The following is a 72,089-nucleotide window of genomic DNA, read 5'->3' as shown; positions in this document are numbered from 1 at the left end:
CCACAACGATAACACGTCCGCGGCTGGCGGGCGTAAAACACCCGAACGTTGTACCCCATAAGGCGCACAGAGGACGGAATATCCGCCTGGAATTTCATGCCCAGGGTGCGAATGTTAGACCTCACACCCTTAAGAGGACTAGAAGACACCACGTTCACCCTCACACTAACAACTGCGCCAAACCGGCCGAAATACCGCCGTAGCAGAGCCTCTGGAAACTCCAAGGGAGCCCCATGCACACTGATGTAACTAAGTGCACCACTTCTATCCGAGAGGGTTACAGTGCCCGCACCATCCGGCAGGGGTAGTGTCCGCCCCTCGTATCGCCGGAGAAAATCGCGATATGCCACCTCCTCTGTGAACTTCACAATTGCCCTACGGGCTGTTACCAACTCGACCCCATAAATCGCAAGCACAGGGACAGAGAGCATTTCACAAGCCAGGGCAATCTCCGGGTAACCAGCCCGCACAGAGAACTCTAGTCCCACAGACTGAGCCCGGACGACAGGGGTTAGAGGGACCCCCATCGTAACGCCACATCAGCACAGGCGAGCAGAGACACACCCGCCCCCAACCGGCCGAAACTGGCAAACAATACCAACTGCTGGAGCGCCGATGCAACACGTCTGTCCCCTACCGAAGCTAGGGCCAGACTCTGAGTGTGGTGTGTAGTTTTCAAGGTGAGTTCTTGTCGACGATATTCTAAAACACTCTCAGCTTGCTGTTTATTGTGCTCACGTTGTATCTCCAAGTCACGTTTTCTTGTTTCAAGCTGTACCCTCACACGCTCACGTTGTATGGCAACATCTCGTTCCTGTTTTTCTTTCTTTAGGGCAGCCTCGCGTTCCTGTTCTTTTTTCAGGGCAGCCTCGCGTACCTGTTCTTCTTTCTTCAGGGCAGCCTCTTCTTTCCTTATCTGGAGAGCTTCTTTCTGTTGTTGTAGGGCTTCTTTTTGTTGTTCCCGCTCTATTTTCGTTAGTTCGAGCTTTAATATTAGATGGTAAATGATTAGTCAATCAAAATCGCAGGAAATCTTGTACCCGGTACTCAATATAAGAGAATAAGGGCAAGAAAATCCTACTAAATAAATGAAACCGATAGTTTCTAAAACAAATGAAAATTTTAATTGTTTCAAAAGTGAAAGGTTAGTCCAAGAACGTAGGGATACCTTGCCGGGTCTCTATAGGAGAAAAGCAAGGGGTTTCCTACTTAATTATATGATACTTACAGAATTAGCGTTCTTTGTGCTCTGAAAAAGAAGGCTAATTCCCTATCTGAGTAAATATCATCATCTCTGGCCGACGTATAGGGGTGCGAGTGTTAACTGGTGACGAGAACTGCTGTTGAGGTCCCAACTCAACAGCGTAGTCCGTGCTAGAGGAACTATGGCCCTCTGTTTCCTCCTTTGGTCGGATTGCAGAAGATAGGGTGCGTGGCCTGAAGACAAATCAAAGTACCAGGGTACCAAAATGATGATCTGCCGTAATTTGAAAAATATCCTAGGGACAAAAACAGGTGGAATACACGAGTAATAACACTGAGGGAGGGATGACCAATTGAGAGAATGACTGAGGCCTCCAGTCACCACGTAATCCAGTTATCCAACACTCACAATATGTTACCCTCGGAATGCACAAAGTACACAGCACCATATAAATATTAAAAGTAATGAAAATATTGAAAAGCAACTGTATCAAAGCCAAGTACACTTACCACAAATTGATGTTCTAGTACTAGTACCTGAGTGAGGTTCCCAGACAGGCTCCCATTAAAGGTGATGGAAAAAAAGAAGTGTAGGTGTTCGGCAGTCCTCCTAATGGCTGGTGTCAATGCCAATCACATTTACAAAAAAAAGTTGACTGCTTGGCTGTTGCCTTCTGTAGTAAAGTAAGGGAAAACACGCAAAACAAATAGTATGAACAATGAAACTTTAATTAACTTGAAAATAAATTATGAACAAAGACAAACCCTTGTCTATGTACAGTGCAAACAAACAAGATTATAAAGTAAAAAAATAACATAAAATAAAACAGTGGTGACGTTACTCTACAATGAATAAAGACAAAAAATGAATTAACCGGTGCTGAGAATAAAGCGCTGGCTGAGAACATCCACTAATAAATAGAGCGTATATCAGATGGTTGTATCAGCTTTGAGAGCACCGAATATTCTAAATCCAATGGCTTGTGCATGCTCAGTCATCGGGTATGTAGATGGCGCTGAAGTGCAGAGGTCGATTCACCAATCAGAAGCGTGCGGGCTGGAAGTGGTGGTTTGGTGATCGACGAAGATGGACGGGGAAGGTGGAGAGCGAGTGTCTGATACGTATGCGCTTGGAAGAAACATATTTTACTCAATACGTACTACAGTTGCTTGTAGTATCTAGATGTTGTAGATGTACTGAAGTAACATGATGATAGGAAAGAGCTGGCCAAATCTCTCTTGAAGGAGATTGTCGTATATATTATATATATATATATATATATATATATATATATATATATATATATATATATATATATATATATATATATATATATATATATATATAAATATATATATATATATATATATATATATATATATATATATATATATATATAACTGAAAACTCACACCCCAGAAGTGACTCGAACCCATACTCCCACAACTGGTAAGTACAGGGACGCCTTAATCCGCTTGACCATCACGACCGGACATAAGGAAGTGATAGCCGAGGCTATATGAACCACTTCCCCGCCGGCACTCGGATGGTAATCTTGGGCATAGCATTTTATCAAATCACCTCATTCTTTGGGGCACACGTGAGGAACACAAATGCAAACAAGCCTGAATGGTCCCCAGGACTATATACAACTGAAAACTCACACCCCAGAAGTGACTCGAACCCATACTCCCACAACTGGTAAGTACAGGGACGCCTTAATCCGCTTGACCATCACGACCGGACATAAGGAAGTGATAGCCGAGGCTATATGAACCACTTCCCCGCCGGCACTCGGATGGTAATCTTGGGCATAGCATTTTATCAAATCACCTCATTCTTTGGGGCACACGTGAGGAACACAAATGCAAACAAGCCTGAATGGTCCCCAGGACTATATACAACTGAAAACTCCAGATTGGGGAAGTGGTTCATATAGCCTCGGCTATCACTTCCTTATGTCCGGTCGTGATGGTCAAGCGGATTAAGGCGTCCCTGTACTTACCAGTTGTGGGAGTATGGGTTCGAGTCACTTCTGGGGTGTGAGTTTTCAGTTGTATATAGTCCTGGGGACCATTCAGGCTTGTTTGCATTTGTGTTCCTCACGTGTGCCCCAAAGAATGAGGTGATTTGATAAAATGCTATGCCCAAGATTACCATCCGAGTGCCGGCGGGGAAGTGGTTCATATAGCCTCGGCTATCACTTCCTTATGTCCGGTCGTGATGGTCAAGCGGATTAAGGCGTCCCTGTACTTACCAGTTGTGGGAGTATGGGTTCGAGTCACTTCTGGGGTGTGAGTTTTCAGTTGTATATAGTCCTGGGGACCATTCAGGCTTGTTTGCATTTGTGTTCCTCACGTGTGCCCCAAAGAATGAGGTGATTTGATAAAATGCTATGCCCAAGATTACCATCCGAGTGCCGGCGGGGAAGTGGTTCATATAGCCTCGGCTATCACTTCCTTATGTCCGGTCGTGATGGTCAAGCGGATTAAGGCGTCCCTGTACTTACCAGTTGTGGGAGTATGGGTTCGAGTCACTTCTGGGGTGTGAGTTTTCAGTTGTATATAGTCCTGGGGACCATTCAGGCTTGTTTGCATATATATATATATATATATATATATATATATATATATATATATATATATATATAATAAAGGTGAAATCATGGGGGGATACATAAGGGATAAATGTGAGGTGAAACATAGAGGTAACTGCAGAAGGCTTATTGGCCCATACGAGGCAGCTCCTATCTAAACACAAAAATTATGTCTTGTCCTTACTCTCATGGTGGGTAGAGTAAATAGTTCCGTGATTTGGGTGTTCATGGTAGGTCGCTCTATTCTTATGTGAATTGCCTCAAGAATTTGTAATCTTCTTGCATCTTGGGTTTTGTCTATTATGCAGGTATTCTTGTTCAACATTTCTCTTGTTAGAGTAATGTCATGGGCTTGTCTCATGTGATTCCTAGGGGCCCCAGATTGAAGATGCCATCTTCAATCTGGTGCCCCTAGGAATCACATGAGACAAGCCCATGACATTACTCTAACAGTAGAAATGTTGAACAAGAATATATATATATATATATATATATATATATATATATATATATATATATATATATATATATATATATATATATATATATATGTCGTACCTAGTAGCCAGAACTCACTTCTCAGCCTACTATTCAAGGCCCGATTTGCCTAATAATCCAAGTTTTCCTGAATTAATATATTTACTATAATTTTTTTCTTATGAAACGATAAAGCAACCCTTTTCACTATGTATGAGGTCAATTTTTTGTTATTGGAGTTAAAATTAACGTAGATATATGACCGAACCTAACCAACCCTACCTAACCTAACCTAACCTATATTTATAGGTAAGGTTAGGTTAGGTAGCCAAAAAAGCTAGGTTAGGTTAGGTTAGGTAGACGAAAAAACATTAATTCATGAAAACTTGGCTTATTAGGCAAATCGGGCCTTGAATAGTAGGCTGAGAAGTTCGTTCTGGCTATTAGGTACGACATATATAAATATATATATATATATAAATATATATATATATATATATATGTCGTACCTAATAGCCAGAACGCACTTCTCAGCCTACTATTCAAGGCCCGATTTGCCTAATAAGCCAAGTTTTCATGAATTAATGTTTTTTCGTCTACCTAACCTACCTAACCTAACCTAACCTAGCTTTTTTTGGCTACCTAACCTAACCTTACCTATAAATATAGGTTAGGTTAGGTTAGGTAGGGTTGGTTAGGTTCGGTCATATATCTACGTTAATTTTAGCTCCAATAAAAAAAAATTGACCTCATACATAGAGAAAAGGGTTGCTTTATCATTTCATAAGAAAAAAATTATAGTAAATATATTAATTCAGGAAAACTTGGCTTATTAGGCAAATCGGGCCTTGAATAGTAGGCTGAGAAGTGAGTTCTGGCTACTAGGTACGACATATATATATATATATATATATATATATATATATATATATATATATATATATGTCGTACCTAGTAGCCAGAACTCACTTTTTGGCCTACTATTCAGGGCCCGATTTGCCTAATAAGCCAAGTTTTCCTGAATTAATATATTTTTTCTAATTTTTTTCTTATGAAATGATAAAGCTACCCATTTCATTATGTATGAGGTCAATTTTTTTTATTGGAGTTAAAATTAACGTAGATATATGACCGAACCTAACCAACCCTACCTAACCTAACCTAACCTATCTTTATAGGTTAGGTTTGGTTAGGTAGCCGAAAAAGTTAGGTTAGGTTAGGTTAGGTAGGTTAGGTAGTCGAAAAACAATTAATTCATGAAAACTTGGCTTATTAGGCAAATCGGGCCTTGAATAGTAGGCCAAAAAGTGAGTTCTGGCTACTAGGTACGACATATATATATATATATATATATATATATATATATATATATATATATATATATATATATATATATATATATGTCGTACCTAATAGCCAGAACGTACTTGTCAGCCTACTATACAAGGCCCGATTCGCCTAATAAGCCAAGTTTTCATGAATTAATTGTTTTTCGACTACCTAACCTACCTAACCTAACCTAACCTAACTTTTTCGGCTACCTAACCAAACCTAACCTATGAAGATAGGTTAGGTTAGGTTAGGTAAGGTTGGTTAGGTTCGGTCATATATCTACGTTAATTTTAACTCCAATAAAAAAAATTGACCTCATACATAATGAAATGGGTAGCTTTATCATTTCATCAGAAAAAAAATTAGTAAAAATATATTAATTCAGGAAAACTTGGCTTATTAGGCAAATCGGGCCTTGAATAGTAGGCCAAAAAGTGAGTTCTGGCTACTAGGTACGACATATATATATATATATATATATATATATATATATATATATATATATGTCGTACCTAGTAGCCAGAACTCACTTTTTGGCCTACTATTCAAGGCCCGATTTGCCTAATAAGCCAAGTTTTCATGAATTAATTGCTTTTCGACTACCTAACCTACCTAACCTAACCTAACCTAACTTTTTCGGCTACCTAACCTAACCTAACCTATAAAGATAGGTTAGGTTAGGTTAGGTAGGGTTGGTTAGGTTCGGTCATATATCTACGTTAATTTTAACTCCAATAAAAAAAAATCACCTCTTACATAATGAAATGGGTTGCTTTATCATTTCATAAGAAAAAAATTAGAGAAAATATATTATTTCATGAAAACTTGACTTATTAGGCAAATCGGGCCTTGCATTGTAGGCTGAAAAGTGAGTTCTGGCTACTAGGTACGACATATATATATATATATATATATATATATATATATATATATATATATATATATATATATATATATATATGTCGTACCTAGTAGCCAGAACTCACTTCTCAGCCTACTATTCAAGGCCCGATTTGCCTAATAAGCCAAGTTTTCCTGAATTAATATATTTACTATAATTTTTTTCTTATGAAATGATAAAGCAACCCTTTTCTCTATGTATGAGGTCAATTTTTTTTTATTGGAGTTAAAATTAACGTAGATATATGACCGAACCTAACCAACCCTACCTAACCTAACCTAACCTATATTTATAGGCAAGGTTAGGTTAGGTAGCCAAAAAAAGCTAGGTTAGGTTAGGTTAGGTAGGTTAGGTAGACGAAAAAACATTAATTCATGAAAACTTGGCTTATTAGGCAAATCGGGCCTTGAATAGTAGGCTGAGAAGTGCGTTCTGGCTATTAGGTACGACATATATATATATATATATATATATATATATATATATATATATATATATATATATATATATATATATATATATATATATATATATATATATATATATATATATATATATATATATATATATATATATATATATATATATATGTCGTACCTAATAGCCAGAACGCACTTCTCAGCCTACTATTCAAGGCCCGATTTGCCTAATAAGCCAAGTTTTCATGAATTAATGTTTTTTCGTCTACCTAACCTACCTAACCTAACCTAACCTAGCTTTTTTTGGCTACCTAACCTAACCTTACCTATAAATATAGGTTAGGTTAGGTTAGGTAGGGTTGGTTAGGTTCGGTCATATATCTACGTTAATTTTAACTCCAATAAAAAAAAATTGACCTCATACATAGAGAAAAGGGTTGCTTTATCATTTCATAAGAAAAAAATTATAGTAAATATATTAATTCAGGAAAACTTGGCTTATTAGGCAAATCGGGCCTTGAATAGTAGGCTGAGAAGTGAGTTCTGGCTACTAGGTACGACATATATATATATATATATATATATATATATATATATATATATATATATATATATATATATGCGAACAAGCCTGAATGGTCCCCAGGACATATGCAACTGAAAACTCACACCCCAGAAGTGACTCGAACCCATACTCCCAGAAGCCACGCAACTGGTATGTACAAGACGCCTTAATCCACTTGACCATCACGACCGGACATAAGGTGATAGCCTCGGCTATCACCTCATTATGTCCGGTCGTGATGGTCAAGTGGATTAAGGCGTCTTGTACATACCAGTTGCATGGCTTCTGGGAGTATGGGTTCGAGTCACTTCTGGGGTGTGAGTTTTCAGTTATATATATATATATATATATGTCGTACCTAGTAGCCAGAACGCACTTCTCAGCCTACTATGCAAGGCCCGATTTGCCTAATAAGCCAGGTTTTCATGAATTAATGCTTTTTCGACTACCTAACCTACCTAACCTAACCTAACCTAACTTTTTCGGCTACCTAGCCGAACCTAACCTATAAAGATAGGTTAGGGTAGGTTAGGTAGGGTTGGTTAGGTTCGGTCATATATCTACTTCAATTTTTTTTTATTGGAGTTAAAATTAACCCCATACATAATGAAATGGGTAGCTGTATCATTTCATAAGAAAAAAAATAGAGAAAATATATTAATTCAGGAAAACTTGGCTTATTAGGCAAATCGGGCCTTGCATAGTAGGCTGAGAAGTGCGTTCTGGCTACTAGGTACGACATATATATATATATATATATATATATATATATATATATATATATATATATATATATATATATATATATATGTATGTATATGTCGTACCTAGTAGCCAGAACGCACTTCTCTGCCTACTATGCAAGGCCAGATTTGCCTAATAAGCCAAGTTTTAATGAATTAATTGTTTTTCGACTACCTAACCTACCTAACCTAACCTAACTTTTTCGGCTACCTAACCTAACCTAACCTATAAAGATAGGTTAGGTTAGGTTAGGTAGGGTTGGTTTAGGTTTGTATGAGGTCAAAAATTGACCTCATACATAATGAAATACATTATGTATGAGGCCAATTTTTTTTTATTGGAGTTAAAATTAACGTAGATATATGACAGAACCTAACCAACCCTACCTAACCTAACCTAACCTATCTTTATAGGTTAGGTTAGGTTAGGTAGGGGAAAAAGTTAGGTTAGGTTAGGTTAGGTAGACGAAAAACAATTAATTCATGAAAACTTGGCTTATTAGGCAAATTGGGCCTTGCATAGAAGTGAGTTCTGGCTACTAGGTACGACATATATATATATATATATATATATATATATATATATATATATATATATATATATATATATATATATATGTTGTACCTAGTAGCCAGAACGTCGTACTCGGCCTACTATGCAAGGCCCAATTTGTCTTACAAGCCAAGTTTTCTTGAATTTATATATTTTTCTCGTTTTTTTCTTATGAAATGGTAAATCTGTCCATTTCATTATTTATAAGTTAATTTGTTGAAATTTGAGTTAAAACTAACGTAGATATATGACCGAAACTAACCAACCCTACCTAACCTAACCTACCCTATCTTAACCTAACCTAAACTAACATAACTAAATCAATAATTTATGTTCCTAATATAATATAATATTAATATTTAAAATAAACCAATATGAAACAATTCATTGAAAATAAAGAAAACCACTTGGCCTATTAGGCAAATCGGGCCTTGCATTGTAGGCCGAGAAGTGCGTTCTGGCTATATAACGCCTTAGAAGGGATGTTTGGATCCCCTTCAATACAGTTTCTATGTTCTTCTCTGCTACCACCATCTTCCTTTGTGTTTTTGTTGTGATTTATTAAATATATAATGGTTGAAGATGTACATTAACGGGCACAACCTCAACACTGCAACAGGTACATTAACACCTACAACTGGCACCCCATCAACCACTGCATCGCGTACAACATCAACCACTGCAACTGGCACCACATCAACCACTGCAACTGGCACCCCATCAACCACTGCATCGCGTACAACATCAACCACTGCAACTGGCACCACATCAACCACTGCAACTGGCACCCCATCAACCACTGCATCGCGTACAACATCAACCACTGCAACTGGCACCACATCAACCACTGCAACTGGCACCCCATCAACCACTGCAACAGGTACAACATCGACCACTGCAATTGGTACAACATCAACTACTGCAACAGGTACAACATCAGCCACTGCAACAGGTACAACATCGGCCACTGCAACAGGTACAACATCGGCCACTGCAACAGGTACAACATCAGCCACTGCAACAGGTACAACATCGACCACTGCAACTGGTACAACATCAACCAATGCAACAGGTACAGGATCAACCACTGCAACAGGTACAATATCAACCACTGCAACGGGTACAGGATCAACCACTGCAACAGGTACAACATCTATCACTGCAACAGGTACAGGATCAACCACTGAAACAGGTGCAATATCAACCACTGCAACAGGTACAACATCAACCACTGCAACAGGTACAACATCAACCACTGCAACAGATACAACATCAACCACTGCAACAGGTACAGGATCAACCACTGCAACAGGTACAGGATCAACCACTGCAACAGGTACAGGATCAACCACTGCAACAGGTACAGGATCAACCACTGCAACAGGTACAATATCAACAACTGCAACGGGTACAACATCAACCACTGGCACACCATTAACCACCTCCACAACCACCACATCAACTACCACCTCCACAACCACAACATTAACTACCACCTCCACAACCAGCACATCAACTACCACCTCCACAACCAGCACATCAACTACCACCTCCACAACCACAACATCAACTACCACCTCCACAACCACCACATCAACTACCACCTCCACAACCACAACATCAACAACCACCTCCACAACCACATCAACTACCACCTCCACAACCACAACATCAACTACCACCTCCACAACCACCACATCAACTACCACCTCCACAACCACAACATCAACAACCACCTCCACAACCACAACATCAACTACCACCTTCACAACCACCACATCAACTACCACCTCCACAACCACCACATCAACTACCACCTCCACAACCACCACATCAACTACCACCTCCACAACCACAACATCAACTACCACCCCCACAACCACAACATCAACTACCACCTCCACAACCACAACATCAACTACCACCTCCACAACCACCACATCAACTACCACCTCCACAACCACCACATTAACTACCACCTCCACAACCACAACATCAACTACCACCTCCACAACCACCACATCAACTACCACCTCCACAACCACCACATCAACTACCACCTCCACAACCACCACATCAACAACCACCTCCACAACCACAACATCAACAACCACCTCCACAACCACAACATCAACTACCACCTCCACAACCACCACATCAACTACCACCTCCACAACCACCACATCAACTACCACCTCTACAACCACCACATCAACAACCACTTCCACAACCACAACATCAACAACCACTTCCACAACCACAACATCAACTACTACATCAACATCCACAACGTCAACTACTACGACAACAACAACTACTACTACTACTACTACTACTACTACTACTACTACGACTACTACGACTACTACTACTACTACTACTACTACTACTACTACTACTACTACTACCACCACCACGAGCACTTCTACAACTTCAACCACTACAGTTACATAAACTGCCACAGCAACAACCACTACAACAACTTAAACTTCCACAAAAACAACCACACTCAACTGCCACACAATAAAAGACCAGAAGATCTAAAGCTTAAATTATATATCCATATTGTGCAAAGAGAATGCCTTACACATATCTGTAGGGGTGCCGTTGTCAGCCTCGCGAGAGCCCGAGGCGCCAGACTTTCCAGACTTGTATATGGCTAAGCACAGCTAGAGGCCGGGGAGCCAGACTTTTTAGACTTGCAGTCACATATAAGGTTAGCCACAGCTCGAGGTCTATGATGTTACCCACAGCTCGAGGACTATGATGTTACCCACAGCTCGAGGACTATGATGTTAACCACAGCTCGAGGAATATGATATTAGCCACATTTCGAGGACTATGATGTTAGCCACAGCTCGAGGACTATGATGTTACCCACAGCTCGAGGACTATGATGTTACCCACAGCTCTAGGAATATGATATTAGCCACATTTCGAGGACTATGATGTTAGCCACAGCTCGAGGACTATGATGTTACCCACAGCTCGAGGACTATGATGTTACCCACAGCTCTAGGAATATGATATTAGCCACATTTCGAGGACTATGATGTTAGCCACAGCTCGAGGACTATGATGTTAGCCACAGCTCCAGGACTATGAGGTTAACCACAGCCCCAGGACTATGAGGTTAGCCCACATCTCGAGGACTATGAGGTTAGCCCACATCTCGAGGACTATGAGCCAGATAATCTTGTCCCTTATCGTTTCCTTGTGAAATCCTAAACGTATAAGATGAGGTGAGCCTCCGTGACTGTGTTATCCTCAGCAACCGTCTTCTTCAATCATATATTTTAAAATTGTTTCATTCAGTTTTTTGTTCTTTGATAAAATTATAGGTCTAGACATATTATCCTCTCTGTTTTCCTTAGGTTTACAAACTCACTAGAGTCTCCTCCATTAAATAATCATCCTACCTGTTTCTTCCTCAGTAAGTTGCCTCTTCACTACGTTTCCTTTCACTATCTTCCTGGGTACCAAGCGCTTGGCAAACCTTGCGTAAATTCAGAGATAAAACCTAACTTAGCACTTATTTAGATAATTGTTAATGCAAAGTGCCTTATCTAACTATATTGGTTTTAATGGATGAATGTCCTAGCGCCTCGGACTCCGGATAGGCCTTCTGGTTGGGGTCTGGTCAACCACGTAGCTGACTGGTATCTTGCAGTGCGATATATAAAACAACCGGGTTGATCAGGAATTCATTTGAGGGTTTAACAAGTTCCAGTTCGAACACCAAGAGGCTCGGCTAGTTATGCCCAACATGTACGGGAGGGTGATGAGAATTCTTGGGCTCTTAATATGATACAAAAAAATATTATTCCTAATGCTCGAATGCTTTTCAACGAAGCTTTTGCATATTTTGTTCTGCCTCCTAGTTTCGCAACGAGATATTTCTGTGACAGTCTCTAACATTTTGTTATATATGTAAACTATTATGCATCTCTCTCGAGTAACATCAAAAGAGTAGACATTTTATGCGGTCTGACTAATTTAGGTGTTTTATTGAGTGTATTTATGCGGTTTAGTATGAGCTTTACACGCTCTCTCGGTTAGCAATGGGTCTGTCATGACACCTGTCATAACCAAGTCTTATCTCCGTCGTTATCTTCGTTATTCTCTACAGTCTGGAACAGAATTATAGCTCAAAACGTCGCTGAACTAATTCCTTTCTAGACTCACTCTTGATCAATAGCCCCCACCTGACACCTGATCCCCAGTCCCAAGCTGGTCTCTGATCCCCAGCCCCCAGCTGGCACCTGATCCCCAGTCTCCAGCTGGCAGCTGATCCCCAGCCTCCAGCTGGCACCTGATCCCCAGCCCCCAGCTGGCACCTGATTCCCCAGCCTCCAGCTGGCACCTGATCCCCAGCCCCCAGCTGGCACCTGATCCCCCAGCCTCCAGCTGGCACCTGATCCCCAGCCCCCAGCTGGCACCTGATCCCCAGCCCTCAGCTGGCACCTGATCCCCAGCCCCCACCTGTCACCTGATCCCCAGTCCCAAGCTGGTCCCTGATCCCCAGCCCCCAGCTGGCACCTGATCCCCAGCCTCCAGCTGGCACCTGATCCCCAGCCCCCAGCTGGCACCTGATCCCCAGCCCTCAGCTGGCACCTGATCCCCAGCCTTCACCTGTCACCTGATCCCCAGTCCCAAGCTGGTCCCTGATCCCCGGCCTCCAGCTGGCACTTGATACCCAGCCTCCAGCAGGCACCTGATCCCCAGCCCCCAGCTGGCACCTGATCCCATGCCTTCAGCTGGCACCTGATCCCATGCCTTCAGCTAGCACCTGATCCTCAGCCCCTACCCTGATACCCAGCCCACAGGCTGGGACTGTGGGCTCCTGATCCCCAGCCCCCAGCTGGCACCTGATCCCCAGCCCCCAGCTGGAACCTGATCCCCAGCCCCCAGCTGGCACCTGATCCCCAGCCTCCAGCTGGCACCTGATCCTCAGCCCCTACCCTGATACCCAGCCCACATGCTGGGACTGTGGGCTCCTGATCCCCAGCCCACAGCTAGCACCTGTTCTCCAGCCCCTACCTGGCTCCTGATCACAAGCCCCAATCTGCCTCCTGATCCATAGCCATCAGCCAGCCTCTAGCTGACTCCTGATCTCTAAGCCTCACCTGACTTCTGAACACCAGCCCCCAGCTGCCACCTGATCCCCAACGCTCACCTGGCTCCTGATATCCAGCCCTCACCTGGCGCCTGATCCCCAGCCGTCACCTGGTTCCTGATCCCCAGCTGTCACCTGGTTCCTGATCCCTAACCTTTACCTGGTTTCTGACTTCTATCCAACCGCTGGTACAGGATTCGCAACCCCCCCCCCACCTAGCTGTCTTTCCTGATCCACAGCCTCCAGCTGGCACCTGATCCCTAGACCCCACCTGACTCCTGATCCCCAGCCTCCAGCTGGCACCTGATCCTCAGCTTCCAGTTGACACCTGATCCTCAAGCTGACACCTGATTTCTAGCCTCCAGCTGGCACCTGATCTCATGCCTCCAGCTGGCACCTGATCTCCAGCCTCCAGCTTGCACCTGATCCCCAGCCTCCAGCTGGCATCTGATCCCCAGCCTCCAGCTGGCATCTGATCCCCAGCCTCCAGCTGGCATCTGATCCCCAGCCCCCAGCTGGCACCTGATCCCCAGCCTCCAGCTGGCATCTGATCCCCAGCCCCCAGATGGCACCTGATCCCATGCCTTCAGCTGGCACCTGATCTCATGCCTCCAGCTGGCACCTGATCCCCAGCCTCCAGCTGGCATCTGATCCCCAGCCTTCAGCTGGCACCTGATTCCCAGCCTCCACCTGGCACCTGATCCCCTGCCTCCGGCTGGCACCTAATCCCCAGCCTCCAGCTCTCACCTGATCCTCAGCCTCCAGCTGGCACCTGATCCCATGCCTTCAGCTGGCACCTGATCTCATGCCTCCAGCTGGCACCTGATCCCCAGCCTCCAGCTGGCATCTGATCCCCAGCCTTCAGCTGGCACCTGATCCCCAGCCTCCAGCTGGCACCTGATCTCCTGCCTCCGGCTGGCACCTGATCCCCAGCCTCCAGCTCTCACCTGATCCTCAGCCTCCAGCTGGCACCTGATCCTCGGCCTCCAGCTGGCATCTGATCCCAAGCCTCCAGCTGGCACCTGATCCCCAGCCTCCAGCTGGCATCTGATCCCCAGCCTCCAGCTGGCACCTGATCCCCAGCCTCCAGCTGGCACCTGATCCCCAGCCCACAGCTGGCACCTGATCCCCAGCCTCCAGCTGGCACCTGATCCCCTGCCTCCGGCTGGCACCTGATCCCCAGCCTCCAGCTCTCACCTGATCCTCAGCCTCCAGCTGGCACCTGATCCTCAGCCTCCAGCTGACACCTGATCCTCAGCCTCCAGCTGACACCTGATCCTCAGCCTCCAGGTGGCACTTGATCCCCAGGCTCCAGCTAGAACCTGATCCCCAGCCTCCAGCTGACACCTGATCCTCAGCCTCCAGCTGGCACCTGATCCTCAGCCTCCAGCTGACACCTGATCCTCAGCCTCCAGGTGGCACTTGATCCCCAGGCTCCAGCTAGAACCTGATCCTCAGCCTCCAGCTGACACTTGATCCTCAGCCTCCAGCTGGCACCTGATCCTCAGCCTCCAGCTTGCACCCGATCCCCAGCCTCCAGATGGCACCTGATCCCCAGCCTCCAGCTGACACTTGATTATCAGCCTCCAGCTGACACCTGATCCTCAGCCTCCAGCTGGCACCTGATCCTCAGCCTCCAGCTGACACCTGATCCTCAGCCTACAGATGGCACCTGATGCCAAGTCTCCAGCTGGCACCTGATCCCCAGCCTCCAGCTGGCACCTGATCCCCAGCCTCCAGCTGGCACCTGATCCTCAGCCTCCAGCTGGCACCTGATCCTCAGCCTCCAGCTGACACCTGATCCTCAGCCTCCAGTTGACACCTGATCCTCAGCCTCCAGCTGGCACCTGATCCCCAGCCTACAGCTGGCACCTGATCCCCAGCCTCCAGCTGGCACCTGATCCTCAGCCTCCAGCTGACACCTGATCCTCAGCCTCCAGCTGGCACCTGATCCTCAGCTTCCAGCTGGTACCTGATCCCCAGCCTCCAGCTGGCACCTGAACCCATGCCTTCAGCTGGCACCTGAACCAATGCCTCCAGCTGGCACCTGAACCCATGCCTCCAGCTGGCACCTGAACCCATGCCTCCCGCTGGCACCTGAACCCATGCCTCCACTTTTTTACTTGCCAACATCTTGGTCCTGATTCCTGGAGCAGTAACGCAAGTGCTGAAGATAACTTTTCCTTCTCATATTGTTCTTGGCGGATACATACCGATTCAACAATCTGTTAACTAACGCCGAATTTTCTAACACGCCTTCACACCAACATATTTCCGGAGCACTCGTTCATGTCCAGATCAGAGACCGGGCCGCGGGGAGGTTGATCCCCGAAATCAACGCAAGGTATATCTTTGCGTATACCATACATAAGTTATGTTTTCCGACTACAAAATCAAGAACTGGAAATATGTCTGTCAGGAAGTTCATCATGTTAGCTATTAATTATCTTTGCATCTGTATCTTGTAATAAATATCTCTAATATGAACAAATAAATAAACTAATCTTAGCAAGATATTATGTCAGTTGTTATTAAGTAAATAAACAAAGCTGAACATTGCATATCAAAGAAGCTTATTATTTCTAACTCCGTCGTAACCAAGGCATAATTCTTCTGTCTAACCCTAATTACTAATCCTCGGTGTGTCTCACATTTTTTTGTTTCACATTTTTATTGTTTCACATTTTTATTAAATATATATTTAATAAAATATGCAAATAAATATTATCACAGCACCATATTACAATAAAAAGTATTAGGTAAATAGAATCTGCTAAACATATTAGTAGTGACCTTTGTCGAGACGGAAGTGAACTACAACCAGATCCCAAATAACTGGGCAAAAACACCTTGGTGATTCCTACCCGGGGGATTCTTACAGAGTTCCTAAGAACCTTCGTGAAACAGCACAATAAGAAGGTATACAAGATACTTAGTGACGCTTGTTCTCAACTGGCAAAACTTTCATGTTTTCTTTGTCAGTTTTTCTTGTGTTTATCACTTGGGTTTTCGTAAATTGCTTTATATAGTATTATTACTTTTAAATTTTATGTTTAATAAAGAGCATTCACGTCAATCGACTTTAATTCTATCCTATTCTTGTAAAGATTTGTGAAATGCATTTGTTGTTCTATAGATAAACATAATAATAGGGGGGTACCACCTCTGGTGCAATTATAGGGGCCCACAGCCTCAAAGAAGGGAACACAGAGCATTCAGAGAAAAACTTGCCATTTAACTCTGAATACGTATGAGTGTTCGCTTTTCCTACCACCCACCTTTTTTATTGTGTACACAATATTATGCAAGATTGTACAGTTACATATCTGATTTTATACAAAAAATAAACATTGACAGGACACAAGAAAAAGTTCGCTTCCTAGAGGCTGTAGATTTCCTCGAACTCCTCCGACGTCGGGCAGGAACCGAGGATGCAGCGGGCATTTCCCCTCTGGATTGCGACACTGAGGCGCTGAAAGAGTAAACTTGCCGCTCAAGGGTCTCTTGTAGTGTCAATGAGCTTGGAACCAAGGTCCTTAAGAATCCTTCTTGCACTCTCTCCTCATGGGCCTCGGGTCTCAGACCCTATTGGCACGAAGTTGTACCGACAATCAAATTCCCTGTACTTGGCTGACTTGTGTCCTTCTCTGTGTGTCGACGCGGCTCCTGCTTGGCCGGCAGAGAGGTTGAAGTATGTGGTTGCCAGGGTGGATACACAAGTATAGTCCCATGCCAACTGTCTGGCACCCTTCCATGGGCGCAGTGTGATTCCGTCTGGTCGGCCGGCAAAGTTAACAGTCACGGTTCAGCAGGTTGCGGGGGGCTCTCTCTCCGCTGGACACTGAGCAGAGGCAAGGCTTGTTTTAATGATTTATTTGACTTCGTCGTGTCTAGTGTGCCAACCCCCAGATTTTCCACAGTGCAGGCCATGCAATTCATATTCGTCAGCATCTGCCTCGCCACAAATGCACCTATGAACAGTGCGGATAGGGGCAGCAAGGCGGAGAGCGACTGCAATATGGAGCTCCTGCGGATCAAGACATATGTCTGTCGCAGACATAGGGACTGCCAAAAGGAAGTCCCCTGCATGGGGAGGTTGCACAGCTATGATGGGTGCAGGATCACTGGGCGTTGTTGTTGCCTCCAGCAAAGCTGTGGCTTCTATATATACAAAGGGGCTGTCCCAACTGGATTGTTTCTTGGCTTTCGGCATGGCTGGCCTGAGTGCTGGGTCTGCTATGGCACCCCATTTCGTGTCGCATTCCATGTAGCGGGGGTCCTGTATTCCCGCTACATCACTCAGGGTGTCAGATAGAATTTCCTTAACCAGGTCATCTGATGCTGAGGAGGAAGACAGGAAGGCTGGGACAGCAATTTGGGTGGCGGTGCGGACACCCAAGCCACCGAGCTTGACAGAAAGAGTGGCTTGTTTCCACTGGCATTCGTTGAAGGAGAGGTTAACAACTTTTTCTAGCATGGTCTTCAGTAAGAGGTCATACTCTTCAAGCTTTCGGTTGTCGTATGATGGGGCGCACCTCAGAAAGTAGGTTAGCCTGTGAAGGGATAGGCATTTGGTGAGGAGATATAAAGCATCGTGGGTATCGATGCCACCTATTCTGTCTTCCATCCTCCTAAAGTTTGTGATTTTCTTGTCAAGGATCTCCTCAATGGCGTTAGACCCGAGGGGGGCTCCAAGGAGGGTGCTGTTCTCAGCCCTAATGACATGGGCTCCAGGCAAAGCAGACCTTATTCTAATAATTATCTTAAAATTATTATTATTACTTATTATTAACATAATTATGTTAATTATAAATATGTTATGTTAACATAATAAACTTATTACTAACATAATAATTATCTTAAAAATTATATGTTATTTATAACCCCTGTTCTGCTGATGAGAGTGCTTTTGTTGCTCTTCACTTTTGTATTGCAGGCCAAAAAATTGTGATAATTTTTATTTTGAATTGTCTTTGTGCGATGTAAAAATTGCATATAAGTTTTATATGAAAAATAATTTGATCTTTTGATCTATTACTACTACCTTAAATTGTCTCTTATATGTATCATTGCATATGCTGTAATTTGGAGAATGTTATATTTTCGAATGCTTTAGCCAGATGATTTCTTTAGTAATGGGTTAATAATTGCTTTCTTAAACAATAACATATATATATATATATATATATATATATATATATATATATATATATATATATATATATATATATATATATATATATATATATATATAAATAAAGTTGCATATGTCCTGGGGACCATTCAGGCGTGTTCGCATAAATAAATATATATATATATATATATATATATATATATATATATATATATATATATATATATATATATATATACATATATATATATATATATATATATATATATATATATATATGTCGTACCTAGTAGCCAGAACGCACTTCTCAGCATACTATGCAAGGCCCAATTTGCTTAATAAGCCAAGTTTTCATGAATTAATTGTTTTTCGACTACCTAACCTACCTAACCTAACCTAACCTAACTTTTTCGGCTACTTAACCTAACCTAACCTATAAAGATAGGTTAGGTTAGGTTAGGTAGGGTTGGTTAGGTTCGGTCATATATCTAGGTCAATTTTAACTCCAATAAAAAAAAATTGACCTCATACATAATGAAATGGGAAGCTTTATCATTTCATAAGAAAAAATTAGAGAAAATATATTAATTCAGGAAAACTTGGCTTATTAGGCAAATCGGGCCTTGCATAGTAGGCTGAGAAGTGCGTTCTGGCTATTAGGTACGACATATATATATATATATATATATATATATATATATATATATATATATATATATATATATATATATATATATATATACATATATATATATATATATATATATATATATATATATATATATATATATATATATATATATATATATATATATATATATATATATGACTTTTTAGACACTCAACCCACCAGGGGACTCGAACACTGGCCAACAAGGTGGCAGTTGCATGCTGTATCCACTACACCATACTTCAAAGCCATGGCGATGAGATAGTGTGGGACCTCTGATGCTCTTTCATCGGTTCCTGTTATATGGGAAAACTCAGTGCCAAATGCTTAATGCACAGACTACCCTATTCCAGTAGCTGAAGTTTATAACTTTTTAGACACTCAACCCACCAGGGGACTCGAACACTGGCCATCAAGGTGGCAGTTGCATGCTGTATCCACTACACCATACTTCAAAGCCATGGCGATGAGATAGTGTGGGACCTCTGATGCTCTTTCATCGGTTCCTGTTATATGGGAAAACTCAGTGCCAAATGCTTAATGCACAGACTACCCTATTCCAGTAGCTGAAGTTTATAACTTATTAGACACTCAACCCACCAGGGGACTCGAACACTGGCCATCAAGGTGGCAGTTGCATGCTGTATCCACTACACCATACTTCAAAGCCATGGCGATGAGATAGTGTGGGACCTCTGATGCTCTTTCATCGGTTCCTGTTATATGGGAAAACTCAGTGCCAAATGCTTAATGCACAGACTACCCTATTCCAGTAGCTGAAGTTTATAACTTTTTAGACACCCAACCCACCAGGGGACTCGAACACTGGCCAACAAGGTGGCAGTTGCATGCTGTATCCACTACACCATACTTCAAAGCCATGGCGATGAGACAGTGTGGGACCTCTGATGCTCTTTCATCGGTTCCTGTTGTATGGGAAAACTCAGTGCCAAATGCTTAATGCACAGACTACCCTATTCCAGTAGCTGAAGTTTATAACTTTTTAGACACTCAACCCACCAGGGGACTCGAACACTGGCCAACAAGGTGGCAGTTGCATGCTGTATCCACTACACCATACTTCAAAGCCATGGCGATGAGATAGTGTGGGACCTCTGATGCTCTTTCATCGGTTCCTGTTATATGGGAAAACTCAGTGCCAAATGCTTAACCCTTAAACTGCGCATGGCGTATATATACGCCCTGAGTAACATGTCCCATGGTGCGCATGGCGTATATATACGCCATAGGGTGCCAGGCCTGATTCAAATGGCCCGCGGCTACACGGGGTTCACAGTAGCTTCCTCAGGGCTCTTGTAAACAGATGCCATTTTTAAAAAAAATCGTGGGCAATATTCTCAGGTGTGAGAGGCACAGTACTGTTGGAGCAACCAAGGCCGGCGCACGCAGCATGAGCGAACAGCATTGATGTTCAGCTTGTGCCCACAGCATCGCCGAAAAATGTCAAAATAAATATATAATTGTTATTATTTAGCGATGACAATATTACAGATGACCAATGACTGTGATATAAATAACCAGGGTTGTGATAATAGCAGGATTGTTGTAATAATTAGCGCTGTGTGAGGAGTGATGCTGAGAGACGGAGGGAGACAGCATCGTTTACTGACTGTGTGGCCACCTGTTATTGTTTGCGTTCACCATACCAGGTCAGTGGTTCTCTATGGTGAACACAAATGTAGATACTTATATATAATGTGTGTATTAGTGTAATAACAGCAAAAGGATTATGCTGGGAGGAGCCATATGGGTGACGGAGGTGACGTCGTCTGCACGATTTCTCTAGCTGTTTAGAGGGTGGCCACTATGCTCTTTGGGCGCTCTACAAGCTTAGGTGTACAGTTATGGTGCATAAAACATGTAGATATTTATATATAACGTCTGTATATAGTGTAATAACACCACAACTGGTATTGTTGGGGGAGAAAGTTTAGTGCGTGTGACCTTGAAAGAGTGAGGGAGCCGCCAGCCGCCATCTGTGTATAGCGACGACTCTTAGTGCCTGAACTAACTATATCAGCTTAGCTGTACAGTTGTGGTGAACAAAATATACTCATACTTATATATAACGTCTGTATATAGTGTAATAACACCACAACTGGTATTGTTGGGGGAGAAAGTTTAGTGCGTGTGTTGAGGGAGTGGCAGTGAGTGGCTGGCTGGTGTGTGGCGGTAACTCCTCGTTGCTTTTCGACTCTCAATACAAACTTAGTGGTTCGTTATGGTGACCAAAACATGCCAATACTTATATATAACCTGTGTATAGAGTGTAATAGCAGCAAAACTATTTGTTTATTGTTTTATAAACATAATAATTGAATCACTAATACGCACATCATACTTTTGAGTATAGCGATTATTAACCACTTTTATTATATAAATATATTACAATACACACTATTGAATAATATTACTGCAAAAAAACTAAGAAAAAATCAATCGGAGACATTGAAACAATTAGGTAATAATATCTTTGTGGCAACTCCCATCTGTCAACGCGGGTGACGCTGACCGGGTCTGACGACCGCTCTGTCAACGCCCACTTTTTGCCAGACTTCCTCGGTCAATTGCGCCCAAAATATGTCACCTACGATTTTTTTTTTATTTTTTCCGTGCTCAGGGGACACAAATTAACATGTTTAGAAGACGAAAAAATTTTTTTGAATTTTTTTTTTTCTTGCGCACAGGGGTGTAAATGTCCATATGACCCCTGAGCAGTGTAAGGGTTAATGCACAGACTACCCTATTCCAGTAGCTGAAGTTTATAACTTTTTAGACACTCAACCCACCAGGGGACTCGAACACTGGCCAACAAGGTGGCAGTTGCATGCTGTATCCACTACACCATACTTCAAAGCCATGGCGATGAGATAGTGTGGGACCTCTGATGCTCTTTCATCGGTTCCTGTTATATGGGAAAACTCAGTGTCAAATGCTTAATGCACAGACTACCCTATTCCATATATATATACATATATATATATGTCGTACGTAGTAGCCAGAACGCGCTTCTCAGCCTACTATGCAAGGCCCGATTTGCCTAATAAGCCAAGTTTTCCTGAATTAATATATTTTCTCTATTTTTTTTCTTATGAAATGATAAAGCTACCCATTTTATTATGTATGAGGTCTTTTTTTTTTTTTATTGGAGCTAAAATTAACGTAGATATATGACCGAACCTAACCAACCCTACCTAACCTAACCTATCTCTATAGGTTAGGTTAGGTTAGGTAGCCGAAAAAGTTAGGTTAGGTAGTCGAAAAATAATAAATTCATGAAAACTTGGCTTATTAGGCAAATCGGGCCTTGCATAGTAGGCCGAGAAGTGCATTCTGGCTACTAGGTACTATATATATATATATATATATATATATATATATATATATATATATATATATATATATATATATATATATATATATATATATATATATATATATTAGTATATTTTGGTAGCAGTCTTTCCTGTAGACATATATTATTAAATATGACCGAAAAAGTAAGATTAATAATTCTAACACGAATTTTCTCAATCTTTCGTACGTTTCTTTTCACTGTTGGAGGTAAATCAAAAATCAATTCTCCAAAATTCATTTTTATTTCTTGTCTGACGCGACACGAGCGCGTTTCGTAAAACTTATTACATTTTCAAAGACTTTAGTTCACAAATACACAACTGAATAGAACTTACGCATCTTCGATTTTATATCTACATTTGAGTGAGGTGGAAGGGGTGATGTGGCATTAACACAAGACAGAACAAGATGTGGCATTAATAGGGTATTAATTTCATCAACACAAGACAGAACAAGAGTATTAATAGGGTATTAATTTCATCAACACAAGACAGAACACGAAACAATGGATATTGAATAGAAGTGTTTGTAGAAAGCCTATTGGTCCATATTTCTTGATGCTTCTATATTGAAGCGGAGTCCCACCCCACCTCGGAGTTTTACCCACCTCAATACAATTAATGCCACATCTTGTTCTGTCTTGTGTTAATGCCACATCAACCCTTCCACCTCACTCAAATGTAGATATAAAATCGGAGATGCGTAAGTTCTATTCAGTTGTGTATTTGTGAACTAAAGTCTTTGAAAATGTAATAAGTTTTATGAAACGCGCTCGTGTCGCGTCAGACTAGAAATAAAAATGAATTTTGGAGAATTGATTTTTGATTTACCTCCAACAGTGAAAAGAAACGTACGAAAGATTGAGAAAATTCGTGTTAGAATTATTAATATATATATATATATATATATATATATATATATATATATATATATATATATATATATATATATATATATATATATATATATATATATATATATGTCGTACCTAGTAGCCAGAACGCACTTTTTGGCCTATTATTCAAGGCCCAATTTGCCTAATAAGCCAAGTTTTCCTGAAATAATATATTTTCTCTATTTTTTTTCTTATGAATTGATAAAGCTACCCATTTCAATATGTATGAGGTCAATTTTTTTTTATTGGAGTTAAAATTAACGTAGATATATGACCGAACCTAACCAACCCTACCTAACGTAACCTAACCTATCTCTATAGGTTAGGTTAGGTTAGGTAGCCGAAAAAGTTAGGTTAGGTTAGGTTAGGTAGGTTAGGTAGTCGAAAAACAATTAATTCATGAAAACTTGGCTTATTAGGCAAATCGGGCCTTGCATAGTAGGCTGAGAAGTGCGTTCTGGCTACTAGGTATGACATATATATATATATATATATATATATATATATATATATATATATATGTGTGTATATCACGAAAATAAACACGTGATTAAGAATGTGACAATGTCAGACCACGAAGGAAAAATGAAACAGGAAATTTCCTTAAGTACTTTCGTATATTAAATACATCTTCAGAAGGTCATTTTACAGATCGAGTGATGGGTATAAATAGGCAGGAGAGAGTGGTGAAGTAAGGTGAGGTACAATACTTGGACAACGCAGAAGGCCCATTGGCCCATCAGATGCACCCAATTGGCCCATCCGATGTAGCCCAATGGCCCATCTGATATAGCAGATGGGCCATTGTATTAATTAATACAATGGCCCATCTGGCCCAAATATTAATTCAGGAAAACTTGGCTTATTAGGCAAATCGGGCCTTGCATAGTAGGCTCAGAAGTGCGTTCTGGCTATTAGGTACGACATATATATATATACATATGTATATATATATATATATATGTCGTACCTAGTAGCCAGAACGCACTTCTATGCCTACTATGCAAGGCCCGATTTGCCTAATAAGCCAAGTTTTCATGAATTAATTGGTTTTCGACTACCTAACCTACCTAACCTAACCTAACCTAACTTTTTCGGCTACCTAACCGAACCTAACCTATAAAGATAGGTTAGGTTAGGTTAGGTAGGGTTGGTTAGGTTCGGTCATATATCTACGTTAATTTTAACTCCAATAAAAAAAAATTGTCCTCATACGTAATGAAATGGGTAGCTTTATCATTTCATAAGAAAAAAATTAGAGAAAATATATTAATTCAGGAAAACTTGGCTTATTAGGCAAATCGGGCCTTGCATAGTAGGCATAGAAGTGCGTTCTGGCTACTAGGTACGACATATATATATATATATATATATATATATATATATATATATATATATATATATATATATATATATATATATATATGTCGTACCTAGTAGCCAGAACGCACTTCTCAGCCTACTATGCAAGGCCCGATTTGCCTAATAAGCTAAGTTTTCATGAATTAATTGTTTTCCGACTACCTAACCTACCTAACCTAACCTAACCTAACTTTTTCGGCTACCTAGCCCAACCTAACCTATAAAGATAGGTTAGGTTAGGTTAGGTAGGCTTGGTTAGGTTCGGTCATATATCTACGTTAATTTTAACTCCAATAAAAAAAAATTGACCTCATACATAATGAAATGGGTAGCTTTATCATTTCATAAGAAAAAATATAGAGAAAATATATTAATTCAGGAAAACTTGGCTTATTAGGCAAATCGGGCCTTGAATAGTAGGCCGAGAAGTGCGTTCTGGCTACTAGGTACGACATATATATATATATGTCGTACCTAGTAGCCAGAACGCACTTCTCAGCCTACTATGCAAGGCCCGATTTGCCTAATAAGCCAACTTTTCATAAATTAATTGTTTTTCGACGACCTAACCTACCTAACCTAACCTAACCTAACTTTTTTGGCTACCTAACCTAACCTAACCTATAAAGATAGGTTAGGTTAGGTTAGGTAGGGTTGGTTAGGTTCGGTCATATATATACGTTAATTTTAACTCCAATAAAAAAAAATTGACCTCATACATAATGAAATGGGTAGCTTTATCATTTCATAAGAAAAAAATTAGAGAAAACATATTAATTCAGGAAAACTTGGCTTATTAGGCAAATCGGGCCTTGTATAGTAGTCCAAAAAGTGCGTTCTGGCTACTAGGTACGACATATATATATATATGTATATATATATATATATATATATATATATATATATATATATATATATATATATATATATATATATATATATATATATATATACATATGTATATATATATATGTCGTACCTAATAGCCAGAACGCACTTCTGAGCCTACTATGCAAGGCCCGATTTGCCTAATAAGCCAAGTTTTCCTGAATTAATATTTTTTCTCTAATTTTTTTCTTATGAAATGATAAAGCTACCCATTTCATTATGTATGAGGTCAATTTTTTTTTATTGGAGTTAAAATTATCAACCCTACCTAACCTAACCTAACCTATCTTTATAGGTTAGGTTAGGTTAGGTAGCTGAAAAAGATAGGTTAGGTTAGGTTAGGTAGGTTAGGTTGTCGAAAAACAATTAATTCATGAAAACTTGGCTTATTAGGCAAATCGGGCCTTGCATAGTAGGCTGAGAAGTGCGTTCTGGCTATTAGGTACGGCATATATATATATATATATATATATATATATATATATATATATATATATATATATATATATATATATATATATATATATATATGTCGTACCTAATAGCCAGAACGCACTTCTCAGCCTACTATTCAAGGCCCGATTTGCCTAATAAGCCAAGTTTTCATGAATTAATGTTTTTTCGTCTACCTAACCTACCTAACCTAACCTAACCTAGCTTTTTTTGGCTACCTAACTTAACCTTACCTATAAATATAGGTTAGGTTAGGTTAGGTAGGGTTGGTTAGGTTCGGTCATATATCTACGTTAATTTTAACTCCAATAAAAAAAAATTGACCTCATACATAGAGAAAAGGGTTGCTTTATCATTTCATAAGAAAAAAATTATAGTAAATATATTAATTCAGGAAAACTTGGCTTATTAGGCAAATCGGGCCTTGAATAGTAGGCTGAGAAGTGAGTTCTGGCTACTAGGTACGACATATATATATATATATATATATATATATATATATATATATATATATATATATATGTCGTACCTAATAGCCAGAACGCACTTCTCAGCCTACTATGCAAGGCCCGATTTGCCTAATAAGCCAAGTTTTCATGAATTAATGTTTTTTCGACTACCTAACCTACCTAACCTAACCTAACCTACCTTTTTCGGCAACCTAACCCAACCTAACCTATGAAGATAGGTTAGGTTAGGTTAGGTAGGGTTGGTTAGGTTCGGTCATATATCTACGTTAATTTTAACTACAATAAAAAAAATTGACCTCATACATAATGAAATGGGTAGCTTTATCATTTCATAAGAAAAAAATTAGAAAAAATATATTAATTCAGGAAAACTTGGCTTATTAGGCAAATCGGGCCTTGAATAGTAGGCCAAAAAGTGAGTTCTGGCTACTAGGTACGACATATATATATATATATATATATATATATATATATATATATATATATATATATATATATGTATATATATATGTATATATGTATATATATGTATGTCGTACCTATTAGCCAGAACGCACTTCTCAGCCTACTATGCAAGGCCCGATTTGCCTAATAAACCGAGTTTTCCTGAATTAATATATTTTCTCTAATTTTTTTCTTATGAAATGATAAAGCTACTCATTTCATTATGTGTGAGGTCAATGTTTTTTTATTGGAGTTCAAATTAATGTAGATATTTGACCGAACCTAACCAACCCTACCTAACCTAACCTAACCTATCTTTATAGGTTAGGTTAGGTACGACATTATATATATATACATATATATATATATATATATATATATATATATATATATATATATATATATATATATATATATATATATATATATATATATATATATATATATATATATATATATATGTCGTACCTAGTAGCCAGAATGCACTTCTCGGCCTACTATGCAAGGCCCGATTTGCCTAATAAGCCAAGTTTTCATGAATTAATTGTTTTTCGACTACCTAACCTACCTAACCTAATCTAACCTAACTTTTTCGGCTACCTATCCTAACCGAAACTATAAAGATAGGTTAGGTTAGGTTAGGTAGGGTTGGTTAGGTTTGGTCATATATCTACGTTATTTTTAACTCCAATAAAAAAAATTGACCTCATTCATAATGAAATGGGTAGCTTTATCATTTCATAAGGAAAAAATTAAAGAAAATATATTAATTCAGGAAAACTTGGCTTATTAGGCAAATCGGGCCTTGGATAGTAGGCCGAGAAGGGCGTTCTGGCTACTAGGTACGACATATATATATATATATATATATATATATATATATATATATATATATATATATATATATATATATATATATGTCGTACCTAGTAGCCAGAACGCACTTCTCTGCCTACTATGCAAGACCCAATTTGGCTAATAAGCCAAGTTTTCATGAATTAATTGTTTTTCGACTACCTAACCTAACCTAACCTAACTTTTTCGGCTACCTAACCTAACCTAACCTAACCTATAAAGATAGGTTAGGTTAGGTTAGGTTATTAACTGGGAATCTGAATTTAATAATTCACAGGATATAAACTCTTTAACTAACCTCTTTCTCTCCAAAATTCTAAACCTCTACAACACTCACTGTCCCCTCCTTACCAAACAAGTAACTGATAAAAGAAAAAATAACCCGTCCCGTGGCTCACAAGTGGCATAATTAAATCAATCAACAAAAAACATGAATACGAAAAGAAATTTAGGAGTGGCCTAGTTTCAATGGAAGTAGTTAAAAGGTACTCGTCAGTGCTTACCAGTATCATAAGAAAAGCAAAACTTTCATATTATGAGACTAGATTCAAAGAAGCAAAAGGACACATGAAAAGCACATGGAATACCATCTCTAACATCCTGGGAACTAAACAACACTCGCACAGCCAGATAACACTCTCTAAGGATGGCCTTACACTGTCATCTGACTTAGAAATGGCGAATGAATTTAATAGCTTCTTTTCATCGATTGGTGCTATCCTTGCAAGTAAAATCCCACAGACTCAGACACATATCAACACATATCTCTCAGGCAGCTATCCAAACTCTCTTCTCCTCTCACCAGTCAGCCCGTCAGATGTTGTGTCCATCATACACTCACTAAAAACCAAATCTGGGAACATCAGTGAAATCCCATCCATTGTATACAAGAGCGCCTTCCATGCCCTTGCGCCACCTATAGCTCTGCTGTTCGACAAATCCCTTGAGTGTCATACCTTCCCTGATATCCTTAAAAAAGAAATACATATATATATCCTTAAATATATATATGTATTAAAAATACAAATATATATCCTTATATATATATGTATATTTATATATATATATATATATATATATATATATATATATATATATATATATATATATATATATACACATATATATATATATATATGTATATATATATGTATATATATATATATATATATATATATATATATATATATATATATATATATATATATATATATATATATATATATATATATATATATATAAAATAGGGAAGGGAGTACCACCTCTGGCTGGAAGAAGGGGGACCCATAGCCTCGGAGGAAACCACACATAACGCATTGGAGGGAATGTGGGTCCCCTCCAATACAGTTTCTGTGTGCTTTTCTCCTACCACCCCCTTCCCTTTTTTTTCGTTTATTGTGTATTTAAAGGTTACAAAACATACAAGACAAATGCCTAAAGGTTATGGATCTCTTGAAGCTCCTCCGCTTCTGGACAGGAACCGAGGACGCAGCAAGCATTTCCCCTCTGGATCGCCACACTGAGACGCTGAAATAAAAAACTGGAAGCCCTTGGGTCTCTGGTGACGTCAATGAGCTTGGACCCCAATTCCTTGAGAAATCCCAAGGCACTCTTGCCCCAGGGGCCATGCGTCTCAGACGCTATGGGAACAAAGAGGTATTGACCTTCCAGTCGCCTGTACTTGAGTGATTTTGCTGTTTCCCTGTGGTTGGCCGCCCCACCTGCTTGATCAGCTCCGAAGTGTACATAGGTGTCAGCCAGGGTGGATACACATGTGTAGTCCCACACCAACTGTCTACCCTCCTTCCATGAGTATATGGTGATGCCATCAGGGCGAAGTGCTGGAAAATCCGGGTTTTGGACCCCTAGGATGCGAGGTTCTCTCTCCGCTGGGCACCCAGCTGAGACGAGGCTTCTCTTGATGATGTCATTGACCTCGTTGTGTCTTGCATGCCAGCCCTTTGTGCTTCCGCAATGCAACCCATGCAGTCCGTATTGGTCTGCTTTCACCCTGTTGCAAATACACTTGTATTCAGTGTGAATTGGGGCACCAAGGCGGAGGGCCACTGCTACACGAAGGGATTCTGGATCTAGGCGCGTGCCCATTGCAGACATGGGTACTGCCAGGAGGAAGTCTCCTGCATGGGGGGCACGCACTGCTCTGAGGCGGGCTTTCTCCTTTTCTGATATATATATATATATATATATATATATATATATATATATATATATATATATATATATATATATATATATATATATATATATATATATATATATATATATATATATGTCGTACCTAATAGCCAGAACGCACTTCTCAGCCTACTATTCAAGGCCCGATTTGCCTAATAAGCCAAGTTTTCATGAATTAATGTTTTTTCGTCTACCTAACCTACCTAACCTAACCTAACCTAGCTTTTTTTGGCTACCTAACCTAACCTTACCTATAAATATAGGTTAGGTTAGGTTAGGTAGGGTTGGTTAGGTTCGGTCATATATCTACGTTAATTTTAACTCCAATAAAAAAAAATTGACCTCATACATAGAGAAAAGGGTAGCTTTATCATTTCATAAGAAAAAAATTATAGTAAATATATTAATTCAGGAAAACTTGGCTTATTAGGCCAATCGGGACTTGAATAGTAGGCTGAAAAGTGAGTTCTGGCTACTAGGTACGACATATATATATATATATATATATATATATATATATATATATATATGTCGTACCTAGTAGCCAGAACGCACTTCTCAGCCTACTATGCAAGGCCCGATTTGCCTAATAAGCCAAGTTTTCATGAATTAATTGTTTTTCGACTACCTAACCAACCTAACCTAACCTAACCTAGCTTTTTTTGGCTACCTAACCTAACCTTACCTATAAATATAGGTTAGGTTAGGTTAGGTAGGGTTGCTTAGGTTTGGTCATATATCTACGTTAATTTTAACTCCAATAAAAAAAAATTGACCTCATACATAGAGAAAAGGGTTGCTTTATCATTTCATAAGAAAAAAATTATAGTAAATATATTAATTCAGGAAAACTTGGCTTATTAGGCAAATCGGGCCTTGAATAGTAGGCTGAAAAGTGAGTTCTGGCTACTAGGTACGACATATATATATATATATATATATATATATATATATATATATATGTCGTACCTAATAGCCAGAACGAACTTCTTAGCCTACTATGCAAGGCCCGATTTGCCTAATAAGCCAACTTTTCATGAATTATTTGTTTTTCGACTACCTAACCTACCTAACCTAAACTAACTTTTTCGGCTACCTAACCTAACCTAACCTAACCTAACCTATAAAGATAGGTTAGGTTAGGTTAGGTTAGGTAGGGTTAGTTTGGTTCGGTCATATATCAACGTTAATTTTAACTCCAATAAAAAAAAATTGACCTAAATACATAATGAAATGGGTAGCTTTATCATTTCATAAGAAAAAAATTAGAGAAAATGTATTAATTCAGGAAAACTTGGCTTATTAGGCAAATCGGGCCTTGCATAGTAGGCTGAGAAGTGCGTTCTGGCTACTAGGTACGACATATATATATATATATATATATATATATATATATGTTGTACCTAGTAGCCAGAACTCACTTCTCAGCCTACTATGCGAGGCCCGATTTGCCTAATAAGCCAAGTTTTACTGAATTAATATATTTTCTCTAATTTTTTTCTTATGAAATGATAAAGCTACCCATTTCATTATGTATGAGGTCAATTTTTTTTTATTGGAGTTAAAATTAACGTAGATATATGACCGAACCTAACCAACCCTACCTAACCTAACCTAACCTATCTTTATAGCTTAGGTTAGGTTAGGTAGCCGAAAACGTTAGGTTAGGTTAGGTTAGGTAGGTTAGGTAGTCGAAAAAACATTAATTCATGAAAACTTGGCTTATTAGGCAAATCGGGCCTCGCATAGTAGGCTGAGAAGTGAGTTCTGGCTACTAGGTACGACATATATATATATATATATATATATATATATATATATATATATGTCGTACCTAGTAGCCAGAACGCACTTCTCAGACTACTATGCAAGGCCCGATTTGCCTAATAAGCCAAGTTTTCATGAATTAATGTTTTTTCGACTACCTAACCTACCTAACCTAACCTAACCTAACTTTTTCTGCTACCTAACCAAACCTAACCTATAAAGATAGGTTAGGTTAGGTTAGGTAGGGTTGGTTAGGTTCGGTCATATATCTACGTTAATTTTAACTCCATTAAAAAAAATTGACCCCATACATAATTAAATGGGTAGCTTTATCATTTCATAAGAAAAAAATTAGAGAAAATATATTAATTCATGAAAACTTGGCTTATTAGGCAAATCGGGCCTTGCATAGTAGGCTGATAAGTGCGTTCTGGCTACTAGGTACGACATATATATATATATATATATGTCGTACCTAGTAGCCAGAACGCACTTTTTGTCCTACTATGCAAGGCCAGATTTACCTAATAAGCCAAGTTTTCCTGAATTAATATATTTTCTCTAATTTTTTTCTTATGAAATGATAAAGCTACCCATTTCATCATGTATGAGATCAATTTTTTTTATTGGAGTTAAAATTAACGTAGATATATGACCGAACCTAACCAACCCTACCTAACCTAACCTAACCTATCTTTATAGGTTAGGTTAGGTTAGGTAGCCGAAAAAGTTAGGTTAGGTTAGGTTAGGTAGGTTAGGTAGTCGAAAAACAATTAATTCATGAAAAATTGGCTTATTAGGCCAATCGGGCCTTGCATAGTAGGCTGAGAAGTGCGTTCTGGCTACTAGGTACGACATATATATATATATATATATATATATATATATATATATATATATATATATATATATATATATATATATATATATATATATATATATATATATATATATGTTGTACCTAGTAGCCAGAACGTCGTACTCGGCCTACTATGCAAGACCCGATTTGCCTAATAGGCCAAGTTATCCTGAATTTATATATTTTTCAAATTTTTTTTCTTATGAAATGATAAATCTGTCCATTTCATTATGTATGAGCTATTTCTTTTTAAATTTGAGTTAAAACTAACGTAGAAATATGACCGGACCTAACCAACCCTACCTAACCTAACCTAACCTATCTTAACCTAACCTAAACTAACATAAATAAATCGATAATTTATGTTCTTAATATAATATAATAATAATATTTAAAATAAACCAATAGGAAATGATTTATTGAAAATAAAGAAAATCACTCAGTCTATTAGGCAAATCGAGCCTTGCATAGTTGGCCGAGAAGTGCGTTCTGGCTACTAGGTACGACATATATATATATATGTCGTACCTAGTAGCCAGAACGCACTTCTATGCCTACTATGCAAGGCCCAATTTGCCTAATAAGCCAAGTTTTCATGAATTAGTTGTTTTTTGACTACCTAACCTACCTAACCTAACCTAACCTGACTTTTTCGGCTACCTAACCTAACCTAACCTATAAAGATAGGTTAGGTTAGGTTAGGTAGGGTTGGTTAGGTTCGGTCATATATCTACGTTAATTTTAACTCCAATAAAAAAAAATTGACCTCATACGTAATGAAATGGGTAGCTTTATCATTTGATAAGAAAAAAATTAGAGAAAATATATTAATTCAGGAAAACTTGGCTTATTAGGCAAATCGGGCCTTGAATAGTAGGCATAGAAGTGCGTTCTGGCTACTAGGTACGACATATATATATATATATATATATATATATATATATATATATATATATATATATATATATATATATGTCGTACCTAGTAGCCAGAACGCACTTATCAGCCTACAATGCAAGGCCCGATTTGCCTAATAAGCCAAGTTTTCATAAATTAATATGTTTTCTCTAGTTTTTTTCTTACGAAATGATAAAGCTACCCATTTCATTATGTATGAGGTCAATTTTTTTTAATGGAGTTAAAATTAACGTAGATATATGACCGAACCTAACAAACCCTACCTAACCTAACCTATCTTCATAGGTTAGGTTCGGTTAGGTAGCAGAAAAAGTTAGGTTAGGTTAGGTTAGGTAGGTTAGGTAGTCGAAATAACATTAATTCATGAAAACTTGGCTTATTAGGCAAATCGGGCCTTGAATAGTAGGCTGATAAGTACGTTCTGGCTATTAGGTACGACATATATATATATATATATATATATATATATATATATATATATATATATATATATATATATATATATATATATATATATATATATGTTTCATTGAATATGACCGCATATTCTGTATTTATTATTTTCTGGTTTAGGGCTTCTATCCCTCTAACTATTTTCTTAGCATCAGGGCTTAATTGAAATAGGAGTTCTCCAAAACTCATTTTCGTACTTTTAAGGTGAAGAAAAGAAGTGATTTACTATAGAGTGTATTACACTTATTTGTATAATTTGCACGACGTTTCGAACCTCCATAGTTCATTCTCAAGTGAACAGATCTTACAATACTAGTTGATTTTATACCCGCATTAGGTCAGGTGATAATACAATGAAGGTGAAAACATGGGGGGATACATAAGGGATAAACATAGGGGCTGCAGAAGGCTTATTGGCCCATACGAGGCATCTCCTATCTAAACACAAAGATTAATCCAGTGTAATTGGCCTGTTATGTTGGACATTGTCTTCTGTGTTGGCATCGATATGTTCTTGTCTTGTCCTTACTCTCATGGTGGGTAGAGTAAATAGTTCCGTGATTTGGGTGTTCATGGTAGGTCGCTCTATTCTTATGTGAATTGCCTCAAGAATTTGTAATCTTCTTGAATCTTGGGTTTTGTCTATTATGCAAGTATTCTTGTTCAACATTTCTCTTGTTAGAGTAATGTCATGGGCTTGTCTCATGTGATTCCTAGGGGCACCAGATTGAAGATGGCATGTCAAACACCTCGTCAGCTTGGTCGACGTCATACCTATGTACTTACATTGAAGGTTACATCCTTCGTGGGGGCAAGTGTACATGTATACAACGCTTGACTGCTGTAGAGGGTTCTCCGTCGGCTTCGGGCTGTTTTTGATAAGGAGTTCGGAAGTCTTCTTGGTTTTGTAGAATATTATCAGGTTTATGTTTTGGTTAGGAGTAGTGCTTTTTACTCCTTTACGGATTATTTCTTTCATTATTCTTTCCTCTTTTATATGTTCACTGTGCATGGTTGATTTGTAATATAATTTTATTGGGGGTGTTGTGGTTTCTGTTCTGGGTTCTGAATTATACCAACGGTCCAAGTGTCTTCTTATAGCAGCGTTTATTTCCGCGTTGCTATATCCGTTGTTCACCAATACCTGAGTTACTCTTTCAAACTCTCTACTCACGTTGCTCCATTCAGAGCAGTGGGTAAGCGCTCGACGAATATAAGCATTGAGAACACTAGCTTTGTATCTTTGGGGGCACTCACTTCTACCGTTCAGGCATAATCCTATGTTGGTGGGCTTGGTATATACGTTGGTGCTTAAAGAGGTTCCTGTTTTTGTTATTAGTACATCCAAGAATGGCAGACTGTTATTTTCACTATTTTCATGTGTAAATCGGAGTACTGACTCTCTCTCTAGGTGTCTTTTTAGGTCAATTAGTTCATCTGAGTCTTTTACTATTACGAATATGTCATCTACATAACGGCAGTATACAGTTGGTTTTTGTCTGCTACTGAAGACCCTATCTTCGATGGTTCCCATATAAAAATTAGCAAATAAAACTCCTAAGGGGGAGCCCATTGCTACTCCGTCTATTTGTAAATACATGTCTCCTTGTGGACTGATGAAAGGGGCTTCCTTTGTACATGCTTCGAGAAGACTTTTCAAGTGTGGCTCAGGTATGTCTAATTTGGGGGTGCTCTCGTCTCTGTATACTCTGTCCAGTATCATTCCTATGGTTGTGTTGACTGGGACGTTGGTAAAAAGGGATTCAACGTCCAGGGAAGCGATGATTCCATCGGGCTGGGTAGATTTGATCAATTCTAGGAAATCTGCTGATGATTGTAGACTAAACTTACTTGGAGTGTATGGAGTAAGAGCAGGCGGAGCATCTGTTAAACAAATGGACCCAGTACGACATCCCTATCCAACTCAAGCAAACCATCAACAGTGAACTATTTAACCTGAAACATCAACATAAAACTCTTGTAGAAACAAAGGCACTCCGTAAGTTAACATCCCTAAACGGTGGACAGCTAAAAATCCCTCGTCCTAAAGATGGCTACTTTAACCTGACTTCTTATGATCTTACCCAGGACCAACGAGACCTCTTAAATCTTGGCCTAAATTGTCAATTCTTATCTAAACCAAAGACGCATCAAAAACGCCTGGAAATCGAAATGCTTCTGGACGATATCCATAAGCTAGAAGACAACAAAAAAGTCATCACCACTGACACACTTCAAGCTGAACTACTTGCAGAAGCAGGGAAAAAACGAGGAACATATTCATCTACAATCTTAACCCCACGACTCAAAGAAGCAGCGAAACAACTAAAAAATCTGAAAGACGTAACAATAAGAAAAGCCGACAAAACAGCAGCATATGTATTGATTCCTACCCATGAATACATGAACAAAATTAGCGACATCCTAAGTGACGACTCCAAATTTCAACGAATCACGAGGAACCCCGTAGAAGACCTTAAGCGGAAAGTAAACAAAACAATTACAGCAATCAACGCAAAGAAAGGTAGTGTGCATTTCAATAAACTTCAAGGCGACTATGGCTTAGGATATGCCTACGGCAATGTTAAGACGCATAAACCAGGTAACCCACTACGCCCTATAATCAGCCAAATACCAACCCCAACTTATCACCTGGCAAAGAAACTCAATGAACTCCTAACTCCATACACTCCAAGTAAGTTTAGTCTACAATCATCAGCAGATTTCCTAGAATTGATCAAATCTACCCAGCCCGATGGAATCATCGCTTCCCTGGACGTTGAATCCCTTTTTACCAACGTCCCAGTCGACACAACCATAGGAATGATACTGGACAGAGTATACAGAGACGAGAGCACCCCCAAATTAGACATACCTGAGCCACACTTGAAAAGTCTTCTCGAAGCATGTACAAAGGAAGCCCCTTTCATCAGTCCACAAGGAGACATGTATTTACAAATAGACGGAGTAGCAATGGGCTCCCTCTTAGGAGTTTTATTTGCTAATTTTTATATGGGAACCATCGAAGATAGGGTCTTCAGTAGCAGACAAAAACCAACTGTATACTGCCGTTATGTAGATGACATATTCGTAATAGTAAAAGACTCAGATGAACTAATTGACCTAAAAAGACACCTAGAGAGAGAGTCAGTACTCCGATTTACACATGAAAATAGTGAAAATAACAGTCTGCCATTCTTGGATGTACTAATAACAAAAACAGGAACCTCTTTAAGCACCAACGTATATACCAAGCCCACCAACATAGGATTATGCCTGAACGGTAGAAGTGAGTGCCCCCAAAGATACAAAGCTAGTGTTCTCAATGCTTATATTCGTCGAGCGCTTACCCACTGCTCTGAATGGAGCAACGTGAGTAGAGAGTTTGAAAGAGTAACTCAGGTATTGGTGAACAACGGATATAGCAACGCGGAAATAAACGCTGCTATAAGAAGACACTTGGACCGTTGGTATAATTCAGAACCCAGAACAGAAACCACAACACCCCCAATAAAATTATATTACAAATCAACCATGCACAGTGAACATATAAAAGAGGAAAGAATAATGAAAGAAATAATCCGTAAAGGAGTAAAAAGCACTACTCCTAACCAAAACATAAACCTGATAATATTCTACAAAACCAAGAAGACTTCCGAACTCCTTATCAAAAACAGCCCGAAGCCGACGGAGAACCCTCTACAGCAGTCAAGCGTTGTATACATGTACACTTGCCCCCACGAAGGATGTAACCTTCAATGTAAGTACATAGGTATGACGTCGACCAAGCTGACGAGGCGTTTGACATGCCATCTTCAATCTGGTGCCCCTAGGAATCACATGAGACAAGCCCATGACATTACTCTAACAAGAGAAATGTTGAACAAGAATACTTGCATAATAGACAAAACCCAAGATTCAAGAAGATTACAAATTCTTGAGGCAATTCACATAAGAATAGAGCGACCTACCATGAACACCCAAATCACGGAACTATTTACTCTACCCACCATGAGAGTAAGGACAAGACAAGAACATATCGATGCCAACACAGAAGACAATGTCCAACATAACAGGCCAATTACACTGGATTAATCTTTGTGTTTAGATAGGAGATGCCTCGTATGGGCCAATAAGCCTTCTGCAGCCCCTATGTTTATCCCTTATGTATCCCCCCATGTTTTCACCTTCATTGTATTATCACCTGACCTAATGCGGGTATAAAATCAACTAGTATTGTAAGATCTGTTCACTTGAGAATGAACTATGGAGGTTCGAAACGTCGTGCAAATTATACAAATAAGTGTAATACACTCTGTAGTAAATCACTTCTTTTCTTCACCTTAAAAGTACGAAATGAGTTTTGGAGAACTCCTATTTCAATTAAGCCCTGATGCTAAGAAAATAGTTAGAGGGATAGAAGCCCTAAACCAGAAAATAATAAATACAGAATATATTACTATTATATATATATATATATATATATATATATATATATATATATATATATATATATATATATATATATATATATATATATGCGAACAAGCCAGAATGGTCCCCTGGACAATATGCAACTGAAAACTCACACCCTAGAAGTGACTCGAACCCATACTCCCAGAAGCAACACAACTGGTATGTACAAGACGCCTTAATCCACTTGACCATCACGACCGGACATAATGAGGTGATAGCCGAGGCTATTTGAACCACCCCACCGCCGGCACTCGGATAATAATCTTGGGCATAGCATTTTACCAAATCACCTCATTCTTAGGGGCACACGTGAGGAACACAAATGCGAACAAGCCAGAATGGTCCCCTGGACAATATGCAACTGAAAACTCACACCCCAGAAGTGACTCGAACCCATACTCCCAGAAGCAACGCAACTGGTATGTACAAGACGCCTTAATCCACTTGACCATCACGACCGGACATAATGAGGTGATAGCCGAGGCTATTTGAACCACCCCACCGCCGGCACTCGGATAGTAATCTTGGGCATAGCATTTTACCAAATCACCTCATTCTTCTCATGCTTCTGGGAGTATGGGTTCGAGTCACTTCTGGGGTGTGAGTTTTCAGTTGCATATTGTCCAGGGGACCATTCTGGCTTGTTCGCATTTGTGTTCCTCACGTGTGCCCCTAAGAATGAGGTGATTTGGTAAAATGCTATGCCCAAGATTACTATCCGAGTGCCGGCGGTGGGGTGGTTCAAATAGCCTCGGCTATCACCTCATTATGTCCGGTCGTGATGGTCAAGTGGATTAAGGCGTCTTGTACATACCAGTTGCGTTGCTTCTGGGAGTATGGGTTCGAGTCACTTCTGGGGTGTGAGTTTTCAGTTATATATATATATATAACTGAAAACATATATATATATACATATATATGTATATATATATATATATATATATATATGCAAACAAGCCTGAATGGTCCCCAGGACTATATACAACTGAAAACTCACACCCCAGAAGTGACTCGAACCCATACTCCCACAACTGGTATGTACAGGGACGCCTTAATCCGCTTGACCATCACGACCGGACATAAGGAAGTGATAGCCGAGGCTATATGAACCACTTCCCCGCCGGCACTCGGATGGTAATCTTGGGCATAGCATTTTATCAAATCACCTCATTCTTTGGGGCACACGTGAGGAACACAAATGCAAACAAGCCTGAATGGTCCCCAGGACTATATACAACTGAAAACTCACACCCCAGAAGTGACTCGAACCCATACTCCCACAACTGGTATGTACAGGGACGCCTTAATCCGCTTGACCATCACGACCGGACATAAGGAAGTGATAGCCGAGGCTATATGAACCACTTCCCCGCCGGCACTCGGATGGTAATCTTGGGCATAGCATTTTATCAAATCACCTCATTCTTTGGGGCACACGTGAGGAACACAAATGCAAACAAGCCTGAATGGTCCCCAGGACTATATACAACTGAAAACTCACACCCCAGAAGTGACTCGAACCCATACTCCCACAACTGGTATGTACAGGGACGCCTTAATCCGCTTGACCATCACGACCGGACATAAGGAAGTGATAGCCGAGGCTATATGAACCACTTCCCCGCCGGCACTCGGATGGTAATCTTGGGCATAGCATTTTATCAAATCACCTCATTCTTTGGGGCACACGTGAGGAACACAAATGCAAACAAGCCTGAATGGTCCCCAGGACTATATACAACTGAAAACTCACACCCCAGAAGTGACTCGAACCCATACTCCCACAACTGGTATGTACAGGGACGCCTTAATCCGCTTGACCATCACGACCGGACATAAGGAAGTGATAGCCGAGGCTATATGAACCACTTCCCCGCCGGCACTCGGATGGTAATCTTGGGCATAGCATTTTATCAAATCACCTCATTCTTTGGGGCACACGTGAGGAACACAAATGCAAACAAGCCTGAATGGTCCCCAGGACTATATACAACTGAAAACTCACTTTGCATTTGTGTTCCTCACGTGTGCCCCAAAGAATGAGGTGATTTGATAAAATGCTATGCCCAAGATTACCATCCGAGTGCCGGCGGGGAAGTGGTTCATATAGCCTCGGCTATCACTTCCTTATGTCCGGTCGTGATGGTCAAGCGGATTAAGGCGTCCCTGTACATACCAGTTGTGGGAGTATGGGTTCGAGTCACTTCTGGGGTGTGAGTTTTCAGTTGTATATAGTCCTGGGGACCATTCAGGCTTGTTTGCATTTGTGTTCCTCACGTGTGCCCCAAAGAATGAGGTGATTTGATAAAATGCTATGCCCAAGATTACCATCCGAGTGCCGGCGGGGAAGTGGTTCATATAGCCTCGGCTACCACTTCCTTATGTCCGGTCGTGATGGTCAAGCGGATTAAGGCGTCCCTGTACATACCAGTTGTGGGAGTATGGGTTCGAGTCACTTCTGGGGTGTGAGTTTTCAGTTGTATATAGTCCTGGGGACCATTCAGGCTTGTTTGCATTTGTGTTCCTCACGTGTGCCCCAAAGAATGAGGTGATTTGATAAAATGCTATGCCCAAGATTACCATCCGAGTGCCGGCGGGGAAGTGGTTCATATAGCCTCGGCTATCACTTCCTTATGTCCGGTCGTGATGGTCAAGCGGATTAAGGCGTCCCTGTACATACCAGTTGTGGGAGTATGGGTTCGAGTCACTTCTGGGGTGTGAGTTTTCAGTTGTATATAGTCCTGGGGACCATTCAGGCTTGTTTGCATTTGTGTTCCTCACGTGTGCCCCAAAGAATGAGGTGATTTGATAAAATGCTATGCCCAAGATTACCATCCGAGTGCCGGCGGGGAAGTGGTTCATATAGCCTCGGCTATCACTTCCTTATGTCCGGTCGTGATGGTCAAGCGGATTAAGGCGTCCCTGTACATACCAGTTGTGGGAGTATGGGTTCGAGTCACTTCTGGGGTGTGAGTTTTCAGTTGTATATAGTCCTGGGGACCATTCAGGCTTGTTTGCATTTGTGTTCCTCACGTGTGCCCCAAAGAATGAGGTGATTTGATAAAATGCTATGCCCAAGATTACCATCCGAGTGCCGGCGGGGAAGTGGTTCATATAGCCTCGGCTATCACTTCCTTATGTCCGGTCGTGATGGTCAAGCGGATTAAGGCGTCCCTGTACATACCAGTTGTGGGAGTATGGGTTCGAGTCACTTCTGGGGTGTGAGTTTTCAGTTATATATATATATATATATATATATATATATATATATATATATATATATATATATATATATATATAACTGAAAACTCACACCCCAGAAGTGACTCGAACCCATACTCCCAGAAGCAACGCAACTGGTATGTACAAGACGCCTTAATCCACTTGACCATCACGACCGGACATAATGAGGTGATAGCCGAGGCTATTTGAACCACCCCACCGCCGGCACTCGGATAGTTATCTTGGGCATAGCATTTTACCAAATCACCTCATTCTTTGGGGCACACGTGAGGAACACAAATGCGAACAAGCCTGAATGGTCCCCAGGACATATGCAACTGAAAACTCACACCCCAGAAGTGACTCGAACCCATACTCCCAGAAGCAACGCAACTGGTATGTACAAGACGCCTTAATCCACTTGACCATCACGACCGGACATAATGAGGTGATAGCCGAGGCTATTTGAACCACCCCACCGCCGGCACTCGGATAGTTATCTTGGGCATAGCATTTTTCCAAATCACCTCATTCTTTGGGGCACACGTGAGGAACACAAATGCGAACAAGCCTGAATGGTCCCCAGGACATATGCAACTGAAAACTCACACCCCAGAAGTGACTCGAACCCATACTCCCAGAAGCAACGCAACTGGTATGTACAAGACGCCTTAATCCACTTGACCATCACGACCGGACATAATGAGGTGATAGCCGAGGCTATTTGAACCACCCCACCGCCGGCACTCGGATAGTAATCTTGGGCATAGCATTTTACCAAATCACCTCATTCTTCTCATGCTTCTGGGAGTATGGGTTCGAGTCACTTCTGGGGTGTGAGTTTTCAGTTGCATATTGTCCAGGGGACCATTCTGGCTTGTTCGCATTTGTGTTCCTCACGTGTGCCCCTAAGAATGAGGTGATTTGGTAAAATGCTATGCCCAAGATTACTATCCGAGTGCCGGCGGTGGGGTGGTTCAAATAGCCTCGGCTATCACCTCATTATGTCCGGTCGTGATGGTCAAGTGGATTAAGGCGTCTTGTACATACCAGTTGCGTTGCTTCTGGGAGTATGGGTTCGAGTCACTTCTGGGGTGTGAGTTTTCAGTTATATATATATATATAACTGAAAACATATATATATATACATATATATGTATATATATATGTATATATATATATATATATATATATATATATATATATATATATATATATATATATATATATATATATATATATATATATATATAACTGAAAACTCACACCCCAGAAGTGACTCGAACCCATACTCCCAGAAGCAACGCAACTGGTATGTACAAGACGCCTTAATCCACTTGACCATCACGACCGGACATAATGAGGTGATAGCCGAGGCTATTTGAACCACCCCACCGCCGGCACTCGGATAGTTATCTTGGGCATAGCATTTTACCAAATCACCTCATTCTTTGGGGCACACGTGAGGAACACAAATGCGAACAAGCCTGAATGGTCCCCAGGACATATGCAACTGAAAACTCACACCCCAGAAGTGACTCGAACCCATACTCCCAGAAGCAACGCAACTGGTATGTACAAGACGCCTTAATCCACTTGACCATCACGACCGGACATAATGAGGTGATAGCCGAGGCTATTTGAACCACCCCACCGCCGGCACTCGGATAGTTATCTTGGGCATAGCATTTTACCAAATCACCTCATTCTTTGGGGCACACGTGAGGAACACAAATGCGAACAAGCCTGAATGGTCCCCAGGACATATGCAACTGAAAACTCACACCCCAGAAGTGACTCGAACCCATACTCCCAGAAGCAACGCAACTGGTATGTACAAGACGCCTTAATCCACTTGACCATCACGACCGGACATAATGAGGTGATAGCCGAGGCTATTTGAACCACCCCACCGCCGGCACTCGGATAGTTATCTTGGGCATAGCATTTTTCCAAATCACCTCATTCTTTGGGGCACACGTGAGGAACACAAATGCGAACAAGCCTGAATGGTCCCCAGGACATATGCAACTGAAAACTCACACCCCAGAAGTGACTCGAACCCATACTCCCAGAAGCAACGCAACTGGTATGTACAAGACGCCTTAATCCACTTGACCATCACGACCGGACATAATGAGGTGATAGCCGAGGCTATTTGAACCACCCCACCGCCGGCACTCGGATAGTAATCTTGGGCATAGCATTTTACCAAATCACCTCATTCTTCTCATGCTTCTGGGAGTATGGGTTCGAGTCACTTCTGGGGTGTGAGTTTTCAGTTGCATATTGTCCAGGGGACCATTCTGGCTTGTTCGCATTTGTGTTCCTCACGTGTGCCCCTAAGAATGAGGTGATTTGGTAAAATGCTATGCCCAAGATTACTATCCGAGTGCCGGCGGTGGGGTGGTTCAAATAGCCTCGGCTATCACCTCATTATGTCCGGTCGTGATGGTCAAGTGGATTAAGGCGTCTTGTACATACCAGTTGCGTTGCTTCTGGGAGTATGGGTTCGAGTCACTTCTGGGGTGTGAGTTTTCAGTTATATATATATATATAACTGAAAACATATATATATATACATATATATGTATATATATATGTATATATATATATATATATATATATATATATATATATATATATATATATATATATATATATATATATATATATATATAACTGAAAAGTCACTTCTGGGGTGTGAGTTTTCAGTTATATATATATATATATAACTGAAAACATATATATATATACATATATATGTATATATATATGTATATATATATATATATATATATATATATATATATATATATATATATATATATATATATATATATATATATATATATATATATATATATAACTGAAAACTCACACCCCAGAAGTGACTCGAACCCATACTCCCAGAAGCAACGCAACTGGTATGTACAAGACGCCTTAATCCACTTGACCATCACGACCGGACATAATGAGGTGATAGCCGAGGCTATTTGAACCACCCCACCGCCGGCACTCGGATAGTTATCTTGGGCATAGCATTTTACCAAATCACCTCATTCTTTGGGGCACACGTGAGGAACACAAATGCGAACAAGCCTGAATGGTCCCCAGGACATATGCAACTGAAAACTCACACCCCAGAAGTGACTCGAACCCATACTCCCAGAAGCAAGGCAACTGGTATGTACAAGACGCCTTAATCCACTTGACCATCACGACCGGACATAATGAGGTGATAGCCGAGGCTATTTGAACCACCCCACCGCCGGCACTCGGATAGTTATCTTGGGCATAGCATTTTTCCAAATCACCTCATTCTTTGGGGCACACGTGAGGAACACAAATGCGAACAAGCCTGAATGGTCCCCAGGACATATGCAACTGAAAACTCACACCCCAGAAGTGACTCGAACCCATACTCCCAGAAGCAACGCAACTGGTATGTACAAGACGCCTTAATCCACTTGACCATCACGACCGGACATAATGAGGTGATAGCCGAGGCTATTTGAACCACCCCACCGCCGGCACTCGGATAGTTATCTTGGGCATAGCATTTTACCAAATCACCTCATTCTTTGGGGCACACGTGAGGAACACAAATGCGAACAAGCCTGAATGGTCCCCAGGACATATGCAACTGAAAACTCACACCCCAGAAGTGACTCGAACCCATACTCCCAGAAGCAACGCAACTGGTATGTACAAGACGCCTTAATCCACTTGACCATCACGACCGGACATAATGAGGTGATAGCCGAGGCTATTTGAACCACCCCACCGCCGGCACTCGGATAGTTATCTTGGGCATAGCATTTTACCAAATCACCTCATTCTTTGGGGCACACGTGAGGAACACAAATGCGAACAAGCCTGAATGGTCCCCAGGACATATGCAACTGAAAACTCACACCCCAGAAGTGACTCGAACCCATACTCCCAGAAGCAACGCAACTGGTATGTACAAGACGCCTTAATCCACTTGACCATCACGACCGGACATAATGAGGTGATAGCCGAGGCTATTTGAACCACCCCACCGCCGGCACTCGGATAGTTATCTTGGGCATAGCATTTTACCAAATCACCTCATTCTTTGGGGCACACGTGAGGAACACAAATGCGAACAAGCCTGAATGGTCCCCAGGACATATGCAACTGAAAACTCACACCCCAGAAGTGACTCGAACCCATACTCCCAGAAGCAACGCAACTGGTATGTACAAGACGCCTTAATCCACTTGACCATCACGACCGGACATAATGAGGTGATAGCCGAGGCTATTTGAACCACCCCACCGCCGGCACTCGGATAGTTATCTTGGGCATAGCATTTTACCAAATCACCTCATTCTTTGGGGCACACGTGAGGAACACAAATGCGAACAAGCCTGAATGGTCCCCAGGACATATGCAACTGAAAACTCACACCCCAGAAGTGACTCGAACCCATACTCCCAGAAGCAACGCAACTGGTATGTACAAGACGCCTTAATCCACTTGACCATCACGACCGGACATAATGAGGTGATAGCCGAGGCTATTTGAACCACCCCACCGCTGGCACTCGGAGTGCCCATAACTATCCGAGTGCCGGCGGTGGGGTGGTTCAAATAGCCTCGGCTATCACCTCATTATGTCCGGTCGTGATGGTCAAGTGGATTAAGGCGTCTTGTACATACCAGTTGCGTTGCTTCTGGGAGTATGGGTTCGAGTCACTTCTGGGGTGTGAGTTTTCAGTTGCATATGTCCTGGGGACCATTCAGGCTTGTTCGCATTTGTGTTCCTCACGTGTGCCCCAAAGAATGAGGTGATTTGGTAAAATGCTATGCCCAAGATAACTATCCGAGTGCCGGCGGTGGGGTGGTTCAAATAGCCTCGGCTATCACCTCATTATGTCCGGTCGTGATGGTCAAGTGGATTAAGGCGTCTTGTACATACCAGTTGCGTTGCTTCTGGGAGTATGGGTTCGAGTCACTTCTGGGGTGTGAGTTTTCAGTTGCATATGTCCTGGGGACCATTCAGGCTTGTTCGCATTTGTGTTCCTCACGTGTGCCCCAAAGAATGAGGTGATTTGGTAAAATGCTATGCCCAAGATAACTATCCGAGTGCCGGCGGTGGGGTGGTTCAAATAGCCTCGGCTATCACCTCATTATGTCCGGTCGTGATGGTCAAGTGGATTAAGGCGTCTTGTACATACCAGTTGCGTTGCTTCTGGGAGTATGGGTTCGAGTCACTTCTGGGGTGTGAGTTTTCAGTTGCATATGTCCTGGGGACCATTCAGGCTTGTTCGCATTTGTGTTCCTCACGTGTGCCCCAAAGAATGAGGTGATTTGGTAAAATGCTATGCCCAAGATAACTATCCGAGTGCCGGCGGTGGGGTGGTTCAAATAGCCTCGGCTATCACCTCATTATGTCCGGTCGTGATGGTCAAGTGGATTAAGGCGTCTTGTACATACCAGTTGCGTTGCTTCTGGGAGTATGGGTTCGAGTCACTTCTGGGGTGTGAGTTTTCAGTTGCATATGTCCTGGGGACCATTCAGGCTTGTTTGCATTTGTGTTCCTCACGTGTGCCCCAAAGAATGAGGTGATTTGGTAAAATGCTATGCCCAAGATAACTATCCGAGTGCCGGCGGTGGGGTGGTTCAAATAGCCTCGGCTATCACCTCATTATGTCCGGTCGTGATGGTCAAGTGGATTAAGGCGTCTTGTACATACCAGTTGCGTTGCTTCTGGGAGTATGGGTTCGAGTCACTTCTGGGGTGTGAGTTTTCAGTTGCATATGTCCTGGGGACCATTCAGGCTTGTTCGCATTTGTGTTCCTCACGTGTGCCCCAAAGAATGAGGTGATTTGGTAAAATGCTATGCCCAAGATAACTATCCGAGTGCCGGCGGTGGGGTGGTTCAAATAGCCTCGGCTATCACCTCATTATGTCCGGTCGTGATGGTCAAGTGGATTAAGGCGTCTTGTACATACCAGTTGCGTTGCTTCTGGGAGTATGGGTTCGAGTCACTTCTGGGGTGTGAGTTTTCAGTTGCATATGTCCTGGGGACCATTCAGGCTTGTTCGCATTTGTGTTCCTCACGTGTGCCCCAAAGAATGAGGTGATTTGGTAAAATGCTATGCCCAAGATAACTATCCGAGTGCCGGCGGTGGGGTGGTTCAAATAGCCTCGACTATCACCTCATTATGTCCGGTCGTGATGGTCAAGTGGATTAAGGCGTCTTGTACATACCAGTTGTGTTGCTTCTGGGAGTATGGGTTCGAGTCACTTCTGGGGTGTGAGTTTTCAGTTGCATATGTCCTGGGGACCATTCAGGCTTGTTCGCATTTGTGTTCCTCACGTGTGCCCCAAAGAATGAGGTGATTTGGTAAAATGCTATGCCCAAGATAACTATCCGAGTGCCGGCGGTGGGGTGGTTCAAATAGCCTCGGCTATCACCTCATTATGTCCGGTCGTGATGGTCAAGTGGATTAAGGCGTCTTGTACATACAGTTGCGTTGCTTCTGGGAGTATGGGTTCGAGTCACTTCTGGGGTGTGAGTTTTCAGTTGCATATGTCCTGGGGACCATTCAGGCTTGTTCGCATTTGTGTTCCTCACGTGTGCCCCAAAGAATGAGGTGATTTGGTAAAATGCTATGCCCAAGATAACTATCCGAGTGCCGGCGGTGGGGTGGTTCAAATAGCCTCGGCTATCACCTCATTATGTCCGGTCGTGATGGTCAAGTGGATTAAGGCGTCTTGTACATACCAGTTGCGTTGCTTCTGGGAGTATGGGTTCGAGTCACTTCTGGGGTGTGAGTTTTCAGTTGCATATGTCCTGGGGACCATTCAGGCTTGTTCGCATTTGTGTTCCTCACGTGTGCCCCAAAGAATGAGGTGATTTGGTAAAATGCTATGCCCAAGATAACTATCCGAGTGCCGGCGGTGGGGTGGTTCAAATAGCCTCGGCTATCACCTCATTATGTCCGGTCGTGATGGTCAAGTGGATTAAGGCGTCTTGTACATACCAGTTGCGTTGCTTCTGGGAGTATGGGTTCGAGTCACTTCTGGGGTGTGAGTTTTCAGTTGCATATGTCCTGGGGACCATTCAGGCTTGTTCGCATTTGTGTTCCTCACGTGTGCCCCAAAGAATGAGGTGATTTGGTAAAATGCTATGCCCAAGATAACTATCCGAGTGCCGGCGGTGGGGTGGTTCAAATAGCCTCGGCTATCACCTCATTATGTCCGGTCGTGATGGTCAAGTGGATTAAGGCGTCTTGTACATACCAGTTGCGTTGCTTCTGGGAGTATGGGTTCGAGTCACTTCTGGGGTGTGAGTTTTCAGTTGCATATGTCCTGGGGACCATTCAGGCTTGTTCGCATTTGTGTTCCTCACGTGTGCCCCAAAGAATGAGGTGATTTGGTAAAATGCTATGCCCAAGATAACTATCCGAGTGCCGGCGGTGGGGTGGTTCAAATAGCCTCGGCTATCACCTCATTATGTCCGGTCGTGATGGTCAAGTGGATTAAGGCGTCTTATACATACCAGTTGCGTTGCTTCTGGGAGTATGGGTTCGAGTCACTTCTGGGGTGTGAGTTTTCAGTTGCATATGTCCTAGGGACCATTCAGGCTTGTTCGCATTTGTGTTCCTCACGTGTGCCCCAAAGAATGAGGTGATTTGGTAAAATGCTATGCCCAAGATAACTATCCGAGTGCCGGCGGTGGGGTGGTTCAAATAGCCTCGGCTATCACCTCATTATGTCCGGTCGTGATGGTCAAGTGGATTAAGGCGTCTTGTACATACCAGTTGCGTTGCTTCTGGGAGTATGGGTTCGAGTCACTTCTGGGGTGTGAGTTTTCAGTTGCATATGTCCTGGGGACCATTCAGGCTTGTTCGCATTTGTGTTCCTCACGTGTGCCCCAAAGAATGAGGTGATTTGGTAAAATGCTATGCCCAAGATAACTATCCGAGTGCCGGCGGTGGGGTGGTTCAAATAGCCTCGGCTATCACCTCATTATGTCCGGTCGTGATGGTCAAGTGGATTAAGGCGTCTTGTACATACCAGTTGCGTTGCTTCTGGGAGTATGGGTTCGAGTCACTTCTGGGGTGTGAGTTTTCAGTTGCATATGTCCTGGGGACCATTCAGGCTTGTTCGCATATATATATATATATATATATGTATACCCTTTACCCATTCATCCGATCGTGCTACAGTGGGGACTCTAAGCTTCTTTTTGGGGAGCATGAAATAAACTCCTGTGAAGGTGTCCAACAAGGTGACCCCTTAGCCCCCCTCCTTTTCTGCCTAGCTATCAAAGAGGTCACTGATAGTCTGACAAGCGAGCTAAACATCTGGTACCTGGATGATGGCACTCTAGCTGGAACTCCGGAAACCATTTTGGAGGATATAAGGAAAATCCAGGAGCAGGGAGCAGCCTTAGGCCTCATTTTCAATGCATCCAAATGTGAAATAATATCCCGCAACCCAGACATCACTGGGCAAATACAAAATGTTCTTCCAGACATTCTCGTTGTCGAGCCACCGGACTGCACTCTCCTGGGTGCCCCCATTGGCCCACGAGCAATCGAGGAGGTCCTGGCTGCAAAAATCACTGACCTAAAGAGAATGCTGGACAGGATTGACAAGATTGATGCCCATGATGCTCTCTTTCTCCTTACAAGATGCCTGTCTCTCCCTAAGCTGACCTACTTTCTGAGATGTTCTCCATCCTACAGCAGCCCTAAGTTAAATGTGTATGACACCCTTCTGAGGTCCATGCTGGTGAAAGTCCTGAACCTGCCATTGGACGACTCTCAGTGGGAGCAAGCAACCCTTCCTGTAAGACTCGGCGGCCTTGGTGTCCGCACAGCCTCCCAAATTGCTCTACCAGCCTTCCTTTACTCCTCTCATGCATCGCACGACCTCGTCAGAGATATTTTACCTGCAACCCTGAGAGATTCAGCAGGAATACACGATCCTGCTTTCACTGAATGTTCAAATCAGTGGGATGTTCTTGCAGCCCCAGCAACCATTATAGAGCCAACAAAACAACACAAACAGTCCGGCTGGGACCACCCTCTAGTGGAAAAAGTAGTTGATGCCATGCTCAGCGTCGCAACATCAGACAAGGAGAAAGCCCGCCTCAGAGCAGTGCGTGCCCCCCATGCAGGAGACTTCCTCCTGGCAGTACCCATGTCAGCAATGGGCACGCGCCTAGATCCAGAATCCCTTCGTGTAGCAGTGGCCCTCCGCCTTGGTGCCCCAATTCACACTGAATACAAGTGTATTTGCAACAGGGTGGAAGCAGACCAATACGGACTGCATGGGTTGCATTGCGGAAGCACAAAGGGTTGGCATGCAAGACACAGCGAGGTCAATGACATCATCAAGAGAAGCCTCGTCTCAGCTGGGTGCCCAGCGGAGAGAGAACCTCGCATCCTAGGGGTCCAAAACCCGGATTTCCCCGCACTTCGCCCTGATGGCATAACCATATACTCATGGAAGGAGGGTAGACAGTTGGTGTGGGACTACACATGTGTATCCACCCTGGCTGACACCTATGTACACTTCGGAGCTGATCAAGCAGGTGGGGCGGCCAACCACAGGGAAACAGCAAAATCACTCAAGTACAGGCGACTGGAAGGTCAATACCTCTTTGTTCCCATAGCGTCTGAGACGCATGGCCCATGTGGCAAGAGTGCCTTGGGATTTCTCAAGGAATTGGGTTCCAAGCTCATTGACGTCACCAGAGACCCAAGGGCTTCCAGTTTTTTGTTTCAGCGTCTCAGTGTGGCGATCCAGAGGGGAAATGCTTGCTGCGTCCTCGGTTCCTGTCCAGAAGCGGAGGAGCTTCAAGAGATCCATAACCTTTAGGCATTTGTCTTGTATGTTTTGTAACCTTTAAATACACAATAAAGAAAAAAAAAATGGAAGGGGGTGGTAGGAGAAAAGCACACAGAAACTGTATTGGAGGGGACCTACATTCCCTCCAATGCGTTATGTGTGGTTTCCTCCGAGGCTATGGGTCCCCCTTCTTCCAGCCAGAGGTGGTACTCCCTTCCCTATATTATTGGAAAAAAAAAAAAAATATATATATATATATATATATATATATATATATATATATATATATATATATATATATATATATATATATTGTGACAATAATCTCCTTCAAGAGATTGAGCCTGCTCTTCCCTCCACAATTACATCGTTACAACTATATAAAACTACTATGGAAGAAATGTCCAACAACGACAACAACACCAGCAAGGTTTGCCAGAGAGCAAAACGTATGCAGCCAGGGACACCTGCTCAGACTCAAACCGCCAAACTACCTGTCTTACTGCCGGCTCCCCGCTGATTGGTCGCCGGTCTGGCTGCAACTGCACTCGCCCCCCCCCATACTACTTGATGTCTGGGGCCGCCACGACCTCAGTCCTCAGAATATTCCGTGCTTTCACAGTTAACACTTCTCCCTGCTAGACGTAAGCTTTAGCGTACGTATACTGAGAGAGGTGATAGCTTAAAGCCAATATTCCAGCACCTTTCATTTACTTTTATATTGCACTTCTTGTTATTTTGTCTTAACGTAACTTTTCATTGTGTCATTTAATTATTCTTATTATTTTGATTGATTGATTTTATTATACGAAATTGTTTGTCCATTTTATTCATGTTTTGTTTATTTAACGTAATTAAAATTCCATTGTTAAAATTTACTTGTGTTTTGTGTGTCTTCTCCTTACCTTACCACAGACGAAGTTCCAGATTTTCTATTTTTTTTTATACTATGTGACGAGGCCATACCCCTAGCTTTGACCAGCCGAACACCAACGCGTTACCGTCACATATTATATGGGGGCCTGTCCTAGGAGCTTCACTCAGGTACTGGTGCCAAGTGGTAATTAATGGTAAGCGTATTTAACTTTGTTAACGTAGTTTTTACTATTTTTCATATTCAATTTCATTTTTATAAGGTGCGGTGTATTGTGCATTACGAGAGTAACATATAGTGAAGGTGAGACAACTTTGGATTACGTGGTGACTGTAGGCCGCAGTCATACTCTTAATTGGTCATCTCTCCCTCCGTGTTATTACTCGTGTTTACCATCTTTGTCCCTTGGATATTTCTCATTTTTGACAGATCATCATATTGGTACCCTGGTACTGTGGTCTGCCCCGGGTCAAGAGTACCCAATCTTCTGCAATCTGACTGTAGGAGGACAAAGAGGGCCATAGTTCCTCTAGCTCGAACTTTAGTTGCTGAATTGGGACCTCAGCAGCAGTTCTCGTCACCAGTTGACACCTCGCACCCCTACACGTCAGTCAGAGATGATGATACATACAACGGTAGGGAATTAGCTTACTTTTTCAGAGCACAAAAGTTCGCTAATTCTGTAAGTATCATATTAAATTCAGTAGGAAAAACTTGCTTTATGTCCTATAGAGACTTGGCAAGGTATGCCTACATCCTTGGACTACCAATTTTACTTTTGAGACAATTAACTGTTTCATTTGTTTTCGAAACTCTGTTTCATTTGTTACTAGGATTTTCTTGCCCTTATCCTCTTACATGAGTACCGGGTACAAGATTTCCTGCGCCCTTGATTTAATTTAATCATTTAACATCTTTTACTTAACTTTAATTGTTAAAGATCCCACAGGATAGGTACCAGTTGCCACGTTGTCCTGTTTCTGACATTCACTATTGAATATTCGTTGTACCTTTATTTGCTAATTTCACCATGTTTCGTCTCCAAGCTTTCCGTGCATATCCAGCAGGTGAAATAGGGACTTTAAGTCGTGCCAAGAAGACTGAATTACAAACTCTTGCACATGAGTATCAACTAGAAGTTCCCTACCAAGCCAACAAAAATGACCTACACAACCTGTTGCTGGATTACTATTTAGAGCAAGGTAAGATAGACTCTGAAACTCATGAAACTTACTATATTGCAGAAAAAACTGATTTGGCAACGATGAAACTCAAATTGGAACTGGCCAAGATTGAACGTGAACAACAAGAACGAACAGCTGCCATACGGAGGGAAGAACAAGAACGAGAAATCACCCTCAGAGAACGCGAAGCTGCTTTGAGGAGAGACGAACAAGAACGCGAAGCTGCTTTGAGGAGAGACGAACAAGAACGCGAAGCTGCCTTGAGGAGAGAAGAACACGAACGTGGACTCGCCCTCCACGAACGTGAGGTCGCATTACTCCGTGAACGTGAACGAGTACAGCTTGAAACACTCCAGGAGCGGGAACGCGTACAGCTTGAAACCAAACAACGCGAGTTGGAGATGCAACGCGAACATGACAAGCAACAAGCGACTCTGGCTCTAGAGTGTCGTCAACGAGAAATCGCCTTGGAAACTTCACACTTCACTCAACGCCAACAAGCTACTGCCAATCTTCCCGTCAGTTTTAATATATCACATGCAAGTAAGTTAATGCCATCCTTTGTAGAAGCAGAAGTTGATGTGTTCTTTACCACCTTTGAAACCCTTGCTAATCAACTCAGTTGGCCTGTCGACCAATGGGCCACACTTCTCAGAGTCCATCTTACAGGTAGAGCGGCAGTCACACTCAGTACTCTGGCGTCTGAGAATGACTACCACACTCTGAAACAAGCAGTGTTGGACGCCTACCTACTTTCCACAGAAAGTTATAGAAGGAAATTCCGTGACCACCTGAAGGCAAGTACCACTACCTTCCTCGAGTTTGCTAACACGAAACGGAGGTATTTCATGAAATGGCTGGAAGCAGCACATGTCTCTACTTTTGCAGAACTCGTCAACCTGATGCTTGTTGAAGAATTCTTGAGACGTGTGCCGCCTCCTGTCCGCCTCTACTTAGCAGATAAAGAAGAAACCGACTACCTGAAGTGTGCTAAGTCGGCTGACACTTACAGCCTCATCCACCGGCTGACACCCGAACCATCCTCCTGTAAGAAGTCGTGGTACAGTTACGAGAAAGTGAGCCCCGATCAAGCTGGCTCACAACTGTACTGCAAGTATTGTAGACTCTATGGACATACCATAGACAAGTGTGGTAAGTCTCAATACAAGGGAACCACTGACCAACAAAAACCCAAACCAACTCCTCCTAAGTCCGGTAAGCCTGTGATGAATGTTGGTGTTAATGTTAATGATCTTTCTCTTTTCAGTAACCACCTGTATACTGGAACTTTCTCTGCCAACGGTTCAAATCCGGAGGGACATTTCAAATTGAAGATCTTGAGGGACACAGCGGCTCTTCAATCGATCATCTTGAAGTCGGCTGTGCCCAACATCGTCTACACCGGAGAAACTGTCTTCATCACTGACCTCACTGCTACCACTCCATACCCTCTCGCCAGAGTCCACCTGGATTGTCCCTACGTGAACGGAGAAGTCCAAGTCGCCGTCAGGGAAAAGCCTTTTCCCATGCCTGGAGTGCAACTTCTCCTAGGCAACGACTTGGCAGAAGACCTGCAACCGACCAACCTGATCGTCATGGACAAACCCCAGGTGTGTAACTCTGTGCCAAGTAACCCTATTCTAGAGTATGTTCCAGCAGAGGTTCAAGAGAGTGATGAAGTTTCTCCTCCGGTTCTCGTGACCACCCGTGCACAAGCCGCACGTCCACAGCCAGCTGACTCTACTGCTACCGCTGTCCCTCAAGACCCTCAGAAACTCCCCCCGCATCTGACCAAGTTGGAGTTCCGTAAGTTGCAGAGGGAAGATCTTACTTTAACACCATTGTTTTTCCAGGCTGAGACTCAACCCGACAGTATTCCTGGGTTCTTCCTAGAGAACGACTTGCTCTACCGCAGATATAGACCCAGTAAACTGAAGGAGGAGGACGATTGGGCCAACATCGAACAACTTGTGATTCCTACCAGCCTGCGGCCCACTATTCTACACCTGGCCCACGGAGCACTCTCCCACTACGGCTTCAACAAGACTTACCATGGAATTCGTCAAGACTACTACTGGCCAGGTATGGTAAATAACGTCAAACAGTACGTAAAACAGTGTCATACATGTCAGATGGCAGGCAAACCGAACATCTCCATTCCCAGAGCGCCACTGATTCCCATACAGGTGCCTGCGGAACCTTTCCACAGACTCATAATAGACTGTGTCGGTCCTTTACCTCGGACCAGTTCAGGTAACGCCTACATCCTAACCATCCTGTGTCCTACCACCAGATTTCCCATAGCAGTTCCAGTGAAAAACATCACGGCTGCTACGGTTATAAAACATCTATTGAAGATCTTCACTCAATACGGATTTCCCAGGGAGATTCAGAGCGACTGTGGCACCAACTTCACCAGTGATCTCTTCAAAAGGACACTGGAGGAGTTCAACATCAAACAGGTATTGTCCAGCCCCTATCATCCTGCTTCACAGGGTTCTCTTGAACGTAGTCATCAGACAATCAAAGCACTCTTGAAAAAGTTTTGTAGTGAAACCTCTAAGGATTGGGATAAGCAGATTGACCTTATAATGTGTATTTTCAGAAGTCTCCCCAATGAGTCCCTAGGAGTATCTCCTTATGAGATGCTCTACGGCCATAAGTGCCGTACTCCCCTTAAGGCTTTCAAAGACTCTCTCCGAGATGCCACCTTCAGTGAGCATCAGAATGTGCCCCAGTTTCTTCAAAACCTTCAACACATTCTAGAGAGAGTCCACCGTTTTGCCCATGATAATCTATTGAAAGCCCAGGAGAGAATGAAGACTCATTACGACCAGACCAGCAAAGTACGAAAATTCAAGCCGGGAGACTTCGTCCTTGCATATTTCCCTATCCCAGGTTCACCTTTACAAAACAGGTTTTCAGGACCCTACTGCGTCAAAGAGTGCAGGAATAATAACAACTACGTAATAGAGACTCCAGATAGGCGGCGGAAGACCCAGCTGTGCCACGTCAACCTCCTGAAGCAATATAATGGTACTCCTCCCACTGTCCTAATTAACTATTCCACCTTCACAGAACCCTACATCCACAGTGAGACCTTCCCAGCTTCTCCTCCCGAAAGCACTGACAAGGAGTCAGCGCTTTCTAATTCCGAAATCCTTAATGATCTTCCCAAATACTTTCAGGATAATCATAGTGCACCTCTCGTCAAGATCTTCAGAGAACATCAAGAGTTGTTCCGAGATGACCCCCAAGAGTGTAATGTTACCCAGCACGACATCCAACTGCTCCCCGACACCCGACCGATTCGTCAACCCTTCTACCGAATCAGCCCGAGCAAGAAGGAAGTCATGCGTGCTGAGGTGCAGTACCTCTTGGATCATGGACTGGCTACACCTTGTGAGTCCCCCTGGGCCTCACCTTGTATCTTGGTGCCCAAACCCCAAGGTAAGGTAAGGTTATGTACCGACTATCGTAAACTGAACAATGTAACTGTCAAGGATGCTTACCCCTTGCCAAGGATAGATGACATCCTTGATGCCATTGGTAGTGCCCAGTACTTGTCCCAAGTGGACTTGCTTAAGGGGTACTATCAAGTGTGTCTAACGGAGCGCGCTAAAGAGATATCTGCCTTCATCACTCCTTTTGGACTTTTCAGATATGAACGCCTTCCTTTCGGACTATGTAATGCCCCGGCCACCTTTCAGAGAGCTGTCAACCGTGTCATCCAGGGCTTGGATAACACATACGCCTACCTGGACGATATCGTCGTAGCCTCCAACACCTGGAGTGAACATCTGCTCCAGCTGCGACGTCTGTTCTCCAAGCTCCTGACAGCCGGCCTCACCATCAACCTGGGCAAGTCCACTTTCGCGAAAGGTAAAGTGCGTTATCTGGGTCATGTTATTGGGAGTGGCAGCATAGCTCCGTTAGTCTCACACACTCAAGCCATCCAACAGTATCCACAGCCTACCACCAGGAAGCAGCTCCTGCGCTTCCTTGGTCTTGCCTCCTACTACCGTAGGTTTGTGAGGAATTTCAGTACAGTCGCCACACCTCTAATTCTATTAACCAGTCCCAAGCAACGGTATAATTGGACCCTGCAGCAAACCGTTGCTTTCGAACAACTCAAATTCCTCCTCTGTTCTAACCCCATTCTCGCCTCTCCAGATATCACCAAGCCTTTCGTCCTTCATGTCGACGCCAGTGGTACCGGCGTTGGTGGTGTCCTGATGCAACAACGAGGCGAGGAGGTTCTACCTGTCAGCTACTACAGCTACAAACTGAAACCACACCAGAGGAACTACAGCACTATTGAAAAGGAGCTACTATCCATCGTCCTGAACCTCCAACACTTCGCTCCGTACCTACAAGGCGCCAGGTCTACCACCATCTTCTCAGACCACAACCCTCTCCGCTTCCTACATCAAGCCCAATTCACCAACCAGCGTCTTCTACGATGGGCTCTGTATTTACAAGATTTCAACCTGGAGATCCGCTATATCAAGGGTTCTGACAACACCATAGCCGATGCCCTCTCCAGAGTTTATGAAGTAGAAGCGACTCCATCCATTACTCCACCACATAACGACGTACTTCTTCCAGAACCGCAGGCTTCGGGGGAGAGTTGTGACAATAATCTCCTTCAAGAGATTGAGCCTGCTCTTCCCTCCACAATTACGTCGTTACAACTATATAAAACTACTATGGAAGAAATGTCCAACAACGACAACAACACCAGCAAGGTTTGCCAGAGAGCAAAACGTATGCAGCCAGGGACACCTGCTCAGACTCAAACCGCCAAACTACCTGTCTTACTGCCGGCTCCCCGCTGATTGGTCGCCGGTCTGGCTGCAACTGCACTCGCCCCCCCCCATACTACTTGATGTCTGGGGCCGCCACGACCTCAGTCCTCAGAATATTCCGTGCTTTCACAGTTAACACTTCTCCCTGCTAGACGTAAGCTTTAGCGTACGTATACTGAGAGAGGTGATAGCTTAAAGCCAATATTCCAGCACCTTTCATTTACTTTTATATTGCACTTCTTGTTATTTTGTCTTACCGTAACTTTTCATTGTGTCATTTAATTATTCTTATTATTTTGATTGATTGATTTTATTATACGAAATTGTTTGTCCATTTTATTCATGTTTTGTTTATTTAACGTAATTAAAATTCCATTGTTAAAATTTACTTGTGTTTTGTGTGTCTTCTCCTTACCTTACCACAGACGAAGTTCCAGATTTTCTATTTTTTTTATACTATGTGACGAGGCCATACCCCTAGCTTTGAACAGCCGAACACCAACGCGTTACCGTCACAATATATATATATATATATATATATATATATATATATATATATATATATATATATATAATATATATATATATATATATATATATATATATATATATATATATATATTGTGACGATAATCTCCTTCAAGAGATTGAGCCTGCTCTTCCCTCCACCATTACGTCGTTGAAATTATATAAAACTACTATGGAAGAAATGTCCAACAACGACAACAACACCAGCAAGGTTTGCCAGAGCGCAAAACGTTGCAGCCAGACACCTGTTCGGACTCAAACCGCCAAACTACCTGTTGATCGCTACCGGCTCCGCTGATTGGTCGCCGGTCTGGCTGCACCTGCACTCGCCCCCCCATACTACTTGATGTCTGGGGTCGCCACGACCTCAGACCTCAGAATGTTCAGTGCTTTCGTGGTTACCACTCCTCCCGGCTAGACGTTAGCGTGTACTGAGAGAGGTGGTAGCTTAAAGCCAATATTCCAGCACCTCCCATTTAATTTTGTATTGCACTTCCTGTTATTTTGCCTTAACGTAACTTTTCATTGTGTCATTTAATTATTCTTACTATTTTGATTGATTGATTTTATTATAAGAATTTGTTTGTCCATTTTTTCATGTTTTGATTTATTTAACGTAATTAAAATTTCATTGTTAAAATTTACTTGTGTTTTGTGTGTCTTCTCCTTACCTTACCACAGACGAAGTTCCAGTTTTTTCTATTTTTTTTTTTATAACTATGTGACGAGGCCATACCCCTAGCCTTAAACAGCCGAACACCAACGCGTTACCGTCACAATATATATATATGCAGAATAACCACATGTGAAAAATAGAAAATGCTTAACGCGTTTTCGGCTAATTCGCCTTCATCAGAGCAAAGTAGAATGAAGATAAGATTGCTGATCAGACCTTTATATCCGCCTGGGCAGATCACCTGACCACCAAAAATAAGTGGAGGGAAGGAATTATAAGAAAGAAGGTAACTGCAGAAGGCCTATTGGCCCATAAGAGGCAGCTCCTATTAATATCTCCAAGTGCCATACGTGTTAAATTATTGCTATATTGTTTTGACGTGCTATATTGAGGCTTAAATAGGGATCCAACTTTTACATACCGGGGCTCACATTAAGGCTGTTGTTACAATGTTTGATCAGAGCAGACTCGATCACGTTTTGTTCAACAAAATCCTTATTTTTAACAATACATTTTGCCCCTATGAAGTCGATAGAATGATTACATAAACTGGAATGTAAATACAATGCACTGGATTGCTGGGCTGTACGAATAGCATATGAATGCTGTTTTAAATGCGAGGAAAGAGATTTACCTGTCTGGCCGATGTAAACACATGCACACTCATTACAAGGGATGGAATACACACAACCTGCTACTGACGAGGGCGAGTTCTTAATTAACATGGACTTAACTGTATTATCATTTTTGAACACTAGATTAATATTAAGGTTCTTTTGGGCTGGGGCAAGATTTACTAGACCCTCAGAATATGGTAATACCAACGAATTTTTCAGTTCTGGTTTAGACTTAGTAGTCTGTTTGTAGAAAGTCCTTTTTGCTTGACCAAACGCAAGATCCAAGATCGATTTTGGGTATTTTAACTTCTTCCCAATTTCAAATATATTTGCTATTTCTTCATCGAAAAATTCCGGACTGCAAACTCTCAGGGCTCTGAGAAACATACCAGAAAAAACTGCCAGCTTGACCTGAACATGATGATTTGAATAAAAATGTACATACGAGCACACATTGGTAGATTTCCTATACACATTGAATTTGAAACTCCTACCAATTCTATGAATCATGATGTCTAAAAAAGGCAGAACACCATTCACTTCGTTCTCAATTGTGAATTTAATTGACGGAACCAGCGAATTAATTTGATTGAGAAAATCAGTTTCGTCATGATTAACCGGCCACAGGCATAATATATCGTCAACGTACCTGTACCAAAGCAAATTTGAGGGTAAAATCCTGGGAAGGATATTTGTTTCAAAACATTCCATGTACAGATTGCTCAAAACAGGGGAGAGGGGATTACCCATCGCCATGCCAAATGTTTATTTATAAAATGAATCATTAAAGCTGAAATAATTATCTTTAATGCACAATTTTATAAGTTCAGTAATGGTGTTAGTAGGCAAAGTTAAATTATACCTTGGGAGTAGATCCCGTAAGAATGACAACAGATCATCAACAGGAACCCTAGTGAACAGAGCCGTCACATCAAAACTCACAAGTTTAAAATCATAATTTAATTTCAAACTAGACAACTTGTTAACCAAGTCCAAGTTGTTTGTTATGTGTGAGTTAGAAATGGAACCTACTACTGGAGACAAGACTTGGACAAGCCATTTGGAAAGTCTATATGTCACAGATCCAACAGAACTAATAATAGGTCTTGCAGGATTATTCGGTTTGTGTGTTTTAATAAACCCATATAGATATGGGAGAGAAGGGGTTATCTTGACATGATTTCGGGGCTTTAGTGTCCCCGCGGCCCGGTCCTCGACCAGCCCTCCACCCCCAGGAAGCAGCCCGTGACAGCTGACTAACTCCCAGGTACCTATTTACTGCTAGGTAACAGGGGCATTCAGGGTGAAAGAAACTTTGCCCATTTGTTTCTGCCTCGTGCGGGAATCGAACCTGCGCCACAGAATTACGAGTCCTGCGCGCTATCCACCAGGCTACGAGGCCCCCTGGCGAGGGGAACGACTTAAAAACATAGGAATCAACTCCTTATCGTTCTTGAGCACGGTTTTAAGAGTTTTGTTGAAATGAGCGATAACTCTTTCAATAGGGTCACTATTAACAGGAAAGTAAGTGTCTCTGTCCTCCAATACTTGGTTCATTTTTTGGACGTAGTCTTCTTTGTCCATGATGACAACAGCATTGGATTTATCAGCTTTAGTGATATGTAGAGAGTTATCTTTTTAGAGGGTTTTGAACACTCGCATAAACCTCTCTGGACAATTAGGCACAGTACCCTTAAGTAAAGAACCGTACACCATTCCCTTGCAAATATTGATGTCATCAGCTGAAATCTCACTAGATTTCTCCAAATTGCAAAAACTTTTGGCAATATTTACATAATTCACATCTCTACTTTGCTCTGATGAAGGCGAATTAGCCGAAAACGCGTTAAGCATTTTCTATTTTTCACATGTGGTTATTCTGCATATTTGGATCAGTGTTTTTATGATCATTGATATATATATATATATATATATATATATATATATATATATATATATATATATATATATATATATATATATATATATATATATATATATATATATATATATATATATATATGTCGTACCTAATAGCCAGAACGCACTTCTCAGCCTACTAAGCAAGGCCCGATTTGCCTAATAAGCCAAGTTTTCATGAATTAATTGTTTTTCGACTACCTAACCTACCTAACCTAACCTAACCTAACTTTTTCGGCTACCTAACCAAACCTAACCTATAAAGATAGGTTAGGTTAGGTTAGGTAGGGTTGGTTAGGTTCGGTCATATATCTACGTTAATTTTAACTTCAATAACAAAAAAATAACCTCATACATAATGAAATGGGTAGCTTTATCATTTCATAAGAAAAAAATTAGAAAAAATATATTAATTCAGGAAAACTTGGCTTATTAGGCAAATCGGGCCTTGAATAGTAGGCCAAAAAGTGAATTCTGGCTACTAGGTACGACATATATATATATATATATATATATATATATATGTCGTACCTAGTAGCCAGAACGCACTTCTCAGCCTACTATGCAAGGCCCGATTTGCCTAATAGGCCAAGTTTTAATGAATTAATATATTTTCTCAAATTTGTTTCTTATGAAATGATAAAGATACCCATTTCATTATGTATGAGGTCATTTTTTTTTATTGGAGTTAAAATTAACGTAGATATATGACCGAACCTAACCAACCCTACCTAACCTAACCTAACCTGTCTTTATAGGTTAGGTTAGGTTAGGTAGCCGAAAAAGTTAGGTTAGGTTAGGTTAGGTAGGTTAGGTAGTCGAAAAACAATTAATTCATGAAAACTTGGCTTATTAGGCAAATTGGGCCTTGCATAGTATGCTGAGAAGTGCGTTCTGGCTACTAGGTACGACATATATATATATATATATATATATATATATATATATATATATATATATATATATATATATATATATATATATATATTATATATATATATATATATATATATATTAATAAATATGACCGAAAAAGTAAGATTAATAATTCTAACACGAATTTTCTCAATCTTTCGTACATTTCTTTTCACTGTTGGAGGTAAATAAAAAATCAATTCTTCAAAATTCATTTTTATTTCTAGTCTGACGCGACACGAGCACGTTTCGTAAAACTTATTACATTTTCAAAGACTTTAGTTTACAAATACACAACTGAATAGAACTTACGCATCTCCGATTTTATATCTACATTTGAGTGAGGTGGATGGGGTGAGGTGGCATTAATAGGGTATTAATTTCATCAACACAAGACAGAACAAGAGGTGGCATTAATAGGGTATTAATTTCATCAACACAAGACAGAACACGAAACAATGGGTATTGAATAGAAGTGTTTGTAGAAAGCCTATTGGTCCATATTTCTTGATGCTTCTATATTGGAGCGGAGTCTTGAGGTGGGTAGAATATAGTTGTGCATTTATTGGCTGTTAATTGCTAGTGTTGACTTCTTGATGTGTAGTGCCTCGCAAACGTCAAGCCGCCTGCTATCGCTGTATCTATCGATGATTTCTGTGTTGTTTACTAGGATTTCTCTGGCGATGGTTTGGTTGTGGGAAGAGATTATATGTTCCTTAATGGAGCCCTGTTGCTTATGCATCGTTAAACGCCTAGAAAGAGATGTTGTTGTCTTGCCTATACACTGTTTTTTTTGGAGGTGATTTGGTAAAATGCTATGCCCAAGATTACTATCCGAGTGCCGGCGGTGGGGTGGTTCAAATAGCCTCGGCTATCACCTCATTATGTCCGGTCGTGATGGTCAAGTGGATTAAGGCGTCTTGTACATACCAGTTGCGTTGCTTCTGGGAGTATGGGTTCGAGTCACTTCTGGGGTGTTGAGTTTTCAGTTGCATATTGTCCTGGGGACCATTCAGGCTTGTTCGCATTTGTGTTCCTCACGTGTGCCCCAAAGAATGAGGTGATTTGGTAAAATGCTATGCCCAAGATTACTATCCGAGTGCCGGCGGTGGGGTGGTTCAAATAGCCTCGGCTATCACCTCATTATGTCCGGTCGTGATGGTCAAGTGGATTAAGGCGTCTTGTACACACCAGTTGCGTTGCTCCTGGGAGTATGGGTTCGAGTCACTTCTGGGGTGTTGAGTTTTCAGTTGCATATTGTCCTGGGGACCATTCAGGCTTGTTCGCATTTGTGTTCCTCACGTGTGCCCCAAAGAATGAGGTGATTTGGTAAAATGCTATGCCCAAGATTACTATCCGAGTGCCGGCGGTGGGGTGGTTCAAATAGCCTCGGCTATCACCTCATTATGTCCGGTCGTGATGGTCAAGTGGATTAAGGCGTCTTGTACATACCAGTTGCGTTGCTCCTGGGAGTATGGGTTCGAGTCACTTCTGGGGTGTTGAGTTTTCAGTTGCATATTGTCCTGGGGACCATTCAGGCTTGTTCGCATTTGTGTTCCTCACGTGTGCCCCAAAGAATGAGGTGATTTGGTAAAATGCTATGCCCAAGATTACTATCCGAGTGCCGGCGGTGGGGTGGTTCAAATAGCCTCGGCTATCACCTCATTATGTCCGGTCGTGATGGTCAAGTGGATTAAGGCGTCTTGTACATACCAGTTGCGTTGCTCCTGGGAGTATGGGTTCGAGTCACTTCTGGGGTGTTGAGTTTTCAGTTGCATATTGTCCTGGGGACCATTCAGGCTTGTTCGCATATATATATATATATATATATATATATATATATATATATATATATATATATATATATATATATATTTATATATATATTTATATATATATTTATATATATATTTATATATATATTTATATATATATTTATATATATATATATATATGTATATTGTAAGGTAGATGTCTTCTGGTTTCAAGAATTTGTAGTCGTCTTACATCCTGAGTTTTGTCTATTATGCAAGTTATAGGCAAAAAAAATTTTAATAATATAATTTTAATAATAATAAAAATAATGATAATAGACAAAATAATATTTAGTTACATAAATGACAAAACTAAGGATGTAAAAAGATTAGAAATTCTTGAAGCCATTCATATAAAAGCTGAACAACCCACAATAAACAAATAACGGAACTATTCACTCTACCCACTTTGAGAGTAAGGACAACATCGGAACACGAAGATGCCAACGTAGACGACAATGCTCAAAACGGCACGCCCACTCCACCTGATTAATCTTTGTACGTGCTTCATCCCTTTTTTCTGTTTTATTCGTCACCATTTACGTCCCCTATTTATGCCCAATTCTTCCTCCCATTATGTCGTACTCCTCACCTATTTGCTCGATGTACCTGACCTCCCAAATGGTATAATTTCAATACGCCCAGTACAGTTCCATGCTACAAGAAACTCAAATCCTAAACAAGAATGAACCCATCCACTTCCAAGGAGGTAGACTAGACCTTACGTTTATTTCAGCCTCCCTCGTAGTCGCAGCAACATGTTCAGTTGAACCCACACTCACAATCGACCATTATGGGGTCCAAATTGATCTAAAGTTGGATCTTCCCACCCCACCTCCACCAGACGCCTAGAACTTCGCTCAAGCAAAATTTGACCGCTCTCAAAACTTCATGTCAGAGTGGCATAGAAACTGTTGTTCCTGAAGACAATACACATCTACACATCAAGATTTTCAATCTTGATCTGGTAGATCAAGATTTTGTAAAAGTAATTCAAGTTGCAGCCAACCACTCAATTCCACTGAAAAAAACAGTCCACCAGACACCACAAAGATTACTGGTACTATTGCAAACGTGTCAAAGAACTCAAACATAGACTCAATAGTACTCGGAAGCCGTACGAAAAGCATCCAAGTGACCGCAACTGAATCTTACTTTGTGAGGTCAAGGAACATGTACCTCATGAGCCCATGATAATCAAAGAACAAAAGTGACTGGAATGGTGTTCACATCTGAATGAACACACCTCTCTTGGAGAGACGTGGCAGCAAATCAACAGGGTCAAAGGAAATGAAAACACCAAAAGCCCCACACCCTAAGGATCCTCAACGGGAATCCGAAGTACTTGCTACCAAATTTGCAGACAAAGCAGCCAGTAATCAGCTTCTCCCAGAGGTACTAGCAGCGCAGAAAAGATTATAAGAAGAAAGATGGCACAGAATCCTAACAGCATGTGCAGAAGTCTCTGACACTAATGCCCCTTTCACACTGAATGAGCTCAATCGGGCTAAGATAAACTCCAAATATACATTCCCTTGAGACGACAAAACAGTCAATAAAATGATTAGAAACCTCGGCCCAGAGGGAGAAGCTTCATACCTTAGGTTAATTAATTTAGCCTGCCCTTCTCAAAATAGACCTACAGCTTAGTATAGAGCAGATAGAGGGCCGATCCCAAAATCCAAAGATCCAGCTAATCCACGACCCATCTCTCTCCAAAGCTGTGCAGCCAAGACGGCTGGCAAAATTGCACTCAATAGACTTGAGTGGAATAAACCTAAACTGAACCAGGACATGAATGCTTGTATGAAAGGGGTTGGTACAGTGGAATGTTTTACCATTCTGTTAGCCCACCTGAATGACAGACCAGGAATGCTGATATTATACATAGAGTAACCACACTAACGTGATATGTTAATGAGAAAATCCGTAGGAGCCGTGATGAGGGTTCGAGCCTGGAAGTTCGAATCCTTAAAGGAATCTGGAAGTTCGAAGCCTTAAAGGAATCTGGAAGTAGAAGCCACAGAAAACCCTTGTGAGCTCAGTAGTACTCGAGGTTGCAATCCTTTTGACCATGCCTTTCTTAGTTGACTAGGGCGTGTTCAAATCACAGCCGCGTAATTAACTAGACCTATTACCGCAGGAGGCTTGGTGAGAGACCGGCCCCTTGGGGACGTTTATCCTAGGAGCCTCCGAAATAAAAGGTAATTACAAGGCAAGGTAACCCTTCCCAGGGGGGCCATAGATTTTCCAACCTTAATTGCCATTAATACTGTCTGTGTTAAGTGACTTCCCACTGTTGCCTACTGTAAATATTTAGTTTCTCTTTTGGTTTTTTCATTTGATTCTTAACGACAGTCATTTGATTCTTTTCAAGAATCAAATGACTGTCGTTAAGGCGGATTAGCATACAATGAACTTGAATCAATGTGGAGCTCATCATTCACTCTACACCTTGATGAAGAAGGATATCCTTAATTTGTTTCTTATCAAGTGCACGTAGCATCTTGTACTTGGCCTGTTCTCATGCATGTGACGAATAGCCTTCCAACATCGAGTTCATGATAAGAGGGAGCTACAGCTAGTTCCACAGATCTTCATTAAGGATAGAAAGTTATCTAGAAATTTGCAGATTGAAATGATGGGAAAGATCCCTTACAGTTAATACCTTTGCCAGGAACACGATGATTGGCAAAGATCGGAAGTGTAAAGCGGCTTTTACACCGGTGGGATTCTTTAACAACTCATTACCAAATCTCTTCTTCCTCTTGTGATAAATATGTTGCAAGGCAACTATTTCAATGTACTCTGACCCCGCAAATAAGCTATATTTCACATTTCTCAAACCAATCCTAAATGACTTTGAAGGGATGAATTTACTTTATCAAGAAGATGAAGCAGATCAGTGTTGCCTTCACACCTGACCAAGAGTGAAGAAAACTTCACTCTTGGAATGCTCAGATGAGTCGTCCATCCTTATCAGGCAAAGCTTCATGTTAATTTGGACTTCAATTCCATATATCTGCTCCTGGAGAAAGTGAACATTAGTTACAAATTTTCAGCAGTAACAGACAAAACAATTTAATAACCCAGGAAAAGTTTCAAAATATTCAAGAAATATGCCATAATTTTTTAGTGAAAGCATGCAAAGAGCTTCTTTCTCGTATTCCTAGTGATGCTGAAACTTTCAAGAAGATGACAAATCTGTCACCTAGAATATGCCTTAGCCACACACGGCCACCATTTTCAGAACTCCATTCGTACTAGCTGACCATTCTAAGCTTAGTGAAACTGAAAGTCAGTGTCGCCTACTGTTAACCATTGACTGGGCCATCATTTGTTAGGGACAAATTCTTACATCTGGATCGTCATTTTGGACAAAGGCAATAACTGTCAAGAACGTTGCTGGCGAGCCCATACTGATTGGTCTCGCTGAGTTTGCATTGCAAATATACAGTTTACCAATCAGTAATGCCCTGGTTGAACGGATATTTTCGAGAGTAACATCTGTGAAAACTAAAGTGAGAAATCGAATGAGACTTGAGCTTTTGACATCAATAATGAAACTCAAAACATATCTTGAAGAAAACGAAACTTGTTGCTCATCATTTGAACCACTCATGTCAATGCTTAAATATGAGTCTGCAATATACAAGAACGAGGTTGTGGATGCAGACGAAGAAGATCGTGATAATCTTCAACTGTGAAGACGTGGGAGGACTCTACACTCATTATGCTTTATTCAGCAAATATTTGTAAGATATTTTATTATCATATTTTGTTTATTATATATATGCAGAAATAATATTATTAAAACCATTAAAATCGTGCAGTGTACTCTATGTATTAAAATATATTACTTTGAAAACCGTATCAGTCACTAAACAAAAAACTGGGGAACTCTTATTACAAATTCGGTACTTTAAGACCATCAGCTCGCTACTTTCAGCAATTCGTATCTTACAACCCTGGCTCAGTGCTACGGCAAGGATGGGTCAGGTCACGGAGGCGTCCAACTCGCCTGCCTTGGACTCTTGCTGTTCTTCCTTGGTCATGTATCTGTCAATAAACACATTGCAAAACCTTTGCTGCCCCTTAGTAAATGTTTGTGCTTCAATATGTAGTCCACTGCCACTTCTTTAGAAAACTAAACCAAAACAAGTCTAATTCTGGTACCATTATAAGGCCCAGTTCGGTGTCTTAGTACAATCTCGTTTCATTCCATCTCAACGATAATACCCCTCAATATATCACGTAGTTTAAGCTTTTTGATTTGTATTCTCTAATGCTTTGATGTTGCCTTTACTTCAAGTAATCCATGGAGGAAAATTGTCTATCTCCTCTGTGACCCACTTCCATACTGGTTCTTACCCCTCAGTGTGTGCAGTCCTTACTGATTGTCTATTTTTTACTTGCTTGTCGTTCCTAGTTGAATGTCGTGCATTGTCTCATTGTCTACCACCATTTGCAGTGTGCTCCTTCCCTACTTGCTAATCCATCCCTCACTTGTCCGATCTCTTCATCTGTGTTGCTTCTCGCATCTAACTCGTTGTCAATCCTTGAACTTGTGTCTTCCCACTCTTTCCTCACCTTCCTGATTTCTTCCTTAATATAGTCCTCAAGCACCTGCCTTTGCTTCTCCATCTCAAACTGTATTTGTTGAATTATCTCACTTTTAATTTCGAGGATATAATCCTCCATCCAATCGCACCTGCTCTCAACATATTCCGCTGTCACCTTCTCTAAAATCCCATCCTCCTCTTCCCTGCTTCCGATTGATCTGGCCGCCCTTCCTGTTTTTGTCATTTTAATATACTACTTTTACCAATGGGCATCCCAATTACCTTGTCTTACCCTACTAAGCACAGAAGGTTAGTGACTATCCAGGTATCTTTTCCAAGGTGTCCTGGCCCTCCATGATACTGGCAGGCGTCATGGTACTCCTGGTCACTGTTGGTGTTGGGCAAGTGAGAGATCAATGAGAGGTCAACCCGACACACCCTGTCCCACGAGTCATAATGTGATACAACACTTATTTTCATATACATTATTTATTTATTTGACTTCTTATGATTTCAATCAGTTTACCAAATATTCATTCACTTTTTCATTCCGATGTTTCATGTTCGCCTCTCCCAAATAATTAGGAAACACTGCAGGTCTCATGCCCACAACCCCCCCCCCCCTCCACTAAGGTTACTGTGGTCACTTCACTTCATTCAACACACACACCTACATCTAACACACACTTTTGTGTGTGTTAGATGCGAGGGGGAACTGCCTACCTGTAACGATTCGAGAAAGAGACCTGGGAGTGGACGTAACACCTAATCTAACTCCTGAGGCACATATAAATTGGATAACGACATTGGCGTACTCTACACTGGCGAAAATTAGAACTTCATTTAAAAATCTAAGTGAGGAGGGTTTTAGGGCGCTTTACACTGCCTACGTGAGACCAGTCTTAGAGTATGCCGCTGTTACCTATCGTACACACAGCTCAGACATCTGTCACCGTATAATTTAAATACTCTAGGGTAAAACGGTATATAATTAAGATGTCCTAGAGTGTCCCATGATATGGCACAAGACAAGAAAAAACAGATAAATCAGTGTTCACCAGATGGGGTTACAACTATAACAAACATTAATATAGAATGTAATATATTTTCATATAACATAAAACATATAATATTAAAAGTATTTCAGATGGCAATCACTTAATACATAGTTACGTAATTAAAAGAAATCTGTCCTCTAGACACAATTAATCTACCTATATACGAGAGACATCAATACTCAACTTATGTAACCCAGACGAGGTCTCGCAGCCAACTGACGGACTCTCGTCGCCACTACCCACAATGCACTCTCTCTCCGCCTCATCCAGGATGAGGGATGGTAAATTAGGACTTTTAATTATTTACAACTAATTGAACAAACAATTGTTCTCAAAATACATAAGAATGCAAATAAAATATAAAAGTTTCTTTCAAATAATATAAGTTACAATGCCACATGCTTAATTACAGTAAATTAACAAATATATGAATATTAAAAGGTGACATCTGGAACTCCCATAACTGAACAGGTCCAGCAATCTAATTCCCCCGAATCTAACAGGTATTAGACATGTGAAGAGCAACCGCGCTCCTGTCTCACTGATATTGCCACACCACATGATAAATTATAAAAATATATATATATATATATATATATATATATATATATATATATATATATATATATATATATATATATATACATATACAGGTAATGATGAAATGGAACAAAATAAGTTTATTTAAATTTATATACGTATCCAGCTAGGAGTATGTAACAGCCGCGCCATCATGGAGTCCCCACCTGAAGAAACACATAAGGAAACTGGAGAAGGTTCAGAGGATTGCGACGAGGCTTGTCCCAGAGTTACGAGGGATGGGATATGAAGATCGTCTGAAGGAACTGAACTTTACGACACTAGAGAAAAGAAGGGAGAGAGGAGATATGATAGGGACATATAAAATACTATGGGGAATTGACAAAGTAGAAATAGATGAAATGTGTGGGA

Source organism: Procambarus clarkii, chromosome 31 (assembly GCF_040958095.1).
Source record: "Procambarus clarkii isolate CNS0578487 chromosome 31, FALCON_Pclarkii_2.0, whole genome shotgun sequence".
NCBI lineage: Eukaryota > Metazoa > Arthropoda > Malacostraca > Decapoda > Cambaridae > Procambarus > Procambarus clarkii.
This window is presented reverse-complemented; position numbering follows the sequence as displayed.